Source organism: Prunus avium, chromosome 7, assembly GCF_965620075.1.
Source record: "Prunus avium chromosome 7, drPruAviu1.hap1.1, whole genome shotgun sequence".
Lineage (NCBI taxonomy): Eukaryota > Viridiplantae > Streptophyta > Magnoliopsida > Rosales > Rosaceae > Prunus > Prunus avium.
Window position 1 is genome coordinate 20247927 of NC_142290.1, and position 72089 is coordinate 20320015.

At 38.7% G+C, this 72089-nt stretch overlaps 4 protein-coding genes across 5 annotated transcripts; 2 read left to right on the top strand and 2 right to left on the bottom strand.

Moving 5' to 3' along the window:
- Positions 1-12368: 12368 nt before the first annotated feature.
- Positions 12369-19647, bottom strand: LOC110751707 (hydroxymethylglutaryl-CoA lyase, mitochondrial-like). 2 transcript variants are annotated; one of them, XM_021952212.2, is made up of 8 exons: positions 19494-19647; positions 19199-19394; positions 18930-19109; positions 17318-17398; positions 17064-17227; positions 16236-16372; positions 15596-15711; positions 12369-12941 (listed from the first exon to the last, which is right to left on the bottom strand). In XM_021952212.2, the coding sequence occupies exons 2-8, from the start codon at positions 19382-19384 to the stop codon at positions 12693-12695; spliced, it is 1113 nt and encodes a 370-aa protein (XP_021807904.2). In that variant the 5' UTR covers positions 19385-19394; positions 19494-19647; the 3' UTR covers positions 12369-12692. The 2 variants fall into 2 exon arrangements, with proteins under 2 accessions (XP_021807904.2, XP_088100517.1); XM_088244391.1 differs by having other exon boundaries at positions 19199-19402; positions 19494-19631.
- A 1474-nt stretch (positions 19648-21121) lies between these two features.
- Positions 21122-22180, top strand: LOC148293090 (uncharacterized). The gene has a single exon (XM_088244578.1). The coding sequence runs from the start codon at positions 21122-21124 to the stop codon at positions 22178-22180; it is 1059 nt and encodes a 352-aa protein (XP_088100704.1).
- Positions 22181-35860: 13680 nt separating this feature from the next.
- On the bottom strand, positions 35861-37271 carry LOC148293091 (uncharacterized). Its single transcript, XM_088244579.1, has 3 exons — positions 36704-37271; positions 36317-36417; positions 35861-36259 (listed from the first exon to the last, which is right to left on the bottom strand). The coding sequence occupies exons 1-3, from the start codon at positions 37269-37271 to the stop codon at positions 35861-35863; spliced, it is 1068 nt and encodes a 355-aa protein (XP_088100705.1).
- Positions 37272-48541: 11270 nt separating this feature from the next.
- Positions 48542-51124, top strand: LOC110751706 (uncharacterized). The gene is made up of 2 exons (XM_088244394.1): positions 48542-50526; positions 50645-51124. Exons 1-2 carry the CDS (start codon positions 48576-48578, stop codon positions 51079-51081), a joined length of 2388 nt encoding a protein of 795 aa, XP_088100520.1. The 5' UTR covers positions 48542-48575; the 3' UTR covers positions 51082-51124.
- The last annotated feature ends 20965 nt before the right edge of the window (positions 51125-72089 follow it).

The window sequence follows — 72089 nt, forward strand, 5'->3', positions numbered from 1 at the left end:
CATAAAATAAACTTTTCTTATAAAAATAGCTCCCAAAATCTTACAACTTTACAATTAATAAATAAAGCTATGTCACTCTCATCTAATTCAGTCTCAACTGGTTTAGTCCTTGTCTTGCCCACTAATTCATCTGAAAAATTAAACAGGGTGAGGGGTGAGCAACCACCGTTCAGTAGGGACATGAGAGCTTACCACAGTAGATTGACATAACCAAATTAAGTGACATACAATCACACAGCCAAATATCACATTATTAATAATAGTGAATGAATTCTCTTCATCTACTCTCGTTAATTCATATAACTGGACAAGAAGACCTGCACGTCCCATAGGCTTATACCACTTGGTCTCGAATGCCCATTTATATGAACTAACACCCATCTCAATCATCCCATAATTCCCCTTTTGTTAGTCATCTTGTTTAACTCCCTGTCGCCAGTTCCGAATCACCCAATAAAAACCATGTGCACTGTGAGATACCTGAGACCTGGTACCTGCCAAGAGTTAGACTCAACTACACAAAAGAATATTTTCATTACCCTCTTTTCCATCATTATTTTCTTCAACCAATATCTCCAACTAATTTCCGTGACATGATATAGTTCTTCTTTTCACATATCTCATAAAAATAATGTAATCATTTAAATATCACCAATGTACATATAATCCTGCCAATATTAATTAAATCATTAACAACACGTAAACACCCAATATCAAGAACATTATAATATCAAGAACATCCATCAAGTTATAATATCACACATAATATAGGGCTCACGAAATTTAATTAAATCAATCCCCATAAAGTCTCCCAAGAAACCCCAACCTTGATACCAAAGCTTTTGCTAGAAATGTAAGGTGTTTCCTAATTTTCCACCGCATTCACAAACTCAGTTTCTCACTCTTTTTCTTACTTCTCTCTACCACTATTTCTCTCTCTTTGTTTTTTATTCATTTGCTGTGCAACTCACGTCCTATATATATTTAGAAATAAGTCGGCAGTAAATCACCTCCTATTGGATGGTGTAATGGCGATTGATATACTTCCTATCCAAGTAATATATATAGTAGATATGGAAGAATATCTTTGTGACTCTTCCAACTCCTCCAATCCTATTCTTTTCTTTTTGGTGAGTTGGCTAACCTTGCTACTTAACATGGTTTTCACTTTGACACGTACAAGGACTATATAATAAGATATTTATCTTAATAGAATAATATATGTAATAAAATAAGATATAAATATTTATTAGTACACAAGACAATATATATATAAGTTATAAACTAAACATGTAACAAAATATTTAATTTCCTGAAATATAATATATATATATATATATATATTTATTTAAAAATACGGGATTTCACAAGCTTCTAGCGTCAGGTCATGGAGCTTCACTTCGACGACTGCAGCTTTGAGGCCTACGAGTTCAATGGCATGGCTAGTGCGACCAGGTGATGGGCAAAGGCCATTGTCCCAAGGATGGCAGTGGCTAGGCTGGTTTTGTGGCGCTCACCGGTCCTGGCACTAGCCGCGAATAGTAACTCTGAAATTTTTTTTTACAGAGAGAAAAAAAAATGGCCATGGTGGGTGCCTAGAGAAATTCTTGTCGACACGCGGTAGTTGTTTTTTGTTGTGTTCCTTGTGGTGGGGCCTCTCACCATGGTGATTTGAGAACTTTGGATCAATGTCGAAATCGATTGATGAGGGGGAAAAAGGATTTCCCTTGATTTGGATTTGAGAGCATCACATTGAGCATATCTCGAACCTCTCAATGAAAGCACCAAATATGTTTGAGCAAAATTCCGCACAGGGAATATTCGCGGGTTGATTCCTCGCTCTTCGATCTTCCTTCTCTCTCCTCTTCCTCGATCCTTGTGAAAAAGACTAGAGTAAATATACCACACCCGAGGGATTGTTGGCCAAAGACCCTCTGATGCCTAAGTTAGTTAAATGTTCTTGAAAAAGGTACTAAGATAACTTAAAGGATGGAGGTCTTCTCCCACAAGGAGAGTCGAGTGGCCGGAGCCGTGTGTGATGGTGGCCGAAGTCGTGAAGAAGAAAGTGGTGTGAGAGAGAGGGCGTTTTAAGGGTAGAAATCTGATTACCTCATATGTGTGATGTAGCCATGTATTTATAGTGCTCTAGCCTTCTAGGGTTTTTCAAAGAATAATTCCTATAAGGAGGGGAATTATTGTTTCCCTTAAATTGAGAGATTGAGTCAATTAGTGATTTTAATAAGAATCAAACCTAATTGATGATGATATCTTTATTTTTGGTCTAAATAATTGGCCAATTAAATAGAGCACAATTATTGACCTAAGAGATATTCTTCTTATCCACGTGGCGCCTTGTGATTGGACACCGAAATATTTCTTCCCACACCGATCACTAGGTGACACGTCAATAGAAGAAAATTCCTTAGGTCGAATAATTGTGTTAATTAAATTAATTAACCAATTATCCTTGATTTAAGATTGCAATATCTTCCTAAATCAAGGATTTGATTCCTAGCAAATCTCCTTGATATTATCATGTCATCTCATTTAAGAAAAAGATAATTCCCTTCCATATGGGAATTATCTCTACAAACCCTAGCCAAGGATGATTCTCTATATAAAGATTGCATCACACCGCATATTGGGTACTTCGAAAAACCCTAGAGAAAACTCTCTCTATCTCACGCCACTCTCTCTCTCTCCCTTCATCCTTTCAGTTAAAGTTGTATCTTCTTAAGACCATTTAACTGACTTATGCATCGGAGAGCCTTTGGCCAACACCATTCAGGTGTGCTCCATTGACCGAATCTATTTTGCAGGGATCGAAAAAAAAAAAGAGGATTAAGTGTAAAGAGGATCATCGGCAAATATTCTCCCCAAGATGAAATTTGCATAAACAGCCTTGATGCCAACAAAACTTGGATGATCTTCAGCTCTATGTCCTTATAAATTGTGGTGGGAGGGAGTGATATGGGTGGATCATATCAGAATTCAGAAAGTGTGTAGCTTTTCTTCCATGGAATGCCATATTAATTAGAGATTTGATTTTCGGTGTGATTTGAGTGTTTTGTCATAGTGATGCAAGCACATTAACAATGGAAACATGGTAAAAAACTTTTTCATTTGATATGATTAGTAAATTTAGTGTCCCACACAGGCAGAAAACCAGAATTTGTTTATCTAGAAGACTAGAAAGAAGATGACCAAAAAGAAAGTGGAATAATGATCAGACAGCTTGCCCAATTATGGCTAATTTGACCACCTTAAACCTAACTAGACTAGTTAATCCTACAATATTAACATTACGACCCTTAAGTCTCATGATATTATCCATGAACCCACTCTTGGTTTTGTACGCACTAAAAATTTACCCTTATTTTCGTCTGAAATATTTCAAGTTTCAAATGTGACACAGATGCATATATCGATTTTGCAGACACTTATTTCCCTTATAGCAAGAGGCCCTCTCGAATATTTAGTCATCAGCACATTGTGGCTTTTGTTATTATTGACACTGATAGTGTGTATGTCAGAAATTCACCTCCTCATGTAGTTTAGCTATTGCTTGTACTCAAAATTAAACTCCATAACGTATTCCAATTAAGAATGAATCACGTAAAAACCTTGTCTTGTCATATGTGTGTGTAAACACGAATATCTTGCGACAAATGAGACAAGAACACATGTACAAAATAATATTTGTATTGATTTATCAAGTGTATAGGTTACAATTTTTGTGGATATTCTTTTACAAAAACAAAAGTAGTGTCATGTGGTGGATAGTCTTCGGCTTTGACGGTGAAGGAATCGGCACGTGTTTGTTATGCTTGGTGATTCTCCACAAGCTTGATGAAGAACTTGAGAGTTTAGGTGTTGTTTTGGGCAGAAAGCATTCTGGTTTTCCAAAGTGCGTGTGTGCCTCTTTTTCTGAAGATCCTTTCTCTTGGATGAGAGCCTAGTACTTATGGGCCAAACATTAAATTTTGGTTTGGAATCCTCAATATGAATCCCTTGATTTGTGGGATTGATTTTTGATTTGATTTAATTTCAGCTAATTGATTTAATTCAACTCTTAGTTAAGTCAAAATCCTTGATTTGAAGAAATTAACTTATGATTTAGGAAAAATTGCCCATTAAGGATAATTTATTCCTTTTTTGCATATGATTTAATTTAATTAATAGAGCTCTTAGATGCTAACATGTGTCATCTTTGACGTCTATTTTTGTCTTGACATGTCACATGCGACGTATATTTGTGTGGGACCCACGACTTTTCCAATCCACTTGGATTAGTCAAACTCCTAATTTTGACCAATGAAATTTTCATGTCTACAGTGTGATCTTGATCGTATATTAATTTATTCATCCCTAAATTGAACATATTTTGGGCATCAACACACTTTGCTCTCCTCAAACATAAAGATGAATGTACGTGTCAGCTGAGCTGCTGCGTAAAGCAGACTGATATGTGCATGCTTGTAGAACCAGTTGTGAATTAACTTTTGACATCATAACATTATAGACAACATTCAGGTTCACACCAAATCTTGGTCCTCTCACGAGCCAAGTTTTTAAGACTGTAACTTCTCAACGCCATTATGACACACATATGTACGATAAATCCTGCAAACTTAGAGAAGAAAAAAATTATGAGAATTATGCCAGCACTTTAATTTTTTTTTAATCTTTTATCTTTTGGAAAGGAAGTCAGATGGGCTCTATAAACATGATTAGTCATTAACAAGGATGGGCATGATTAGAAAAATTTCATGTAGCAGTTATGTCCCAATGATGATACGACCGAGCCCTTTGACTGTAAAAAGCAAAGGGAGAAAAAGGCAAAATGATAAAAGTAGAACCCTAATTGCTTGCAGAGCAAAGAATTCTTTGTCTTAATCATGTCACTTGCCTCCTGTGATATAGCTCATACCAACATTGCCCATCAAAGGATTTGATCCTCCATTGCTTTAAACAATCCAAACCTGAAACCACCATGATATAATTATACTGTCCCAATAAGAATTATTTTTGATATAATGAAAATGTAAATGAAGAAAAGAAAACCACACTATATATATAATTAGACATAACAATGCAATAATGAAAAGCAGTTCAATCGTCAATCGGGTCTAGGTCTAGCCTAGTGAAAAAAGAACTTGACTTGTAAATCCGTAGTTTCATATTCGAATTCCCATGACACCTTGTCAGTGTGTGAAAAAACTCCCCCTCTTTCTTCCTAACTTTGGCAAAAAAAAAATGCAGTTGAATCTGAATTAATGTTATGCTCTATTTTGCTTACATGCAAGTTGGTGCGCTGTTTGATTCGGGTAAGACTTTAAATTGTTTTCCATGTTAACTGTCTTTTAGGTCGTCTAGTAACTTCACACAATGTTTCTGCATACCTCTCTCTCTTTCTCCCTCCTGTTTTACTCATCCCATTCCAACTTCCCAGCCAAAGTCAGTTCAGCCATGGCATGTGCTACAATGAAAGTCTTTTAATTAAAAATTTAAATCAGGGAGAGTAAAATAATAAAGGCAAATGGATGCCTTCTCCCTTCAACCTACAAATTAGTTCCTTTCTTTTTCTTTTGGTCAGTAATTCCTTTCAATTTTCGTAGGATATTTTATTTGCATGCCGTGAATAATAGTAATCATTATGTTTGAACAAATATATGTGAATAATATGAGGCCTTTTGTGGGCTTTTTGCCATTATGCGGGCTCTTTGCCTTTATATATGTTTTATGTATTTTGTTAATTTTATTTGTAGTCGGTTCTATGTCTGTTTGTATTGCATTTTGTGTGAACTCAATTATTTGAGTTCATTTTGATGTAATTTGGCCTTGACCTTCTATTTAATGAAACTCGATTCCGACCCAAAAATAAATGAGGTAATAATCAAATTATATATCTAAAATATTATTTTAGACAATGCCTTTTTTCTTTTTCTTTTTTTGTTAATAAACTTGCGACTTCCTTCAGAAGGAGTCTGACTTTCTTTCAGGCCTCCAATTTGTCTCACTTTATAAATAGTAAACGTGATACAAAAAGATCTACCTTTCTCTCTCCCACCTTGTAATATTTTCGGTGGTGAAACAGAAAAAAGTATTTGGTGAGCGTTATTGTTTTTGGGGATTAAAAAAAAAGGTGAACATTGTTCTTTTGAAAAGCAGAAAGTTATATATACCTCAGGGTATGGTATGAAAGTTCTGGGCCACCTTTCTGTGGGTGGTAAAATAATCAAGTATCCATGACTTTCATACTTTTTATCTTTTTCTTCTAAAAATATAAAGTGTCCAAAAACATCATCATTTCCTCTAAGAAAGTGACAACTATAAACATTAAATCTCATACTCGGGTCTGCCCTAGTTATGTCCCACTCCAGCTCCAGTGACCCAAACTTTCAAGAAATTCTCGTAAATTGTTTTAGTAACTAACAAATCGGTTTTCACGCCGATTATTGATAATTTAGTAAACAATTTAATAAGAATAAACTTCGTCTTCATTCGAATTCTAGAGTACAGTTGGCAAACACTTGAATGTGTATGCCTTGAAATGATTCATGCTCACTTCGATTCAAGTTCCTTTCGATTCATTATCATTCATATTCCAAATTATACACATAAAATTTAAATTATTTCAAGAAGCAATACAAACATTATGTTTTAATACAATGGATCCAAAAACGGATTTAAAAGAAAAGATGAGTGTCACCTTCTCGCCATTATTAGATTGCAACAATAAGAATACATAATTATGAACACTGTTCTTCATCATCATCCTTCATCAACAACTTATTGATGAGCTAATAATAATCAATTTCTACAAGTGCATTTTTGACCCAACTTCCTCAAATTTTACTGCTACAAGCCCATATAGGGTTTGTATGTATCTCTACATGGTATGATTTCATTTTGTAGAATTCAAGACCACAAGTGTTTTGGTCCAAATCGTCAAGGAACCAAATTAAAATGAATCGTTGTGAAAAAATTTGAGATACATTTCAAGTATAAATATTATTCTAATATGTTCAAGCGCTAACTAGTTAGTAAGTTAATACACACCATGAGCCACTTGTTTGGTTCTACTTCATAATATAATTATATAATCCAAATCATTTAATTTTAGGTCCTTATTCGAAGCTCATCCATGCAAAATTTCACTGAAATGAAAAATCACTTAGCAATTAAATTCTTATCAAATAAACAGATGAACAAAATTTGATAAATAATGAACATTCACCATTATAATCAAAATCACTACACAACTTCAAATTTTGGAGAATTTTGTGGGAACAATCCTTGAATGAGGACTTAAAAATCAACAATTCAGATCATGGGATTACATTAAGTGATTAAGGATGTATTAACTTAGTACTGATAAGGGTTGTATCTCCACCAATGTCAATGTCACATAATAGTTTTGTTTTCCTTTCCAAATAGGAGATGTCTTAAGAGGTTGTTGATGAGTACGTAGCCAGTGGGGTGACATTGCCGAAGTTGGCCATTCAGATGAGTTCATTGTCTGGTATCTCGCCAGAAGATGGCGATTGAGTTGGTTTGGAGGAGGACGTTGCTGACATAAGAAATGTTACCTAAATAGCGTTTCACAAAAAGGCCCATTCTAACATGAAATTTTATAAATAAATAAATAAAACCCTTCAAGTCCAATACTTTAGAAAAACTCGATGTTGAATTTTCAATTGAAAAAATTATAACACACTAAGAACCAATTAGAAAGTGACAAGTGACTAATTGAGGATTTTCTTTTTCTCCAAATAAGCTCTCTAAGGGCTTTTGTATAAAATATTATGTTAGAACAAGTCTATTTATGAAAAGCCCTTATGTAAATTGTAATGTTAAATTTTCAGGTAGTACCTAAACTAAAATGATATAGATACAGATGCGAGTTAGATCAGTTGGCCAAAGCCGACTCTCTTCTATTGAAGTTGGAAATGAGATAGTTGGTTAGCATTTAGATAAAGCAAATGACACATTTTTAATCTCAACTATACGAATTATTACCCTTTATTACAAATTTGTCTCATTGCTCGTAGGGAACCCCCCCAAAATAGTATTTTATTTCTAGTTGGGTACAAGTTAAAATTTCATATTGCAAAACCTTTATTTATCCAAAGAAAGGAAAACCCAAGAAAATGATTAACCTCACATTATCCAAGATCAATAAAAAGCTTGAGCAGGACCCCTTTGCAGCTTTCAGTTTAGGAAATTGATATTTGAAGCCTCTCTCTCTCTCTCTCTCTCTCTCTCTCTCAGAGGTGTTGAGCGTTCCCCAGTACAAATTGGGCTCTAAAAATCAGTGGCGAAGAAGTTTCCAATGAGAGCCTCTTGCACCATAATATTTATAGAAGCCAGGCAGCAAATCCTATGCATTTTTCTTTTTATTTTGGGTTCTAAATCCTATGCATTTTGACTCTCAGCCCCCCACATTGACTTTTTCCAATATTTCTTCAAATCCCAACACCTCCAAGCAAAAACAAAACCAAATAGTTCCCAAACAAATCCTCAGTCATCTCAATCCATACATCTCTGCCTCAGAAACCATCAACCTTCAACTGTCTAAGACAGACAAAGAGAGCCATCAAGTATTTCCATGCCCTTGCCATGAAATATTTGGTTAAGAGAAGAAAGCAGATGAGCCTGAAAACAGAGCTGGCCTGCTTGTCTTTGCTTGTTCTGATTCTACTTCAGCTGGAGACTCCAAGCTTAGCAGCTGGAAATGAAAAGTCAAACAGAGTCAAAGCTGCTCCAACAACAACTTCTGAAATCAACCCAGCTAAGCCTCAAGTTGGTGGGTTTAAAAGAAGTGCAGAAAAGGATGGAAATGATGAAATTTTTGGTGCTGATAAGAGGACCATCTACACTGGCCCAAATCCTCTGCACAATAGATAAGTTCATTTGTAGCTTACAGAGAAACCCAGCTTTCTCTCTCTCCATCCTTCAATCCTTGAAATTTTTCTTTCTATATCTCTCTCTCTCTCTACTTCTTATATTTTCCTTCATCTTGGATATTTTTTTTTGTGGCATTTTTTTTTATGCATGAGCTAGAATGTGCTAAAACTGTCCAAAGCAAATGTTCTTCAAGTGATCTTACAGATGTATATGAAGGTTTACCTTTGAGATTTTTTGTGAGGAATTATACTTAACTATTTGTTTAAAATTATATAGGAATAATTTTTTTTTTTTTTTAGGTAAAATTATGTATGAACATTAATGCCATTAATGGGGTTGTTGGTGTTATGAATATTTGGTCTGCTGACTCTGCTTTACCTCTTGGTTGGTAGTGTTATTCTATGTAGTTGTTGTTCTTGTTGTTAAAGATAGGATCTTTTTTTTTCCAATGGACTTTTGCATATAATCCTTTGAAATCATTTGGTTATCCAAGTCTACTTGTGGATTAGGAACATATCAATTTTGATCTTAAAAACATTTAATTTACCAATAATTTATGGACTTTTTTTTTAAAAAAAATTTCTTTTAATATCAATATAAGTGCATGGTACATAAGGTAGGAGTGTCATGAACTAGCTAGACGGTCATTTCCATGCTTTTATCGAGTTTGTTTTTCTTGGTTTTTTTTTTTCATAACTTTTTATTATCAAAATTGCCACATGAATTAGGGGTGGGTATTCAAACCGGCAAACCGGAAATCCGAATAGAACCTCACCGGAAAAAACTGAGAAAAACCCCGATCAATTGAAGGGTTTTCTTTTTTGGGTAAAAATTGAAGAGCACTCTTTTTAAAAATAAAAATAAAAAGGAATTGTACAAATCTGTAAAGTCCCATGAAAGAGGGTTGCGATTTTTCAATTTGTTTTTTTCTTTATTTATTGTGCTGACAAATATTGGTGTGATGAGATTATTTTCAGCCATAGATTTAGAGTGATTTGACAATTAATTCTTATCAGAAATTTTAATGATAACGGAGGTAGACTCGGGTCGAGTTTGTCCAAGACCATCCGTCATATTAATTTCTTTGTCTATAATGATTATAGGGCAGGCCCCATGTAGGTTTGATTTTATTCTCCCTTGCCAACCATGTGCCGACTTATGAAAATACTTAAAATTTTAGTCGTATTTTGCTTTTCAAAATTTAATGAAATTCAAAGTTTATATTTTCTCATAGACACGAGTTAGGCCAATTAGTCAAATCAGTGAACCCGTCCTCTTTCGTAAAGTTCGAATTCCCTTCTTGAATGATAAAAGAATTAATTTCATACTCATAGACAAAAAGAAAAAAAAATTATGTAAGATGTAATGTGATAGAGTAATCCTAATCCCATTTGCCATTAATTTGGAATTAAGGTTTAAAATTCATATTTCTTTTTAAAACGAAGTGGTTTTGTTGGATTTTTGTAGGATAAGCAGTTCAAGAATTACTGGTTAAAACTTTTTAAAGTTAATTTTAATTTAACTAAGTGTTCATGCTTTGGCTCAATTTCATTTTTTATCCATACAGTTAAAACATGGGGAGTTGAGTTTCACATATAAGCCTATAAATGGGGCTCAAATTATATAAATTTTAAAAAATATACAATCTGGAAACTCTATAATAAAAAAATAAAAAAAATAATTAAAGCACGATTTTAGAATAAGAAATCAAAGTTGAAATATTGAAAACCACAGATTAGAGATGAAGAATAGAGTCGGACCCCATGAAGCACAAACTAAGCTTTGCTCCTCTCACTCCAACACCGAAAAAGCAGAAAAAATTAGGCTAATCAATTTGGAAATTTCGTAATCCAATATTAAACTTTACGAGCAATTTGGTTGGAGACGTGGTTGCTAGGCCTTGAGTGGAACATCCTTTCCACCACATATTAAACTTAAAAAGAGGGAAAAAAATTTATGTAAGATGTAATGTGATAGAGTAATCCTAATCCCATTTGCAATTAGTTTGGAATTAAGGTTTAAAATTCATATTTCTTTTTAAAATGAAGTGGTTTTGTTGGATTTTCGTAGGATAAGCAGTTCAAGAATTACTGGTTAAAACTTTTTAAAATTAATTTAAATTTAACTAAGTGTTTACACTTTGGCTCAATTTCATTTTTTATCCATACGGTTAAAATATGGGGAGTTTCACATATAAGCCTATAAATGGGGCTCAAATTATATAAATTTTTAAAAATCTACAATTTGGAAACTCTATAATAATAATAAAAAAATATATAAAAAAATTAACCAATTGAAACACGATTTTAGAATAAGAAATCGAAGCTGAAATATTGAAAACCACAAATTAGACATGAAGAATAGAGTCGGACCTCATGAAGCACAAACTAAGCTTTGCTCCTCTCACTCCAACACCGAAAAAGCAGAAAAAATGAGGCTAATTAATTTGGAAATTTCGTAATCCAATATTAAAATTTACGAGCAATTTGGTTGGAGAAGCCGTTGCTAGGCCTTGAGTGGAACATCTTTTCCACCACATATTAAACTTGAAAAAGGGAAAAAAAAATTGAAAGCAAACTTTTTTTATTTTATAAAAAATGTGCTAACAACAATAACTTGTAAGTTGTGCTTGAACTTTTCACATAGACACGTAGAATGTAAATTGTCCTTAATTGTTACAAAATAGTGTTGGCCGTTAAAAAAAAATGGAATGTAAGTTTATGTGTCATCGAAAAGTATTGAATCTCAAAGCTACTTTTCTTTAATTATATATATATAATTGGCTCTAGTGGACGAAAATATCCCTATACGTTAAGGGTGGCCCGGTCTATTTAAATTCGTACCACTATGTTATTTGGGTTGGATTGAACTGGCTGGTTTAATTAATCGAGTCATGCCGTACTAGCCAAATCCACATTAATCCGAGTTGCGCTTGTGCCGTGCTTGGGTCGAGCCTTTGCTTGGCCCATTTAACTTGAATTTCTTTTATTAAAAAAAGAAACTCATGTTGGCATATTAAAAAAAGAAACTCATGTTAGAAAAAAAAAATATAATATGTTCATACTTTTTTTATATGTAATATGAAACTAAAAATTGAGAATTTATTTATTGAGGATTTAATATGGGACTAAAAATTGAGAATTTATTGTAGTATTTATTTAATATGAAAATATATGATTTGTTGGAAAAAGAAGCCACCAAATCAAAGTCCATATATGTCGATCTAAGGGTAGGAGGCTACGAGATTGTAGTGTTCTAATATTTTTGTTAAGCATGGGGATTTTCAAGGTTTTTGAATGTTTCACTGTTTGAGGGTTCTGCCCTTCTATATGTACATCAGAGCTAACACTACAAACTAAAGCTACTAGCCCACCCCTGACCGATCAAAATTGACCATTAAGATGAACAAAAAGGAGTGGAGTTAGAACAAGATGAATCTCGAATGGAATGACTAGGACTTTCTTGTCAATCCTTTTCAAAATATTATATTCCATAAATCACCAGCATACAACATCCTTCTCAATCACTTTTACCCATGTCAGTCTTTGGTCTTCATCTAGTCCTCTTCGATTTTCCAAATTTATTCACTTTATTATTTCGCCAGCGTACTTTGATTTTTACATTTCACATCACGAAAATGTCTCAAAGTAACTGCCCCTCTTGGCTCTTGATTTCAGATATGCACTTCATTGCCCCCCAACACTTATGCTCAATCAGCTTGTTATATCCTATGAATTGGAGCTCTGTCCTACATAATGTTACAGAATGGAGAGGTAAGTACCTCATAGCTTAGAAGCATGAGCTGTAACTTTACTCATGGCAACTGCTGTCTTCGAACCAGATGAGCGCCCCAAGTGCTTGCAGATAAAGTCCCCAGCCAACATGAGCCTTTTAAGATCTACGTTCGTCTTCACTCCAAGTCCATTTAGCATGTACACGACATCCTCCGTGGCAACATTTCCAGAAGCCCCTTTGGCATATGGACAACCCCCAAGACCTGAGACTGATGAATCCACTGTGCTGATCCCCATCTGCAAAGATGAAAAATTGTCATTGCAATTCTATTGCCTTAAAATATTATGAGATAGTTGGAAATCTGAAATTATGGTCGTTAGAATCACACATTAACACAAAAGGGAATCAGTTTGGGATTTTTCATTGCTCAAACTCAAACTCTAAACAATTGAAGCTTCAGCTATAGCTTATTTACAATGTAAGATGTTCAGTTTGCAAATGAAGGTTCTTCCCCTCGTATAGCAGAACATCATATTTTTCTGGATGGTATTCAGAGTTCAGATCTTTTTAAATTTTGTCTTTTCTCCTTTTATATTCCATATAAGACAATTCTAACATATGTTCTTTCTTGAGAAGCCAACTACTTCATGCACACAATTTTAAATATCACTTAGTAGCTAACTCCCACCACAGTTCCACAATTAATGTCAGGAGAGTGTCACAAGTATAATCTAGCTCTACCAAATGCCAGAGAGACTCACAGCACTCACATATAAGGGTGATGAGTCAGGTTGGCTGGCGTATGGTGTTTGTCTGTTTCACAAGTATTCGACATTTCAACTAATTGGGCAACAAGAAGACAACACTAATTACTAATGTATTTAATTTTCGCTAACCTCAACACAACATGATTATTGAACAAACAACAAGGCACAACACATGTAGCATGCAGGTGAGTCAAGTCATAATGAGGTTAGATGATTAACTACCCAACTCAGCACTTTTATTCATTATAATTCACTTGACCAAATTAATGCAAACATCATTTTAGGTACCTGTTTAAACAATACCTATTAATTCAAAATTAGTTTGACATGGTACGCTGGGTCATTCGTCTCATAAAGTCATGTTGTATTTAGGGTCCAACAAAATGTTGTCTTCTAGGCTTTTACTTCAAAATCCTTTTGTCGTGGATGTGCACTGAGAAGGTCCACACATCTCCTATGTACTGATGATTTTACTCACTTGCGGTATCCTAAGATTAGAAAATCCAAGGCTCCTAAACATTTTAATACCTTTCTTGCATTCCCTAAAGGTTGCTTTGGTTGTTTTTTGAAATCTTTTTGAAGTAATTGGGATTAGAGTGACATTATTTTGCAATGTCATTGGGGTTCACTGCCATCACTCCTGTTGTCACACACTAGAATAAGAATGGTACTGCTGAACTAAAGCTTCGCCATATTACTCAGATAGCTTCTACATTTCTCAGTTAAGTTGTGCCTTCCTCAATCTTGGTTGAAGCAATTTCAATTGAAGTCCATCTTATGAATCTCCTCCCCAGTTTGTCTCCCCTTATTGATCTCCATCCCACACTCGTCTTCCCGTCTTAAAAAACATCCATAGTTCTCATCTTCACGAGGGGATAAAATGATTGTAGTTTCACACAACTGGCAAGGTATATCATCCCTTATCATGCCTTGGCTGCTTAAATTTCTATATCCTAAGCCAACCACAACCCATACTGTCATTAGTTTGGTAGTCAATTTGGGATGATCCTCCACTAGTTATATGAATTGCATAGCTTCATTAGACTATGTTCATGACTCAGCCTTTGCAGTTTGTAGATTCCTAGACTCTCCCAACCATGTTTTCCAACTTCACAAGGCTATTTATGGGCCAAAACTGGCTCCTTGTGCCTGGTTTCCATGGTTTAGCTCCTTGATCATCTACTGTGTTTTCAGAGTCAAGCAGATAACTCCATGTTTGTGTTTTGACATCCATAATAAATGGTCCTCTTCTTGTTTGTTGATGACATTAGGATCACTATGTACGTGGAGACACCCTGTTTACTCTCCTCATTTACCTCCAGTTTTTGATAAAATGATCTTGGCCCTCTTCATTATCTTCTGGGACGAGAGGTGCATTGCCTGAGTTCTGTCCTTTACATCTCCAATCTAAGTATACTGTTGACTTCTTGTGTTGCAATTCTATGATTGAGTGAAAAGAAACATCCAGAATACCTTTGAGTGATAACAGCTTTCCTCACTAGAGCGTGATCCACTTTTAGATGCTATTGAGTACTGTCACCTAGTTGACTCATTGCCTTTACTATTTAAGATGTTGCTCAACTTATGGGCACCTCGAACTCCACATCTTGGCCCTATTAAGCGCATTCTGCAGTATTGCAAAGGAACTACTGATTGACTTTCAATCCTATATACATGCTTGCACTAACTTCATTGAGCATGATTATCACTTTATTAATGTGAGCATGTACTCTATGTCAGTCAATCTGTCCAGCGTGTATATCAGACTATCAATTTCTTGACTAAAGGGCTTCACAAGCACTACTATGTGCTTTTGCACTCCAAACTCGTCCTCTCTTGACTACCGAGTTGGGAGGGGAGTACTAGCGTATTAGGTAGCCTCCTTATTTGTCTCTTGATTAGTGCACTTCATTATAATAATTGCCTTCACAACTTTTCTTATAGTTATTCCTGTAACTAGTATATAATCTCATTTCAGATGAACACAACCACTCATAAATTCCCAAAACCTTACAAACACAAACTGTTTATTGATAGTTTTAATTTGGTCAAATTTCAGCACGAACACAATTGCAGAACACTAACCCTTTAGTTTTGTCTATTTGAGTCGTATCAATAATTGCCACACCTGCCTACATATGGTTTAATTTTCATGCTAAATTCAAGATGCAAAGTGTAATTACCTGGAGTGATGCAAGTATGTTTGAAAGAGCTTGCCCATAAGTGTCATGATAATGGACAGCAAGCTTGTCAGTGGGGACCACATCAGTAACAGCTTCAAGCATTGGAATGACAGTACCTGGAGGAAAAAAAATTAACAAGCAAATACATAGAAACCCATGACAAAGTTTACAGTAGCTCTGACAGTTGGCCAGAAAACCCACATAGCATGAAAGCTTATACAGTTTAATTTACTTATTTGTTATATCCATTTTGTTAATGCACTTAGAGAGTAGTTAGGAGGTCATAAAGAGATGCTAAAGGTACATAGGGCTGGAATAGACGTTAAATTCAAGGCACAATCAATTGCCAGGCTGTGCCTATTCTAAGCTATTTTATAAGTGCATCAGATGCTTTTGTTTGCTTTTCTAGTTGGGAGAGTTAGTCCTAGAGTTCGATAGATGCAACATCTTGCATGTTTAAATCCAACCAATTGATTGTAAGGTACAGTATAGAAAGGACCAAGTGCACTCTATAACTGTCTAATAATCAGTTTAGCAAGGTACATGGGAACTACAAGTTTTGGAAGATAAATTCAAGATGCAAAACAATTATATCAACAACCAACTAAATGAACAAGATCAAAGGCTTCACTAGAATTACCTGGAGTACCAACACCAATCGTATCACCGAGAGAAATGTCAGAGCAACCCATATCATAAAGTTTTTTGGCCACATATGCTACTTGTGATGGGAGTACTGTTCCTTCCACTGGACACCCCACAACACATGATATGTACCTAACAAGATTACAGAGTATTACATTGTCGTACTGCTTCTAAACTATATAACGTTACTCCTGCATGATTTAAAAGCAGTGACCATAAATAATTATAAATGTAAGCATTTGAAACTCAAAAGTTTTGTCCCCAGAAATATTCATAATATTCACCAATAATATATTATAGACAATACAGACAAAAGAAAGGAGGTTAGTAAGTGTAGAATATCATGAAAATTTGCATTTTAATATTTGTGGGTCAGGCTGGAATTGAAAATTAACATAATTTTTTTGTACTCAGTCTAAAATCATTGTCATAATTCCAGAAACAAAATTGAGTGCTGTAATTTAAAAGGTAGCAATGACTGAAGGGGATAGAATTAAAAATCATCCTTGATGACCTTCTACCACTTTACAGAATCATAAGTAATAAGGCCAATAAGTGGTCCCAGGGGGGCAAAAAAAAAAAACAAAGAGCCCAGTCCTTAATACTACAAATCTCTTCTTCAAATAGTCTGTTAAAAAGAAACTTCTATGCTTATTTCAATCTGTTTATATTAACAGGATTCAAGGAATATACTATTCTGAAAGAAAGTAATTAGTTTTAGTCGGAGTACACAACACCCCTCCCCCCTATGCACACACACACAAAAGAAAAGGGAAGTTAAAAAGATATACCCACAAAAGAAAAGGGAAGTTAGAAGATATACCCACGAACAGGAATTGAAAGCTTTGTAGCAGCAGTAGCAACATCATGGTAACGAATGAGACTATCTTCAATACTGCAATTTATATTTGATTTTGAAAAAGACTCAGAAGCTGAGGCAAAGATGGCAACTTCCTTTGCACCAGCAGCAACAGCCGCCTCAAATCCCTATAAGAAAGCTCTACACAATATGAATAAGTCTCACATCTTCTTATTATCAGTTTATAATGTTTTGTTTCGCACCAACAAAGTGCTTACTTTAAGATTAGGAGTTAAGACTGGAAATCTAACACCTTCAACATTCCGAATCGCCTTCATTACATCTTTTGCATCTGCCAGCTGCAATTGATGTAAAAAAAATACAGGCATGAGAAAACATATCCAATAAGAATCTGATTTTAAAGATGCTCTAAACTTTTTTTATACAGATGAAAATTTGATTAGGTTTCACAAAGGCACAACAGAAGTATACAAACAGTGTAAAAAAGAAAGGAAAATAAAAGAAAGAAAAGCTAAAATATAGAGGGAGCTAGAAATCAAAGAATTAATTACTGAGAAGTGGCAGACATGAAAAAGCCACAAAAACAAAGTATCTGAAAATTGTCTTACACTAAAAAATTGGAAGCTAAAATCCATAAATGTTCCAGCTCCTTTCCAAACACATGCACCAGATCAAACATAAAGGTATTGTTGTTGCTAACAAACTTTTCTTGACACTAAGGTGATGGATCACACATAGACGGCACCATAACCAATGCATCATATACAATCAAAATGATAGAATGATATAGCGAAGGAACCAACAAGATGATTTAAGCCAAATGAAAAGAAAATTGATTATATTTGAAACTTCTTCTTTTCAAGAATGAAGGTGCAATAGCATCTTTGTCAATTCTAGTTTTGAAAATTATTTGACCTGTGAATATTAGGCGCATGAACAAAGATTGTAAACAACTACCAGATGTTTTGTAAGATAAGAAATTTGTTCTAATAAAAACTACATTTTGTAAAAGAGAAAAAGATCAAATTGAGATCATGTTTAATAACCAGTTCACAACCATTGAAGATCTAGTTACAAGGAGAAACTTTATCACAATCAGCATTTTTCTTTAAAAGAAACCACAATTTTACATATAGAAAAACAGAAAGTACATCGGTGAACAGCCTTATCTGTGATAAGAAACCATAATTTTATATCACAATCAGCATTGAACAGCCTTATCTGTGTAATTGTTATTTCAATAAACACAAGAAGGATTGAAGACTAATAATTTTATATTTACATGTACTGTCAACCTTCTATAACCCTTCTCCTTTATTATGGCTTAGGACATAGTTGATATTAAATGTGTGTGAGAGGGGAGGGGAGGGGAGGGGAGGGGAGCTGTGGTGAGTGTGAGGGTGTTGGTTAGGTAGGAGAGAGAGATTGGCATCTTTATATTATATTACTCCTTTTACTTAACCTAACAACTCCAAAGCACATTCTTTAATAGTCCATGATCCATATACGCCCTGCATATTTCAAGTCTGTCCTTAGTCCTTAAGTCTCTTGACGTTTTTATAGTGTGACCATCTTCAATTATCCAGGATATAATTTTTGCCACACAATTCTAAATGCATTCTAGCTCTTTCGACAACACAAATTCAACCAAAATGACTAGTGAGGCCTTTTTCCTAACTGGTCAAAATGCAATCCTCAGTAAAATTTTAGTTCGCTCAATGAATGTCTCACCATTATCCTTGGGTTCCTTAACTGCTTGGTAATATTTTCTCCAACATATACCCTCAGAGGCATGCAACAAGAACATTAGTAACTGAATAGCGACCCAATGCCATTTTATAAACAAAATAGACACAAAAAAACGAGTACCTGCGGAACCCATTTGGGTGAGACAAAACTTGTAGCCTCAACAACATCCAATCCTGAAGCAACCAGCATTTCAATCAATTTAACCTTCACAGCAGTAGGAACAATGTGCTTCTCATTCTGAAGTCCATCCCTTGGACCAACTTCCACTATCTTCACAAATTCTGGAATGTTTTTCAACAGCTGATGGATCATACAAATTAACAGATTATCAGAAAGAATTTAATCAAAAACCCAATTTAATCAAATGGGTACAACCATAAGACACGAACATTACTGATTGGCTCCTTTGTGGAACTTTGATTCCAATTGGAGCTTAAACGACGAATTGACGAATATGAAGCCTCAAGGCCCTCAACATCATTACCAGCTGCCCTAAAAAACCCACCAAATCCTGACACTGCTCCGTTCTTACACACAATCCTCATTTGTCTTGACATCTCATGCAAAGCAAACATTGCATTGAATCTACAACGCTAAACGAAACATGTTAAAAGCTCTAAAACTTTCAAAACACAAACATGAAAAGGAAAGAAATGATTTTCGAATTGAATTAAAGCCGCTAACCTCAATTAGACGAGATTCTAGTAGTTTGCTGGGTGTGGCACGGTCGCAGGTAGGCAATTGGGGACGAAAGAGCTCTTGTGTGCAGGGAGACGATGTGGATGACGAGGGTAATTTGGTAAAACAATAAGGGGTGTATTCAATTGGGATTTTAAAAGACTATTTAGGGATAAAAAAGTGTATTTAAGCAAAATGTAATGACTTATAAGATTTTGTTATAAATAGTGGAAGTGGAGCCCACAATCAATTATGAAGTTTGAAAATGAGGCAAAAATTTCACTGTACACTCACGGATGAAAGTGATGGTTTGAAATTGAGGCAGAAACTTTGCACTGTACACTCACGAGAAAACTTCAGAAGCGCCTATAAATAAGCCGGTTCGTTCATTTGTAATGTACACCATCAGAAGAGAAGAAAGAAAAGGAGAGTGAGATTTGAATACTATTGAGTGAGTTTCTATTTGAGAGGAAATTCAATCTGTGCAAACGCCACAAGAAAATATATAATTCCACTATCATTTTTCAGTGGTAATTCCATACTCTAATTATTTTATTTTATAACACGTTATCAGCACGATAGTCTCTCCACTGTTAAATTTTCTCAGCTCAACACTATGTGGTTATTCCTCTTTCTCCTCTCCGTCATATGTCTCCTCTCACTCTACTACTACGATGACATGCAAACTTTCTTTTTTGTGTTCTCACAATTTTTGTGTTGTTTCATCCATGTTTGCTTAATTTATTTCTTTGTAATATAATTTGGAATGGCACGGTTTTATACCTCATTCTGTTGTTTTATGGTGGTGTAATTTTCATTACCCATCGCATTGTAACACAAATCATCATATAATATTATAGTATGATTTTTTTTTTTAATGCATACATATTATTTCATATAAGGCCCACGTAAACTTTACTGGACTATGATAATATACTATTATATTATATCATTTGATTGTGGTCTTAATAAGAACCCACCAATAACATTATGAACGGTTTCACCTCATATATTTTTAAGTGGTGGTTTTATTCCCACACTTATTTTATTTACTGTATGGTGTAGGTTTATTACCCATATGGCAGTATTTATTTAAAGTGTGGAGCGGGTTTATCGTCCACACAACTGCCTTTTATTTCTTTTATTAAAAGTATGGAGCAGGATTAGTGCCCATACCAGCACGTTTACTTTATAGCACATTTACTTTTATTTAAAGTATGGTGCGGGATTAACGTCCATACAGCAAGCAATTTACTTTATGCATTTACTTTATCGCACGTTTACTTTACCGCACATTTACTTTTATTTAAAGTATGGTGCGGGATTAACGTCCATACAGCAAGCAATTTACTTTATGAATTTACTTTACTGCACATTTACTTTCATTCAAAGTATGGTGCGGGTTTATCGTCCATACCAGCAAATTTATAGCACTTTATTTTTATAACCAACTAAAATAAGGGCCTGGAGTTCCTCAAACAATTATAGGGCCTGAAGTTCCTATTAATAAATGGCTTAATGTCCCAGATCCCGAATCTGAAATTTTGAGTAAAATAATTTTGGCATGAAGTTCAAAAATATATTAAGCCTGAAGATTATTGCGAATTCTAATGCATCTCATTCTTCTTTTGAAGATGGCAAATCTGGCTAAATTGGAATTCGCTGCCCTAGAGCTTTCTGGGGACAATTACCTATCATGGGTCCTGGATGCCAAGATCCATCTGCGTGCTAATGGCCTTGGCAAAGCCATTGAAGATGGAAGTGATGCATCACCTGAGGAAAATGCGAAGGCCATGATTTTCCTTCGCCGCCACATTCATGAAGCGCTGAAGAGCGAATATGTGGTGATTGATGAACCATTAGTCCTGTGGAAAGCCTTGTGTGAGAGATACAATCATCAGAAGACGGTGACTCTCCCAAAAGCTAGATATGAATGGACACACTTGAGATTTCAAGACTTCAAGACAATGTCCGAATACAACTCAGCTATGCACAGGATCACCTCCCTTATGAAATTATGTGGTGAAAATATATCTGAGGAAGATATGCTCGAAAAAACTCTGAGTACATTTCATGCCTCAAATGCGCTTCTGCAACAGCAATATAGGCATAGTAGTTTCATAAAGTACTCAGAACTTGTATCTTGCCTCTTGCTAGCAGAGCAGAACAACGAGCTTTGGTTGAAAAATCACCAATCTCGCCCAACAGGCTCAGCACCACTTCTTGAAATAAATGTTGCATCTCGGGAAGTGAATGCCACCTCATCTCGTGGCAGTATCCACAAACGTTGGCGAGGAGGCAAACGTGGCCGATGGCAAGGGAGTAGAAAAGATCGTGGTGCTCACTCATACAGCTTGGGGCCAAGAAACAATCCACCCATGAATGGCAAAAATGCACCCAGAAATAAGGGAAAAACACAAACAAGCTATGTGCCTAGAAATGATGAAAGAGCTTGTTACAGATGTGGTGCAAAGGGACATTGGATGCGTACATGTCGTACGCCGAGGCACTTGGCGGATCTTTATCAAACTTCACTTAGAAACAGAAAAGTGGAGACAAATTATGTTGCACTAGATCCGCCAGCCATAGACGGCTCATTGGAAATATCGCGTCGTTTAGACAAGACGCATCTAGATGTTTCCGATTTTGTTACTGAAAGGGGGAATGAAATTTATGGGTCCGAACTGGATTAAATTCCTTCATGTACCATTTGTATTATCTGAAGCACTGTTTATTTTCCTTTCTGCCTTCAATAAAAATGGCAATGTTTTGAATGATTGTTGATTCAACTTATTTTATTTGAAGGCATGGATGTAAATTATGGATGCCCCCAAAACAAGAGCTCTAGCAAAGATATTTGTCTTGCAGACAGTGCAACTACTCATACAATCCTTCGAGATCGAAAGTATTTCTCAAAATTGATGCTTACAAAAGCAAAGGTAACAACCATATCAGGACCTACAGATCTGATTGAAGGCTCAGGCATAGCCCAAGTTATGTTACCAAATGGGACAATACTGTCCATTCAAGATGCCTTGTATTCATCTAACTCCAGAAGAAATCTGTTGAGTTTCAAAGATATTCGTTTGAATGGTTACCATGTTGAAACAAAGAATGAGAAAAACATGGAATATCTTTGTATTACTTCCAATGATACCCAGAAGCGTATATTGGAAAAGCTTTGTGCGCTCCCATCAGGGTTGTACTATACAACCATATGGACAATTGAGGCACATAGTGTCATGGATCAAAAGTCCATTGACTCAAATACTTTCAAGCTTTGGCATGACCGGTTGGGTCATCCTGGACCCACCATGATACGTAGGATCATTACCAACTCTGAAGGACATCCCTTATTGACAAAACATATTATGGTATCAAATGACAGCTTTTGTCAAGCTTGTTCACAAGGGAAGTTGGTAATCAGACCATCACAACCAAAGGTTGATATTGAATCCCCATCATGTTTACAGAGAATTCAAGGGGACATTTGTGGGCCTATTCATCCTCCATGTGGACCATTTCGGTACTTTATGGTTTTGGTGGATGCATCTACCCGATGGTCACATGTTTGCCTTTTGTCCACTCGGAATATGGCATTTGCTAGGCTCTTGGCTCAGATAATTAAATTACGAGCCCAATTCCCAGATTATCCCATCAAGTCAATTAGACTCGATAATGCTGGTGAATTTACATCTCAGACTTTTGATGATTACTGCATGTCGTTAGGCATTGACATTGAACATCCTGTTCCCCATGTTCATACTCAAAATGGCTTGGCAGAAGCTTTGATTAAGCGTCTTCAATTGATAGCACGCACATTGCTAATGAGAACAAAGTTGCCAGTTTCTGCTTGGGGATATGCCATTTTACATGCAGCATCTCTGGTGCGGTTGAGGCCCGTCGCCAACAATCAATATTCTCTAATACAGCTTGTGTTGGGTAATCAACCAAATGTTTCACATTTAAGAGTCTTTGGTTGTGCGGTTTATGTGCCTATTGCACCACCGCAACGTACTAAGATGGGCCCTCAACGCAGATTGGGAATTTATGTTGGCTTTGATTCACCATCTATCATCAGATATCTGGAGCCCTTGACTGGTGATATCTTTAGGGCACGATTCGTGGATTGTCATTTTGATGAGACAATTTTTCCATTATTAGGGGGAGAAAAATCTGTTCTTAAAGAACAAGGCAAACTCGTTCATGAAGAACGACGTGAATTATCATGGGATGTACCCACTTTGCTTCATCTCGATCCTCGTACCGCTCAATGCGAAAACGAAGTGAGAAGGATCGTTCACCTCCAAAGCATTGCGAATCAGATGCCAGATGCATTTAATGATGCAACGAAAGTGATGAAATCACATATCCCAGCTGCAAATGCACCTGCAAGGATTGATGTTCATAATAAAGAAGGCAATGCGCCAGCAACCGGCTCATCTGTTGCACGCTTGAAGCGTGGTAGACCACTAGGCTCAAAGGACTCAGTTCCTCGAAAGAGGAAGTTGATGGCCAAAATGAATGCAAATGAAATAAATGGAGAGCCCATAATTCATGTTTCAAATTCCCCCCATGAGGGACGGGTACTTCCTGAGAAGGAAAATGTCCTTGATGAGACACGTGCTCCTGAAGTGGTAGCTGTACCTGAAAGCCAAGAAATCTCCATAAATTATGCATCCACTAATGAATTGTGGAACAGAAATGAGATAATCATCGATAATATATTTGCATTCTTAGTGGCTACTGAGATCATAAAAGTTGATGATGTTGAGCCTTGCTCCATTGATGAATGCACACAGAGACAGGATTGGCCTAAATGGAAAGATGCAATCCAGGCAGAATTAGACTCTTTGGAAAAAAGGAGTGTTTTTGGACCTATTGTTCCAACCCCACTTAATGTGAACCCTGTAGGTTACAAGTGGGTATTTACAAGAAAGCGCAATGAGAACAATGAGATTGCAAGGTATAAAGCACGACTTGTTGCGCAAGGTTTTTCACAAAGGCCTGGAATTGATTATGTGGAAACATACTCCCCAGTAATGGACGCAATTACGTTCCGTTACTTGATAAGCTTAGCGGTTTCAGAAAAACTTGAAATGAGACTTATGGATGTCATTACCGCATATCTGTATGGAGAGTTGGATACAGACATATACATGAAAGTCCCAGAAGGACTTAAGCTGCCCGATGCAGCCAGTAATAAACCACGGGCCATGTTCTCAATCAAATTGAGAAGATCATTATATGGGTTAAAACAATCTGGGCGAATGTGGTATAATCGTCTCAGCAAGTATTTACTGAAGGAAGGATACACAAATGATCCTGTCTGCCCATGTGTGTTTATTAAGAAATCAGAGTCTGGATTTGCAATAGTGGCAGTCTATGTTGATGATATGAATCTAATTGGAACTCCTAAAGAGCTCCAAAAGACTGCTGATTATCTCAAACGCGAATTTGAGATGAAAGATCTTGGAAAGACAAAATATTGTCTTAGCCTACAGATTGAGCACAGTGCTGATGGAATTTTGGTGCATCAATCAAATTATACTGAAAAATTATTAAAGAGGTTTGGCATGGATAAAGCCCATCCACTTAGCACTCCGATGATCGTTCGGTCGCTCGACACTAAGAAAGATCCATATCGTCCAAAAGGGGATGATGAAATGGTCCTTGGTTCAGAAGTACCATATCTTAGTGCAATAGGTGCTTTAATGTATTTAGCACAATGTACTAGACCTGACATAGCATTTTCAGTAAATTTGTTAGCAAGATACAGCTCTGCTCCAACAAGTCGACATTGGACCGGTGTTAAACATATTCTACGATATCTTCGTGGAACGACCGACATGGGCTTATTCTATTCCAGTGAATTGACCAATGCCCCGAGTATTGTTGGGTATGCTGATGCAGGATATCTCTCTGATCCACATCAAGGACGCTCACAAACTGGGTATGTATTTACATGTGGAGGAACTGCAATCTCATGGCGCTCAACAAAGCAAACGTTGGTAGCCACATCTTCCAATCACTCAGAAATACTTGCCCTCCATGAAGCCAGTCGTGAATGCGTTTGGTTAAGATCAATGATTCATTACATTCGAAGCACCTGTGCTTTGCCCTCAGCAACGGACACTCCAACCATTCTAAATGAAGACAATGCAGCTTGTATTGCTCAAATCACAGGAGGGTACATCAAGGGTGACCGGACCAAGCACATATCACCAAAGTTTTTCTACACGCATGAGCTTCAGAAGAATCAAGAAATCAAAGTCAGACAAATCCGTTCAAGCGATAACTTGGCAGATCTCTTCACCAAGTCTTTACCCAAGTGCACATTCCAGAAGCTAGTACATGGCATCGGATTACGACAACTCTGCAAGCAATCAAGTTGGAGCATGCAAAATCAGGGGGAGCATTCAAGAGTCCTCTAACACAGGACATAAGCGCGTTGTACTCTTTTTCCTTCGACTAGGGTTTTTCCCACTGGGTTTTTCCTAGCAAGGTTTTAACGAGGCAACATGTGTGCACTTCACATTACTCTAATGTCCCAAGTAAGGTTGTACTCTTTTTCCTTCGCTTCGGTTTTTTCCACTGGGTTTTTCCAGGCAAGGTTTTAATGAGGCAACTAATCTAGGGATATGTGGTCTCCAAGGGGGAGTGTTATAAATAGTGGAAGTGGAGCCCACAATCAATTATGAAGTTTGAAAATGAGGCAAAAATTTCACTGTACACTCACGGATGAAAGTGATGGTTTGAAATTGAGGCAGAAACTTTGCACTGTACACTCACGAGAAAACTTCAGAAGCGCCTATAAATAGGCCTGTTCGTTCATTTGTAATGTACACCATCAGAAGAGAAGAAAGAAAAGGAGAGTGAGATTTGAATACTATTGAGTGAGTTTCTATTTGAGAGGAAATTCAATCTGTGCAAACGCCACAAGAAAAGATATAATTCCACTATCATTTTTCAGTGGTAATTCCATACTCTAATTATTTTATTTTATAACAGATTTTATTTTTAGATTTTTATAATTCAAAATTTTTTACTTATGGATTTTAAAATATTCAAATCTTATGATTCATAAGATTTGTAAAGACCAAATGGCTCAGAATAGATTAACCCTTTTGGAATTTAAAAAGACACAGCCGTGTTCTCTCTAACCCTAGCAGAGAAACAAAACCTCCAACCTCTTCAGCGCCGCATCTTGGGGGGGAGGTGGTCTACCCCTCCTCCCCTCCCCTCCCCTCTTCCTCTTCCTCTTCCTCCCTGAAACAAACTTCTCTCCTTCTCCCCCTTTTTCCAATCTGGTGGGATGAAGACCATGGGTATGATTTTTCCTATCACTACCATCTTTACACTGCAGATCCTGCTCCATATCGACCCAAAATCCATGGCTCATCTGGATTCCTTCACATCCCCTTCGATCTGGCCTCATCCTTGGTTAGTAGCTGCAAATTGTGAACGCACTTTGGCGCGTATTTATTGGAAGGTGTGTAGAGCTCTAGCTCGGGTGCTTGCGCCACCTCCTTCCAGGTTCTTGGTTCTTTCCCTCTTTGATGTGGAATGGGTTTTCTCATTCTCTATTTGTTGGCTGCTGTCTTTTGGATGTATTGGTTGGGTTAACTCTGGATCTGTTAGTGAATCTCGGGGGGGCTATGTTTTGAGGGATGTTTGGCTTGGTTTGCTGACCTATGGGTGTTCGGTTCTTCATGGTGGTGATTGGTGGTTTGTCCATCTACAGTCGTGGAGTCTCTCTTTGCTGGTGGTGGCGGCTTGGAGGTTCTCTTTGGTTGTGGCGGCTAGGTTTACTGTGGTTTATTTTATGTATGTTATGTTTAATGTGGGCTTAATGCTGATAGTGGGCGTAATGCCTCTTTGTGGGCTATATGCCTTTATGTGGGCTACATGCCTTTTTGTTTGCCTTGGACGTTTTAGTTTTTGGCTCGGGAACATGATTTTCATGCTATACTGTACTGGTTTTAGCTAGATTTGTTCCTGCTTGTTCTGTTAGTTTCCTGGCTGATGCTTTTACTCGGCTTTGTTTGTACTGTTCTCTACCCTTTTAGGGGTTTGCAATGAATTGCAATTTCGACCAAAAAAGAAAGAAAGAACTGGCTCAAAATAAACAACGGATGTAATAACACATTCAGTCAAATTGACCACAAAAGGGGTTAAATGTAACAATAAAACATAATGAATACCCAGCAAGAACACCAAATCATCATGAATTGAAAATAGATAGTTTTTTTTAGTGCTGCTAAACAAACCCTAAAATGAACTGAGTACATAATATGATCTAAGTACCATAATATTTAAATCAAAATGTAAAATTAACTGAGTATATAATATGATCTAAGTACACCTTATTTAACTACCAAAAATACCCCTGGTACACCCCCAATACACTCTATCACACAATACCAAACCCATTTGAGAATTGGTTTTATAACAAGTTTGATAGATAAGGAGTCTGCAAGGTGTAGTATTTCAAGTACATGAGCATGCATGCAACAGAAGAGAAATTTAGATGTGTAATTCCTGGTAATGGGCATGATGTGATGTGCTAGATATCATATATAGATAAAGTTGTGCTACGGTGCACCTGGTGCATCCATGCGCCAATAGATATTGACCGTTAGATTTAGGCAAAACAATAAGGACAGATCTACACCATTAAATGATATAACTTGAAAACCTTCTCAGCAGGTTGAAGGAAAATCCCCAACTCGTAAAAACCGAGCCCCCTCTTTCACTTCTTTCATCTTCTTCTAGCATCCAGCAAGCAACCACCGACGACGACGATGATGGCGAGCTTCACCTGCTCTTTACCCCATCTCTCGTTCTCCTTTGCTGGCTAGCGCTTTGAAAATTTCCCTCTGTTGCCTCTTCTTCTTGGCTAGCCCTCTCAAAACCTCTCTCTCTCTCTCTCTCTCTCTCTCTCTCTCTCTCTCTCTCTCTTGTGAAGCGCTACCTCTCTGGGTTCATTCTGCTTCTCTCATACCAAAACCCCCAAATCCCCAACATAAAACCCTAACCCTAGACACCTAAATCCCTTTTCAAAATTGAAATTCATTAGAAAAGGTAAGATTAATTTTATCAATTTCATCAATATTTCTATCATACATGGCTGCAATTTATGGGTCATTGAAAGTTTTAATGTTAGATCTAGTGCCTATTTGTGTTAGAACTGAGTTTTTTTTGGGTGGGTGATAGAGATTGAAACTAATTTTTATTCGATGTTTTCCAGACCTATAATGGCAAGGTCATGGCGCATGCTCTACTGTATCTCGTTCTTGGTGTGTATTCTTTACATGGTTTTATTTGTTAAAAATTATAGTAAAAATTGTGTGTATTCTTTACATAGTATTCTTTACATTTTCCCTTTGTATAAAGTAATTAGTGTTTTTAACAGGAGAAGCTACGTAATTGTTGAAGCTGCCATTATGGTTTTTGTTGTAAAAATTTCAAGGTTAAGGCAATTCAATTTTAGTTATGCCTTTATGACTTTTATTGTACATTAAATTTCATAGTTGGTCATTTCATATTAATATTCTTTCAATAGTAAATAGCCACATTTGTATGAAAACTTGATCATATTTGCACTTTAGTCTCTTAGGAAAACATAAAGAGAAAAAAAAAAAGTAAGTCTTAAAGGAGAAAAAATGATCAAAAGAGATTCAAATTTTCTGTTGTAAGTCCAGTTTAATGGCTGTGTTGAAATTATATAAAGACAATATCTAGTTTGAGGTTTCTTGTTTATGGATGTGGGTGTCTGAATCTAACAAAGTTGTGATTCCTTTCATTGTGAAATAGGGAAGTTAGTATGGATTTTCCTCAAAATCTGGCCACTTCCTGATCGAATTGGACTTTGAGCCAAGGTATAAACTTGCTCCCCTTGTTGTGCTTGATGTGTTGATACATATGGATTCTGTGATTAAGTTTTTTTTTTTACAGATGGTTGAGACTTTATTTTATTCATCTTCTTAGACCACTTTGGACTTTAATATTCTTTTTCATGGTCACACCGGAGCACTAATTTTTGAGACTTAAAGTCACTGTAAAAAAACATGGCCAACCTTTGACGAACTTAATTGAATTGTGCGACATGATGAGAATTGAATTATATTATCGAAAAAGAAAAATCCTTGTTATTGGATGAGAATTTTGTAGGATTTACTTCATATATGCCCAAAGAAATTATGAGAAGTTGAGAACTTTTGTACTCAGCACATACATATGTTGATGAGGAGATACACTATTGTTTAAAATGATGTTATGTTTGAATTTTTTGGCTGTATTTCGAATTTCGAATTTGGTTTATAATTTCATGAATAAGCAGCCAAACTTTGTCTTTTGGGTTTGAACTGTGATAATTGGGTTTTAATTATCTTCTTTGGGTTGAATATCTGAGTGGTTTTGGATTGTGTTTTTGGAACCAACTCTTCTATCAGTTTATCGTTGTCAGTATTTGTCAATTAACTAGAAATGAGTTTTATTTTCAAAATTTATATCTTTAAATGGGTTGGAGGGCCTTTTCTGATGCCCTTGTTTCTCTTTGAGTAGGTGCAACATATAGTGGCCATAACACACAATGAAGACATAGCGACAACTTCGCAGTCCTTGTTCGACGTGAAGGGATGCATACCCATGCAGATCACTAATTGTTTGACATGAGCGCATACTGACCCAAAAAATGCAACCCATCAAATTTCGCGATACACATTGTTGTCATACCTATCCCGAAAGGTACAATAGCTATATTAGATGGTGACATGGTGATTATTATCAGCTCATTTGATTGATTATTGGCGTTATTTTTTTTTTGTGCGTGGAAGCATGTTTTGGTGCAGTCCGCTAATGCAATTAGATTTTAGTGATGCAATTACAAAATCCTGTTTAGCAATTGTCTTTGATAAAATTACATGTGTTTGTTATTTTGTTCCACATGCAGTGCATTCCATTGATGTAATTAGATGTCACATATTCAATTACCTGTTTCATGTCTACTAATTGGATATTTGTAAATCCAACTGCGTTTCAAGTTTGCATAATATGCATCATTTTGTTTATATATTCCATTAATCCAGCTGTGTGCTAAGTAAATTCTTGTCCATTTGACTGATTGTTGAGAGTATGTTTAGTTTTCTCAACTTGGTTTTGTGAATTCCACTGATACAATTGGATTTCACATATTCAATTACCTGCTTCCTATCTGTCAATTTGATTTTTATAAATCCAATTGCTTTTCAATTACCTTGTGTCCAACAATGTTTGTTATTTACTTGTCACTAAGTTATTAACACTTGCAATGAAATTAAAAGTTAATTGATATGCTAAATTCTATTGTTTTTACTTTTAGGTACTTAAATCATGGAAGAGAAGAAAAATTAAATGACAGTGGTCGTTTGGCAATTACCATTTAGACAATCGACTTCCGCAAATTAGAATGGCACTTACATATTCATTTCTTTTTATTTTTTTAAAGGGAAAGAACAGAATGGCAATTACATAGTGCATGTTTGTCAATTGCCAACATGACGCGGCTGTGCTGTAGCAAAATAAAGGAATTTTGTATGAGCTTGGTGAAGTAAGGCACGGGCTAAATTGAAGATGAGAGTGATGTGGGAAAGTCCCAATCCTTTTTTATGTAGTGGAATGTAGTTCAATTTTTTTTTTCTTTCTATTTCTATTGTTATTTAGGTTTCGGTCTATAGACTAAATAATTGATATATGCTACCAAAGTCCTTCCCTTCGTTGGCACTAGAAACAAGCTTTTGGTTTTGTTACTTTGATCTTGATTTTCTTTCCTTGATACGCACTTAGATTTTAGTTTGAAGTTTTCATGGTCCAGAGGACTTACATTTTGGCTGTTCAGTTGTTTCTTTTTCCTCGAATCATTAACTTTCATGTAGTGGCGATGTTTTGGGGGCTTGAGTTGTTTCTGTTATTCTTTGCAAGCTTGTGACAACTTCTACTTGGATCCTATTTTAATTTCACTTGCTGGCAAAGATAACAGTTATTGGGCTAGTAACATAATGCTTATCAGAAACCCATCTCAAATATCCTTGAGCAAATGGTACACCATCCTTCCCATTACCTAACTCTGATTTCACTTTTAAATACAATCTAAGGGAAAAGACAAAAAGAACTAGCAAGAACAAACAAAGCACAGACAGTAAAACATTGAAAAAGCCCAAGTCTTTATGTTATTGGCAGCTTTTTCAATTTTGAGATGGGAAATACATTATGTGATTTGTCAATGCAACTGACAAATAGGTAGTGTCATTTGCATTCGTGTCTTGCAATTGACAAACAAAGCAGTCTCATTTACATTCCAATTGCGCAATTACAAGCTATAATGGATAGACATAAATAAAGTTATAAAGTATTATATTTATCACATGTTAAGCGCTTTTTCCTCCTTTCCTTTTTTAATAAGGACTTGCTGTCCAAGTCCAAATAGAAAATATTAGTTTAATCATTTACGAACTTTTATAACATTTGAATTGTACCATACATTTGGACAAGTCTATTTCCCCTAAAAAACATTTGAAATTAATTAAGGGTAAAATAAATACAAGTTATAACAAATAGAAAGTATTAGGTCATACCGATAGACATAAATAAGTAACAAATAGAAAATATTAGTTTAATCATTTACGAACTTTTATTTTAAGTAACTACTTCTAGTTAGTATTACCAATATTCATGGCGATTTGAGTAATTTACAAACAGGGACTGTGTAATTGACAACCAGCACTACTACAAAAAAGGCAAAAGACGACGGGAATTCACCGTCGTGTATCGGGTTTTCAAACCGTTGTGAAATCGACCGATATCTTTTCCAAAATAAAACCATGATGGTAAATCACCGTCGTTGTTATAACAAACAATGTCATTAACAAATAACAACCAACGTCTGTATACTAAAAAATGAGCCAAAAAATTGTCAAGGATAAGAATAGACGACCTATTTTAAACAAAAAACGTCGTTTAAATAAATAAAAGACGACGTTATTAAAACATACTACGTCACATATATTTATATCACCGTCGTGAAATAAATTTTCCACTTCGTTTTTTCCATTAATATTGACGTGGAAATAGCGGTTAGGGTAATTACTTACGACACATGTATTTCTATAAATGACGTTATATTGAGAGTGAGAGAGAGAGAGAGAGAGAGAGAGAGAGAGAGAGAGAGAGAGAGAGAGAGAGAGAGAGAGAGAGAGAGAGAGAGATACAGAGAGTGGGATTGTGTAAGTGAAGATAGCTTGTAAAACAAGTAAACTAAATACTACAATAACTCAATCCTTTCCACCGTCGTGGTATGAAACACAAACGACGGTTTAGTAAAAAATGTGTCGTGGTATAACTTTTAAAACGGCTGTGATTCACAATAACGACGTCTAATGGCTTTTTGAAAAACAGAGAATTCAAAGTTCAGAGACGTTACCATTTCTTCTTGCTTTTCCCCATTCTTGGCAGTATCCTCCTCAAACTGTAGGGCTCTAACATCAAGTGCCCGAGAGCAGCTTGCTTTGTCCGACATTGGATTTTTGGGACTTTGCCCTTGGATTTGACCGGGGTTAGTATTCAATTTCAGCATGCTTGGATCAAAATTGGGGATGAGTTTGGAAAGCTGACTCAGCAAATTTTCCCGCTCAGCTTCTACCAATTGCTTGGTTCTAGCCTCCATCTTTAAAGTCTCTTATCTTGATCTAGCCTCCATTTTCAAAGTCTCTTCCTGAAGGACAAGTCTTACACTTTCCTTCAATTGATCAGCAAACCTTACCTTCTGTTGTCTAGGTAAATGGAAGTATTGCTTAGGGGAAATCCCAGCCCCTACCCCTCTAACTCTTCCTGGATGCTCGAGACCCAAAGCCAATGTCAACACATCATTACTTCCTGACACAGTAAGAGTGCCTTCAGAGACTTGTTTTTGCAAATCATCCTAACACAAAGACATAATAAAAAGTCAGCATAAGAAAACACATGACGGTTATTTATAAAAAATCGACGTAATATAATATTTCACACGACTTAATAATATAACAATCGAGGTAATATAATATTTCAGATGACGGTACTTAACTACCGACGTGGTTAGTTTATTAACATGATGTCAATAATAAGCTACTGACGTCTTATGATATAATCACAAAAACAGAGTAGTGATTCCAGATTCAGACCTTTAACGACGTGTTTTAAAAAATTTGGACATAGTAATAATTATCACACGACGCAAAAATGTAACAGAAGACGTAATAAGACTTATCACGGCAATACAATTTAATAAAAATTTAAAACAGAGTGAGTAGGCTTACAATTAATTTTGCTTTCTCTGCAGCCTTTGGATCCGGGATGTTACCATGTTTGTCTTCTCTAGCTTTCTTCCATAAGGTAGATCGATCAATATCTACCACGGGCATGATTTCCTCCAAGTGATCCTCCAAACCAGCATATCCTTTTCGAGACAATCGATGATTGTACTCAAGTTTCTCCCTCCTCTGTGATTGTTCAGAATGCACAACCACAAATTTTTTAGATAACCTTGAAGCTACAAAGGCATCCCAGTCAACTTTCTCTATGAATTTGTATATTTCAGGGGGTTGCCTTAATTTCTCCTTCTCCTTGATGAATGGAAGGATATAATGCCTCGTTAGTGTAGACTTGAAATCCTTCCATTTCTTGGCAGCAGAAGATAACACCATTTTCTTGCCCCCTTGACCAACCACAAAAGCCATGTCACCGGCTTCCCAAATCTGATCTTTTATATCCTTGGATATTTGAACCCATTTCTTGTCCACAAGTGGGGCTCTGGAGCGTGCCAACACACCAATGTAGGACTGCATCTCAACAACAGGCTTGATTTTCTGAAATTTTCTCTTCACAACACGGGGCATTGTGCTTATACCCCGACCTGACTTTGGCTCCTCAGAAAATGTTGTTGTGCTGCCTGCTGGTTCTGTCTTAGCAGATGAAACAAACTTCATCTTCTTCGAGGACTTGGCTTGAGGATTTACAACTCTAAGCTCCTTACATTCATTTTTTTTCAAGCCAGAGTCCTTACTTTGGGATTGAGAAACCATGGTTACAGACAAATCAAACCTGCAAGTGAAAATATTTCCGTGAAATTAAGAAAAAACACGACGGTTATTTATAAAATCCGACGTTTTAAAATATTTCAAACGACGTAAGACAAAACAATCGACGTAATAATAAATTTTAACGATGGTAATTAACCACCGACGTGATTATATATTACAACAATGTTAATAATAAACAACCGACGTCTTATGATATAATTACAAAAAATAGAGGATTAAATATTACAACGACGTTAATAATCAACATTCGATGTGGTATTGAAATTAAAACGATGTAAATAATAATATACCGTCGTCTATACCACAGAAAAACAAATTAGGAAAAACGTAAAATATTTTCAACAAAAAAATAATTAAAAAGATTTTCAAAACAAAAACCATTGTTCAGAGAAATCAAACCTGCGATGAATATATCCTAAAAAATCAAATACAAAAAAAGAAGATCATTTTAAAAAACAACGAACAACACTTTCACATGACGCTAGGATGACTGACGAACCATCGTGGTCTATAAATCTAACCACGTAAATAACAAGCCACCGTCGTCTTATTTAGTTGAAGTAAAAGAAACAGAGTAGTGTTCAAACTTGGAAACTTTCCGTCTTTGTCTGCAAATTTTATCAAACTTGGAAAGAAAAAATGTAAAAAGATTTAAAAAAACGAAAATGATATGCGCATGCAAAACAGCCTGTGCGTCATCATCAGTTATTAAGTGACGGATCAGCCCCAGGTCCCATTTATTAGTTTGGGGGTTAATGATATGTTGTACCCGCTGACTATCATCCACCAGAGTATTAGTTCTTGGAGTGAGACGCATGTTGGGAGTAGAAGGAATCCATCTATCTTCCCAGATCTTAATAGAACTGCCATTCGAAACCTGCCAGAGAGCCTCATTCTTGATCAATTCTCTCCCTTGCAATAAGCTTGCCCAAGCCCAAGAGGCACGTCCCCCCCTTTGTAGCTTCAAGAAAAAGTAGTATTAGAAAAATATCTAGCTTTAAGAGTTTGAGCCCACAAAGAATCAGGATCATGCACTACTCTCCAACATTGTTTTGCTATAAGGGCAAGGTTGAATTCATGAATATTTTTGAATCCCAAGTCACCATCCCTTCTCGAATTACCAAGAGATTCCCAACTCATCCAGTGAACTCGTCGTCTGTCACCAATTTGACCCCACCAAAATTTTGCTAGAATTGAATCAATCTCCTTGCAAAAAGTGAGAGGGAACAAGAAAATATTCATCGGGTATGCAGGGACTGCCTATGCCACAGCTTTTATTAAGACTTCTCGACCTGCTTGTGAAAGAAGTTGTTGCTTCCGCCCATCAACTTTGGCAAGAATCCGATCTTTTATGTAAGATAATGCATTTCTCTTGGCTCTCCCCCAAACAGTTGGCAAGCCAAGATAATTTCCAGGATCCTCAACCTCGGGCATACCAAAGATATTACATAAGCTCTCACACAATTGCATAGGAGTATGGGGACTAAAAAAGAGGGTGGATTTGGAGAAATTCACTTGCTGACCGGATGCATAACAATAGGCGTTGAAGAGCATAACCAAATTTCTGCAATTCTGAGTGGAGGCCTTTAGGAATATCAATGTATCATCTGCAAACATAAGGTGGGATAGAGTGGGGGCCCTATTGCTCATTTTAATACCCTGCAAGAGCTCATTTGAAAAAGCACTTTCTATAAATAAGGAAAGAACATCACTTACAATCAAAAAGAGATAAGGCGAGATTGGATCTCCCTGCCTCAGACCCCTGGATGGTTTGAATTTGCAGCCTGGCTGCCCATCAATGAGCACAGAGAGCTGAACTGATCTCACACAATTCATGATAAGATTAACCCAAGATTCCGCAGAGCCCATTTTTAGCATCACTCCTTCGAGGAAATCCCATTCCACCCTGTCATATGCTTTATTCATGTCTAATTTCACCCCCAAGTCAAAATTCTTCTTTAACTTCTTAAGTTTCAGATAATGGAAAATCTCATGGGCAATAATGAGGTTGTCCTGAATTTGTCTCCCTAGTATGAGTGCGTTTTGGCTAGAAGAAATAAAGTTAGACATGTGGGTTGGACAAGATTTTATAAGAGAAATTACATAAGCCAATAGGCCTGAAATGAGAAACGGACTCAGGGTTGGGAATCTTAGGGATCAAGGCAATGTGGGTGAGGTTTAAAGGTATAAGGGAGGTATTTCCCCTCAAGAAATCAGCAGCAATCCCCTTAACATCATTACAGATCGTTTGCCAGTAAGAATGGTAGAAAATACCAGGAAAACCATCAAGCCCAGGCGCCTTTGTTCCTCCCATTTGAAACACAGCATCTCTTACTTCTTGATCAGTAATTTGTGAAGACAAGTGCACATTTGCCTCATTGCTTACCACTGGAAGAACACAGTTGAGAATATTGCCCCAATCACGAGTGCCTCCCGAAGTGAAGAGTTCTGTGAAATACTTTTCCACCACCTGTCTAATCAAGATTGAGACTCCACCCAAAGGCCATCGCTGTTTTTTATCCGATGTATGCGATTCATGCGCCTTCTTTGGATAGTTGCTTGGCAACAGCACATGAATGTTCTTCCCAACAAGTGGGTGTTTAAGATTAAAAGGCACTATGATGGATCTATTGAGCGTTATATAGTGCGGTTGGTAGCCAATGGTTTCCATTAACATGAAGGGCTTGATTATTTAGAGACGTTCAGTCCTGTGGTTAAACACACCACAATTCATATGGTTCTTGGGCTTGTTGTGTCTAATCAATGGCTTGTTCGTCAATTAGATGTTCAGAACGCATTTCTTCATGGTTTTTTAACTGGAGATGTATACATGAAGCAACCTGTTGGTTTTGTTGATTTGAAGTATCCCAATCACGTTTGCAAGCTGCCGAGGTCACTTTATGGTTTAAAACTGGCACCTCGAGCCTGGTTTAAACAGTTCAATGATTTTCTACTGCATCTCAGGTTTCAAGAATCCAAGTGTGACTACAGCTTATTTGTGTATAAACACAATGGTGTCTTTCTGATTTTACTTATTTATGTAGATGATATTTTGGTGACTGGAAATAATTCTTCTCAGGTTATGGTGCTTATTCAGAGATTGGGAAAATTATTTTCTATGAAGGATTTGGGTCGTCTAAATTATTTCCTGGGTATTGAGGCTACTTATGTAGGTTCCACGCAAAAGAAATATGCCTATGATCTTCTTACTCGCACTGGTTTTGCAAATTCCAAGCCTATATCTACACCATGTATTTCTAGTCAGAAACTGAGTCTTCACTGTGGTGAGCCTCTTGGGGATCCTTCTGAATATCGCCAGGTTGTAGGTGCCTTACAATACCTCACTATTACTCGGCCGGACTTATTTTATGCTGTGAACCAAGTGTGCCAGTTTTTGCACTCACCAACAACAGTGCACTGGCAGGCAGTGAAACGCATTCTGAGGTATTTGAAGGCCACATATGATCATGGGCTTCGGTATCAACCTAGCAAACTTGAATTGAATGCTTATTCTGATGCTGATTATGTAGGGGATCCTAATGTAAGACATTCTACTGGTGGTTTTTGTGTCTATTTTGGTTTTAACTTAATTTCCTGGAGCTCAAAGAAGCGTAAGACCGTTTCACGTTCTAGTACAGAGGTCGAGTACAAACAATTAGCTTATACCGCTGCTGGTTACGCTCCTTATTCCGAGATCTGTGTATTTTCTTACCTACGCCTACCCTATGGTGTGATAATGTTTCTTCTATTGCACTTACTTCCAATTCGGTTTTTCATTCTCGAACTAAGCATTTAGAAGTTGACTACCACTATGTTCGGGAGAAAGTGGTTCATGGTGAGTTACATGTTAATTATATTTGCTCCAAAGATCAGATCAGGCACTTGTTTTCAAGCTTCCTGTTCTCCAAGGACCACTCAGCTTTAGGGGGGGCTGTTAGACCAAGGTCTGACATGGATAAGTCTACTGAGTTTTTGAATTTGAATGATAGTTCTTTATCCTTTGGTTCTTTTGAATGAGGAGCTTTGTGTTGTATATAACTCTATCACTTAACAGGTGATATCCTGATTTGAAGGAACAGCTTTTTGTTTTTCAAACTTGTACTTATCAATACAATCATTATAAATACATAGCTGCAGCCATATTGGCAAGGCAAGCTTTTCACGCTATTTCAAAGTCTTTCAGGGGGGGGGGGGGGGGGGGCAGGAAGGGGGGGTGTATGTGGTCAATGGGGTGGAGAGAGCATGGAGAGAGAGAGAGAGAGAGTTAGGAGGGGGGGGTGGTTGGTGATAGGTTTGGTTCAGTGGGTCGGATGATTTTTTTTCCTCTTTTTCTCTTTTTGTTGTTGTCAATTTTCCTCTTTTTTTTCAAATTTTTTTACAATTTATTTTTAATAATTTAACATAAAATTGGATGAAATATTGAAGATTTAAACGGCATGGGAGGAATTAAGGAATTAAAGGAAAAAAGATGTTCCCGTCCTTCAATTTCTTAAAAAAAGTATAAGAAGTAAAATGAAAATTAAGTACAAATTCAGGAGTAAATCAACAATTAAGCCGTTTACTATTGATATATGATGGCAGTTGTGTTGACGAGCCCACTACTTTCGTCAAGAATTCCACATTTAGAGGGTTTGGGATGGATGAAATAGTTTGAACAAAATATATAATAAGATATTTCTATAATAAAAAATCAAGAAAAAAAAAATTTCAAAAGTGAAGGACTCTGATTATGCGAAGGACACTGGATTGACCATGTTATCTGATTGATGGAATATATAGAGACATATACGCATAGCCAGCTGGTGTACATTTGTGGACAATTGATTAACCATATGTGAGGTCTTGCGCATATGTCAAATAGATGCCCAATTCTCCATTCTTCCTTATTACAAGTCATTGCATTGATTCCCCCATGGTGCAATCATGTGCCCCACTCTTTCGCAACTTGTTCTGCCTTCATATATTGACACTGCAACAAATTATTCAATCATTTCAAGTTTTCAATTGGAAAGGGAAAAAACAGATTAAAAACACTTTCAAGTTCAGACTTCTTTGTTTTCGGTGCTCATGGAGAGAAGTCGTTTCCTCTTGTCAATCACGTTGTTGCTGCTGCACTACAATTCTATAGGTACAGGTGCAGCAAAAACCAACATCACAACCGACCACTCTGCTCTTCTTGCTATGAGATCCCATATCACTAGTGACCCTCACAACATCTTGGTCAACTGGTCAACCTCCACCTCCGCTTGCAACTGGGTTGGTGTTACTTGTGGTGCTCGTCACCTCAGAGTAGTATCGTTGAATTTCTCCTACATGGCTTTCACTGGCACCATTCCACCACACTTAGGCAATCTCTCCTTCCTTGTTGCACTAAGCTTCAACAATAATAGCTTTTACGGTACTTTGCCCCATGAATTGTCCTATTTGCATCGCCTGAAGTTTATTAGCTTCGGATACAACAATTTTATGGGATCCATTCCATCGTGGTTTGGGTCCTTCCCCAAACTTCAAGGCTTCTATTTGTATGGTAATCAGTTTTCAGGTTCCATACCTGCGACTATCTTCAACTTGTCTGCATTGCAAGACATAGATCTAAGCAATAACAAACTATCAGGTACGTATGTGTCAACAAGGTATCTAGACTCTATTGTTGATCTATCATTATGTTTCAACATCTTGTTATTAATCTATAAGACTAATATGTTTTTTTTCTTTAGAAAATTATGCTAATTTTTTCTTATTACTTGCAGGTCATCCAATACTCAAAAACTCCCACTTGAATAGATTATGTATTTGGTTTTTAATTTTAAGAACGGTTGAGTCTATAATGTTTGTTTTTTATATATTTATTTATATACTTAGAAAGTTTTTACAAAACTTACATTTATGAAACTAGTGAGTACATGTTGTAGCCTACAAATGATAAAAGTGGATGGGTGTCGGGGAATAAAGACATAGATGATAGATTGTAAATAATAGGGAATATTTATGACCTTTTTCACATGGAGGCCCTGTTGGGAAAATGGCTCACCTAAGGATACAAGGTTGGTTTTGGCGCTGAAAGGAAGATTTTGAATCTGCCTAAAAGCGACCGGTCGCTAGGCATTTGCGACCGGTCGTTTTGAAGCAGATTCGAAGTCTGGAGCAACATCAACGAGCGACCGGTCGCCAGTTCTTTGCGACCGGTCGCAGGAATAGCGACCGGTCGCTTAGCATTTGCGACCGGTCGTTTAGAAGCAGATTCAAGGTCTGGAGGAAAAACCAAAAGCGACCGGTCGCCAGTTCCTGGCGACCGGTCGTCCCAGTCGTGCTGTGACGATTTCTTACGCGTTTTCAACAGTGTTTTCAATGGCTATCGCTTTCCACAAGATTTCAGAGGCTTAGTGGGTCACTTCTGAGTTAAATGAACGTTGACTACCTGCTGGATAGTTGGGAGAGCACTCATGGCTAATTGGTTATCTTATTTCAAAGATATCACTCTCCATTTTCTGGTGTAAGTGGGAGGTGGCTGAGTTGGATTCTATTTACCTACTTGATCTGACATTTAGTCTAAGTGGTGACTAAAGGGAAGAACGTGGAGGACAAGCTGATATCTTATCTCTTGTCTATTGGCTTGTGTAGGAAATGGGGTGAAGTAAGATAACACAAGAGGAGAAAACAAGTTGAATAATTGTAAGTGGAAGAAGCTGGTATTCCAAGTTGAGTTAGAGCTGAAGTTTTAGTTGTGTGTTCAGAAAAAAACCAAGGTGAGAGCAAGAGAGTTCTCTAAGTGTATCAAGGTGTTGAGCAAGGGTGTGAGAGAAACAGATTGTGAGGGTAGTGTTCTAAGGGGGTTTCCTTTGTAAACCAAAGTTGTAACCTATCTTCATTAGTGAAATTTCTCAAGGTGATCACCAAAGAGGATGTAGGCAATTTGCTGAACCTCTATAAACACTTGTGTCATTTGTGCTTGGTTAATTTCTGTGTGTGTGTGTAAGACTCATCCATCATTGAGTTCTTTGTCCAAAGTCCATCAACAACAAGATCTTAAAAGGGCAGTGAGTTAGTCATTAATTCTCAACAAGTGGTATCAGAGCTGTGTTTGGCAGCTGGAGCTAGTTCTTCTCTTGGAGTGCTAGTGTGTTGAAGATGGCAAGTGACATGGAAGCTGAGAGTGGTAGCAGTTCACAGCATATGAAGCCACCACAGGCAGCAAGTATGAAGGTGGAGTTAAAGCCTTTCACAGGGAAGGAGAACTTCACTCTTTGGCAACGAAGGATGAAGTCAGCTCTTACACAACAACAGCTCCATGTAGTGTTGGTTGGCAAGGAGAAGAAGCCAGCAAGCATGACGGATGATGAGTGGGGAGTTCTTGACGAGTTAGCCAGAGGAGCTATCGAAAACTATCTCTCCGATGAGGTGCTCATCAACGTGATAAAGGATACAGCGAAGCAAACATGGGAGAAGCTCGAAGAGATGTTTGCAGGGAAATCGTTGTCCAACAAACTCTTCCTCAAGGAAGAACTCCTGAATCTTAAGATGGAGGAGGGAGGAAATCTAATGGAACATCTAAGTAGTTTCAATAGATGTGTTGCTGACTTGCAGAGAATGGATGTGAATTATAGTCCGGAGGATAAGGCTCTCATGTTGTTGACATCCTTACCTTCGTCCTATAAACACTTCCGAACCACTCTTATGTTCGGAAAGGTTACTCTTGATTTTGAGCCTGTGGTGCAAGACATCATGACACACCATAGGATGACTCAACGTTCGGGAGAAAACTCTCAAGGTGAAGGTCTAGTTGCAAAGACCGGAGAGAGAGGTCGTTCAAAGAGGCGTGAAGGCAAGAAAGGCAATAGAGGAAGGTCCAAATCCAAGGCGAAAGATGGTTGTTTCGAGTGTGGGTCAAAGGAGCATTGGAAAAAGAATTGCCCCATATGGAAGGAGAAGAAGAACAAAGGGAAGAATGCAGCAAACACAGCGGAGGATGTCACGGAAAGTGATGGTGAGCTTTTGTGTGTTAATAGCAATGTTAAAACAAATGCATTGGCTAATTCTTCAAGGTGTTCCTCTTCCGATTGGATTTTGGATTCCGGATGCTCATATCATATGTGCTCAAACAAGGAGTGGTTTGACACGTATGAGAAAGAAGATAGCAGTGAAGTGATGATGGGGGATGGCTCAATGTGTAGAGTCAAAGGAACCGGTACAATCAAGGTAAAGATGCATGATGGGGCTGTTAGGACGCTTGGAATGGTAAGGCACATTCCAAAGTTGCGTAAGAATCTCATTTCCCTTGGAACTCTTGATAAGAATGGTTATTCATTCAAAGCAAATGGAGGGAAACTCATAGTCTCAAAAGGTTCACTTGTGATTATGAAGGGTGAGATTCAACCTAATTGTCTATATAGGTTGTGTGGTACAACAATCATAGGTGGAGCAGCTGTATCTACAAGCAAGGACTCGGAAGATGAAACTCAGCTTTGGCATTTGAGGCTAGGGCACATGAGTGAGAGGGGCATGCAGGAACTACACAACAGAAAATTGTTGAAAGGTGTTCAAAGTTGCAAGCTTGAGTTCTGCAGATTTTGTACCATGGGAAAGCAATCAAAAATAGCTTTCAAGCAGCGAAACAAAGAGGAAGAAAGCACGGGTGTGCTAGATTATATTCACACGGATGTATGGGGGCCATCACCGGTTAAATCGAAGGGTGGAGCTCGCTATTTTGTGACTTTCTTGGATGATTTTTCCAGGAAGGTTTGGGTCTACTTCATGAAGGAGAAATCTGAGGTCTTCACCAAATTCAAAGAGTGGAAGGCGGAAGTAGAGAACCTAACCGGAAGAAAGATCAAGATCCTAAAGAGTGACAATGGTGGTGAATATAAGGACAGCAAGTTCCTTGAGTTTTGCAAAAGTGAAGGCATTAAAAGGCACTTTACCGTGAAGAAGACACCCCAACAAAATGGAGCTGCGGAGAGGATGAACCGAACTCTCATGGAGCGTGAGAGATGTATGAGAATTCATGCAGGGTTGCCCGAATCTTTTTGGGCAGAAACGGTTAACCACGCTGCCTATTTGGTTAACCGATCGCCTTCAAGAAATCTTGAGTTCAAGTGTGCAGAGGAGGTATGGTCTAAAAGGTCAATCGATTATTCGAATCTTAAGGTGTTTGGGTGCAGTGCATATGCACTTATTCCTAGTGATGAAAGATCCAAGTTGAAGCCAAAGTCTCTTGAATGTATTTTCATTGGATTTGAGAGTGGTGTGAAGGGCTACAAGCTGTGGGATCCAGTGAACCACAAGAAGATACTCAGCAGAAATGTTGTGTTTGATGAGAAGACCATACCTATGAACAAAGTCAAGAATTCAGAGGCAAAGGAGGATGTTGTTGAGAAAGAAACAACCTTTGAAGTTCCACTCAAGAAGGTGTCAAGAAAGACTACTCAGAAACAGCCAACTGAAGACGTTCAGGAGGAGGTGGAGTCCGACATTGAAGAGGAAGAAGCTGGGCAGCATCAACAACACACTCAAGAAGAAGAAGAGGCTCAAGAACAGGTGGAGCCATCATCTATAGCTCGGTCCAGGCCCAAGAGAACCATCAAACCACCTCAAAGGTTTGGATGGGAGATGGATGCAGTTCACTATGCCCTAAATGCTAGTGAAGAAGAACCAACCACGTTCCAAGAAGCTGTTGAGAACAAGGAACGGGAAAGTTGGATGGAAGCTATGATGCAAGAGATGGAATCTCTACACCAAAACTCAGTTTGGGAGTTAGTTCCTAAACCCAAAGGTCGCAAGGTTATTGGCTGCAAATGGGTGTTTAGGAAGAAAGAAGAAATGCATGAGAAGGGTGCCACCTTATTCAAAGCTCGGTTGGTGGCAAAAGGATTCTTGCAAAAGGAGGGAGTTGATTATGATGAAATCTTCTCTCCGGTGGTGAAACATACTTCTATACGACTACTACTCTCCATAGTAGCACAAGAGGACATGGAGGTGGAGCAAATGGATGTGAAGACTGCTTTCCTTCATGGTGAATTGGAGGAAGACATCTACATGAGCCAACCTCAAGGGTTCATTGAAGCAGGGAAGGAAAATCTGGTTTGCAGGTTGAAGAAGTCTTTGTATGGACTGAAGCAATCTCCAAGGCAGTGGAACAAGTGCTTCGATTCTTACATGATGAAGATTGGGTATAGAAGATGTGAATCTGATTGTTGTGTGTACTCTCATGCATTCAAGGATGGTAACTTCATCCTTTTGCTTCTTTATGTTGATGACATGCTAATTGCATGTAAGGACATGTCAAAAATCCAGAATTTGAAGACATTACTTGGAAGGGAGTTTGACATGAAGGATCTTGGTGCTGCACAAAAGATCCTAGGAATGGAGATAAGGAGAGACAGAAAGGAAGGCAAGTTGTGGCTGTCACAAAGCAAGTATATTTCCAAGGTACTTGAAAGGTTTAATATGATGGATTGCAAACCGGTGTCTACTCCTTTGGCGGAGCATTTTAAGTTAAGTGCAAAAGAATGTCCTTCTACGAATGTGGAGAAGGAGGAAATGAGTAAAGTTCCATATGCAAGCTTGGTAGGGTGTCTCATGTATGCAATGGTGTGCACACGCCCCGACTTAGCCCAAGCCGTTAGTGTGGTGTCAAGGTATATGGCGAATCCTGGAAGGCAACATTGGACAGCAGCAAAATGGATTCTCAGGTACTTGAAGGGCACCAAAAGGCTTGGGATATTGTTTGAAAGACAACAAGGAAAGGCATGTGTGTCGGGGTATGTAGATTCTGATTATGCAGGAGATCTAGACAAGAGGAGATCCACCACAGGATATGTCTTCACTTGTGGTGGAGGACCGATTAGTTGGAGAGCAGTGTTACAATCGGTTAGTGCCTTGTCTACTACGGAAGCGGAGTATATGGCTTTAACGGAAGCTTCAAAAGAAGCGGTATGGCTGAAGAGATTGGCAAAGGAATTCGGGATAGCTCAAGACTTGGTGGTGATTCTAAGTGACAGTCAAAGTGCTATTTGCTTAGTGAAGAATCAAGTGTTCCATGGGAGGTCCAAACACATTGATGTGAGATACCACCGGATAAGGGATTGGGTGAATGATGGAGACATCACAATAATGAAGGTTCATACAAATGAGAACGCTTCAGATTGCCTAACAAAGCCAGTCACAACAGCTAAGTTCAAGCATTGTTTGAGCTTGCTCAATCTTGTTACATGCTAAAGATTGAGGTGGAGTTCTTGAGAGTTATTAGGACGATTCTCAAGACATTACAGATGTCCTAGAAGGCAATGATGTCCACAAGGAGTATTAGGCTCGCCATGGTGGAGATTGTTGGGAAAATGGCTCACCTAAGGATACAAGGTTGGTTTTGGCGCTGAAAGGAAGATTTTGAATCTGCCTAAAAGCGACCGGTCGCTAGGCATTTGCGACCGGTCGTTTTGAAGCAGATTCGAAGTCTGGAGCAACATCAACGAGCGACCGGTCGCCAGTTCTTTGCGACCGGTCGCAGGAATAGCGACCGGTCGCTTAGCATTTGCGACCGGTCGTTTAGAAGCAGATTCAAGGTCTGGAGGAAAAACCAAAAGCGACCGGTCGCCAGTTCCTGGCGACCGGTCGTCCCAGTCGTGCTGTGACGATTTCTTACGCGTTTTCAACAGTGTTTTCAATGGCTATCGCTTTCCACAAGATTTCAGAGGCTTAGTGGGTCACTTCTGAGTTAAATGAACGTTGACTACCTGCTGGATAGTTGGGAGAGCACTCATGGCTAATTGGTTATCTTATTTCAAAGATATCACTCTCCATTTTCTGGTGTAAGTGGGAGGTGGCTGAGTTGGATTCTATTTACCTACTTGATCTGACATTTAGTCTAAGTGGTGACTAAAGGGAAGAACGTGGAGGACAAGCTGATATCTTATCTCTTGTCTATTGGCTTGTGTAGGAAATGGGGTGAAGTAAGATAACACAAGAGGAGAAAACAAGTTGAATAATTGTAAGTGGAAGAAGCTGGTATTCCAAGTTGAGTTAGAGCTGAAGTTTTAGTTGTGTGTTCAGAAAAAAACCAAGGTGAGAGCAAGAGAGTTCTCTAAGTGTATCAAGGTGTTGAGCAAGGGTGTGAGAGAAACAGATTGTGAGGGTAGTGTTCTAAGGGGGTTTCCTTTGTAAACCAAAGTTGTAACCTATCTTCATTAGTGAAATTTCTCAAGGTGATCACCAAAGAGGATGTAGGCAATTTGCTGAACCTCTATAAACACTTGTGTCATTTGTGCTTGGTTAATTTCTGTGTGTGTGTGTAAGACTCATCCATCATTGAGTTCTTTGTCCAAAGTCCATCAACAACAAGATCTTAAAAGGGCAGTGAGTTAGTCATTAATTCTCAACAGGCCCATCATAACATGATATTTTATAAATATAAAAAACACCCTTCAAATCTAATACTTTAGAAAAATTTCATATTGTACCTTCAAGAGAAAAAATTGTAACATGCTAATAAACCAATTAGAAAGTGACCAAGTGACTAGTTGAGAGTTTTTTTTCCCTCCAAAATAGCCACTATGATAGCTTTTCTATAAATTATGTAGTGTGGCGTTTTTTCTAATTTCATTTATTTACATGTATTCTGAGTCTTTGTTTGGCATACTTAACAGGTGCGATACCCAGAGAAATAGGGAACTTAACAATTTTGAAGAAGATATACCTTGACTCCAACAATTTCAATGGTATATGTATTTGTTGCATTGCCTTGATGTGATACAGTTATATATGACTCGGCTTTTGTTGCAATGCATTATATGTACATAAAACATGAGTTTAACATATAAATGTGCATATATCTTAATGATTTTTCAGAAATTCCAAAAGAGATCGGCTTTTTACATCAGCTGGAGAAATTGTATGTGCAGCTTAATGCCCTAAAAGGCCCTGTTCCTGTGGTTGTTTTCAACATGTCTTCTTTGACTGTGTTGACTCTATATGACAACAGCTTGAGTGGTGGTCTTCCAGACAATATATGCCAACATCTTCCTAGTCTTCAAATCTTGAGTTTGGCTCTCAACCATTTTGATGGTCCACTTCCATCCAAATTATGGCAATGCAAGGAGCTTCTTGAACTTAATTTGGAGGAAAACAATTTCAGTGGAAGCATACCAAAAAATATTGGGAACTTAACAATGATGAAGATGATATTCCTTGATATCAACAATTTGACAGGTAATTGATATTTCATTATGTTGATCCAATTATGATTTATCTTTTTTATTTTGGTTGCATAATTTATCGTTATTTAATTATTTCATATTTTAGTAAATGAGGGAGATAGTTAATCATGACTATAACCATTTTTTTTGTCAAAATCGCTGGAAAATTCATTAGAATCGAATAGCAAGGTTTACAATCATGAATATAACATATTGACTTGCCTAATAAACGTTCTATCTAAGTCAATATGTTAAAATCTAAGGTTAACCAAAGTAAGAAGAAAAAGAAGAAGAAGAGGTATAAAGACATGCAAACAAAAACGTGTTTTGCTCAAGGGAATATGACATTTTGTAAACCATATATTTTCATCCACAAATTATGGCCCGATTTCTTAATTTGTTTCAAACACAAAACTTTTTAGAGATTTCCGTGTAAATATTGTTGTATTAATTAATATTATGAGTGTGACATTTTATACTAAAGGTCATGAACGGTTGTGACATTTTAGATAGCGTTATATTAGATTACATAAATTCATACAAAGTTAAACATGCAACGGTTGTGACATTGTGGCAGGAACTATAACAAATGAGATGGGTGATCTTTAAAATTTAGAGTCTTTTGCAGTTGGTGGTAATAATCTGAATGGCCACGATAGAATAAAATAGATTGAATTGCCATTTTTATCCAAGTCAATATTCTTTTCAACTAATGCTAATGCTATAACGTTTGTGAAATTGTGGCAGGCACTATACCAGACGAGATCGGTGATCTTCCAAATTTAGAGATGTTGTCATTGCAAGGTAACAATCTCAATGGCCTCATCCCATCCTCAATCTTCAATATCTCCACGATAAGCGAAATATCGCTTTCTTTTAATCAGCTATCGGGTAGCCTCTCAGCAAACATGGGCCTTGGGCTTCAAAACCTACAATACCTTTATATAGGAGCAAATGACCTCAGCGGAGTAATCCCCAACCTCTCCAATGCTTCTACGCTCATCACGATAGATATGAACGAAAACTCATTCACAGGGTTTCTTCCAAGCACGCTATGTGCCTTAACAAACCTTCAGTCGCTTAGGTTAAAGAATAATAATTTGACGATTGATACTTCGACTCCAGAAGCAAACACTCTCTCTTGTTTGGCTAATCTTAGAAGTTTGACAAGATTATCCTTGCCAGAAAATCCATTAAATGCCAGACTTGATGATTCCTTTCGGAATTGCTCTACATCGTCGCTTCAATATATTTATTTATACAATTGCAACATGAGGGGTAACATTCCCATTGGTATTGGAAACTTGAGCAGCTTGATAGTCTTAACTCTGAGAAACAATCAATTGAGTGGATCAATTCCAACTTCATTGAGAAGACTAGGGAATCTCCAAGGTTTGTTCTTGAATGATAACAAGTTGCGAGGGTACATCCCATATCAACTTTGTCAATTAGATAACCTAGCTTACTTAATTTTGAGTAGTAATCAGCTCTCGGGTTCTATACCTTCTTGCTTGGGAAATCTAACCGCATTTCTAAGATATCTATCATTGGGGTCCAATTCGTTGAGTTCCACAATACCATCTACTTTTTGGAGACTTGCCTATATCTTGTATGTAGACTTGTCATCCAATTATCTAATTGGACATCTCTCACAAGATATTGGAAACTTGAAAGTTGTAACACAGATAGATTTATCAAATAACAATTTATCTGGTATCCTACCAAGCACTATTGGGGGTCTTCAGGATTTGGTTAATCTATCCCTAGCAAATAATAATTTGGAAGGCCCTATTCCAAGTTCATTTGACAGGTTGCTAAGCCTGCAACTCTTGGATTTGTCCAGAAACAATCTGTCTGGAGTGATTCCCAAGTCTTTAGAGGCTCTGTCATTTCTCAAGTATATGGATGTGTCTTTCAACAGGCTCCAAGGAGAAATTCCAACGGGTGGACCGTTCCAAAACTTCTCCGCTCAATCATTTGTCACAAACAAAGCACTCTGTGGTGCAGCCCGACTTCAGGTTCCACCATGCAAAAATGGTACAATTGAACCAAATTGGAGGAAAGCTAAATATATCATCCCAGGGATCATATCAGTAATTCTCTTTGTGGCCTCTGTATCTATCTTTGTACTATGTAGGAAAAGGAATGTGGATGTTGTAGGAGAGGCTACCTCATTGCCTCAACTTCTTTGGAGAAGAGTTTCACATCTAGAACTTCTAAGGAGCACAAATGGATTTAATGAAAACAACCTACTTGGAAGTGGGGGTTTTGCTTCAGTATATAAAGGGACACTTTCAGATGGAATAGATGTTGCAGTAAAGGTTTTCAATTTACAGCTAGAAGGGGCTTTCAAGAGTTTTGATAGGGAATGTGAAATGCTAAGCAATATTCGTCATAGAAACCTTATCAAAATCGTCAGCTGTTGCAGTGAACTTGATTTCAAAGCCTTGGTACTCGAATACATGCCTAATGGGAGCCTCGAGAAGTGGTTGTACTCTCAAAATTCATTGAATATCTTACAGAGGTTGAACATAATGATAGATGCTGCATCTGCACTGGAATACCTACACCATGGTTATTCAATACCTATTGTGCACTGTGATATGAAGCCAAGCAATATACTACTGGATGATGATATGGTTGCACATGTTGCTGATTTTGGAATTGCAAAACTCTCGGGTGGAGGAGATTCTATTACCCAAACTATGACTCTAGCCACAGTTGGGTATATGGCTCCAGGTGATGTACTTGCTAATTTAATATCTTTCAATTCTATACGTGCTGTACTTAATTATGCATAATTTTCATTTAATATATATTCATACACATGAGTATATAAGTATAATTCATAATGCAGAGTATGGATTGGAAGGAATGGTTTCAACAACAGGGGATGTGTACAGTTTTGGAATTGTAGTGATGGAAACATTCACAAGAAGGAAGCCAATAGATGAGATGTTTGATGGGGAAATGAATATAAAGCAATGGATTGCAAACTCACTAGTATTACCAGAAGCAAAGATAGATGAAGTTGTGGATGCCAATTTGCTTGGGATTGGGACAGAGCAGGAAGATGATGATCATGTGAGGAAAAGGGATTGCATTTCAGCCATTATGAGATTAGCTCTTACTTGCTGTGCAGAATCACTAGAAGATAGGATAAATATGAAAGAAGCTGTAGCCACACTCAACAAAATCAAGACAAAGTTTTTGAAGGACGCTGCTGCAGGAAGAGGTGTTGTTAAACCGTCCTCTTGTTCAGCAACGCTTCAATTAATGGGTCCTGTCCTATGACATGTATTTCATGCACTTTGATTTGATTTAATTTCAATCTTTAATTTAGGCAATTTAAAGGAAGGCATGCTGTTTTATTTCAGACTGATTTTATGTTGGAGTGTGTAGACTTATTATATAATATACTAGTCCTGGTTGTTGTTATGGTATCAGTATGATAGGAGGGTTTGTTCTATTGTGCTGTGGCTGCAACCATGATCTCTTGGGAGCTCCACCGCTGTTTTCGCCATGCCAAAAGGCAAACAACGGCTGATTACGGCAGCCAGGCCTCCCACCCTATATGTAACAACCCAGACCTTAATTAATATTTAATTAATAATTTAATAGGGGAGAAGACAATTATACCCTTAGAATATTTTATTATGTTTTAAGTTGATTTTTTTGACCGGGGAAGAATTTGGGAATTCCGCTTGTACCGTTGCGTAGAGCGCGACGCAACGAGTCCGTTGACACGTAGTGGGCTTGAATCGGAGGTTTAACGAAGGAATTACGAGCAAATTAAGTTGAGGGGCAGTTTGGTAAGTTTGCAAGATAAGATTTTTAAAATATGATTCTTCTCCTCCTGTTGTTCTCCACACGACAGCCCCTCCCCTCCATTATTTTCAACCACCTTCTCACCTCCATAACCACCCAGCCACGCACCACCTCTGGCCAACCTGACCTGCCAAGCCTTCGCCGCCACCCCAGCGACCCAACCCGACGCCGCAAGAAGTGCCGGATTCCACCGGAACCAGCCGCAGAAAACCGCGTCAGTTTTGACAGATTTTCAAACCTCTCGTTCTCTCTCCTTCGGCCACCAAATCGGACAAATTAGGTATGTTTTTTCAACTGATTTTCATGTTCTAGCTGATGGTTGGGTAGGTTTTGAGAGATTTTGAGGTTTGAAGCGTTGATTTACGAGTTGAGTTTCTGCCGAGTTTAGGATGCCAATATCAGCCACTTCCGGCCACTTGTTGACCATAGTCCAAGAACAAAAATGGTTCCAAATAGGGTGTATTACCTAGGATAGGAGTTTGGGCCGATGATTTGGAGAAAATCCGGCCATCAGAAATTGTTAGTCACACCCACGCGTGGGCGGCGCGTGGGTCAGGTAACAGGGGCTACTCTTAGTCCCAGAACGATCCTCGTGTCCTCAAGAGTGCGTAGGAGTTTACGGATCTCAATTCGGATAACGTTTGAACCCCGAACGGATCTCACATAGTGTGCGATTTTCGAGTTCAATACGTTTGGACCGTTGGATCGTAGTCAAACTAGAGTATGTTGATCTAGGTAATTTCAGGATCTTGTAGGATTCCTCTCATTGGGCATGATTTAATAGTAACTCGGGACTTAAAAGCGATAAAGTCCCAATAAGTCAACTTGGGACCCCGTGGGGTCCACAACCTCAGAATTCTGATCCGATCGTCCCTAGAGGTTCCACTATGCCTAGGACACATGTCCCAAGAGTTTGGTCTCAATCGGACGGTCGGATTGCTCACGATCGCACGGGTTAGTATTACGGGAAATCGTTCACCCGTGCGATCGTGAGCAATCCGACCATCCGATCGAGACCAAACTCTTGGGACATGTGTCCTAGGCATAGTGGAACCTCTAGGAACGATCGGATCAAAATTCTGAGGTTGTGGACCCCACGGGGTCCTAAGTTGACTTATTGGGACTTTATCGCTTTTGAGTCCCGAGTTACTATTAAATCATGCCCAATGAGAGGAAAGTTAATGTGGGCATAGGAATGACCTTTAAAAGGGATGCACGCACTTTTAGAAGCCGGGGGTCAGGGTTTTTATTTTAATATTATATTATTGAGCAGAGTTATTAATAAGGATTATGATGGTTATTCAGGCACCCGGGCACCAGTTGACCCACAGGAGGGACCTTCAAAGGGTCCAGTTAGCTCAGATCACCTGTGAGTGGACTGTTTGTTTTACAAATGATTTTATACAATTTAATTTCATTATTTGATCTTGAATAAGTTTTACTGAATACGGCTTTACTAGCATGACTTGATAGATTTAAATATTTCTGTTTATTTATGTGCTGCCTAGTGGAACATTTAAAAAGGGATTTGGAAAGTCAGAACTGAGGTATTATTGGATTTAATGGTAGTAGGATTTAAGGAATGGTTTTATAAACTTTAATCTTTTTCAAAAATAATATATATGTATATATATATTTATTCTAAACCACCATAGGTACCCAAGGTTGCCTTCAGTATAATAAATGTTGCCTTCGGTTATAACGATGTCTACGGACATCCAGTTGCCTTCGGTTATAATGATGTCTACGGACATCCAGTTGCCTTCAGATATGTTAGCATGCTTGACTTATGCTCTGCGAGTCCTAAGAGGTACCAGGGACCGTGGGAGCGAGGTATGCAGATCAGGCCGACCAAGTGTCCCTTGAATTCTGCTAGGGTTGCGGCTCGGGTTGACTTTGTGTTTCCCGAGGTCTGCTACGACGTGTCACTCCGGTGGCACGAGAATGGAATTGACGGATTATAAAGGAATTGACGGAAATTAATGGAATTGACGGATTATAAGGAATTGACGAATTGCAAAATGGGTACACCTAGGTGGTAGATTTAAAGTGATTTCAATGCTTTCAAAGACTTAATGTTTAATCATGTGTATGATTGATTCTATAGATATAAATATGAATGCATTGATTTCAGTAAGATTATATATAAGGAAATGATTTAAATATTTTATTCACACAAAGAAGAAAACACCTAGCTGAACTTAGCCAAAGATCACGTGGCGAGGCCAAGTAAATTTGACCACGTGGACTCAAGTCATGCATGTATGTAGCCTGTAGGTGGTGGTGATCAGTGGATCAAGTTTGCTTGCCCTCCTTCCAAATCCATTGGAATGTATTTGATGCACAATTGTAGACTGCAGAGCAATAAATAAAAGTTTGATTAATTTATGTATTTATTTTCCATCTAAGCTATTTAAATGAATTTAAAATGAACAGGTATTATTATACCAGATGGTTTGGACTAAAGAGTTGAGTGGAAACCTTTCGTATTAGCCGCAGGTTCGTACTTTCCATTACTCCTAGAGAGGAGAGAAACCTCTTTGACTGAGGTCAGAGGTGGATATGACTATAATGTTGTAAAGAATAAACATGTGGAGTCCACTTACTGTTGGTTTGAAGACTTTAGTGCATAATGCTTTCCTGCACACTCTCGGGAATGGCTAGACATTTGCCTATAAAAGGCTTCCCTCTTTTGCAAGTGCTGGACACACCAACCATCAGAGAAGGAAGAGAGAGCCCAGGCAGAGAGAAGAAGAAAGAAGAGAAGGAAAGAAAGGGAGAGTGAGAGAAGAGGAAAATGAGAGCAGAGAGAAAAATCAATGAGCCACATATATTGTAAACACTAAAGTTGTAGTTCTATTATTTTACATAGTGGAAAAGTTACTGCTGCTGCTCTCCGAGGACGTAGGCAAGGCCGAACCTCGTTAAATGTTGTGTCTCATTTACTTTACGTGCGGCTCAGTATTCTAACGTATCCCGTTTATTTCACAACACATTATCAGCAGGAAAAGCTCTCTACGTGGGATATGTGTTGATGAGCACCCAAGAGATAAGCATTATGTTTTCTTTATCTTGTTTATTTATTATTATTACTATTCATCATGCTAACCCATAACCATTAATGTAGGAGTTGTTGGCGTCCGCCAATCTCGCGGCCTGGTGCTATGGGTCGAGGGGATCTGCGTCAACACGGGTCGTTCTTCTTTGGTGCGGTGCGTTTGTATGCGGGCATGCCAGCACGGTCTACCGTGCATTCGAGGATGATGCGAATGAATGGATGGATGAGTTGCGCGCCTGTTTGAATTTGACTCTCAATCAAAGCGATTGTGACCGAGAGAGGAACTGATCTCGGTCGTCAAGTTCACGGCCTGAACTACAAGGCCGTTAGTGGTGGATTTTTGGGTGGTGCTCCGGCGCGTCGCTGGGTTGCAACAGTCGTATGATATATGGGATGAATGGAAAAATAACCAGGATGGTGCTCCGGCGCCTTGAAAACCAAGGGTCGTATGATATATTGATGAACGGATTTTCCTACAAGTTGTCATTACTCCTAAGAAAGCAAATAAAGGTATTGAAAGTGCATTACAAGAAGATAAATGACAAAAGGTAAATGACAGGAAAATATTGTTGGGCTCGCAAATCTCACGGCCTGGTGTTCCGGGCCGAGGGGATATGCGTTGACACGTGACGTCCTTCTTTTGGATGCGGTGCGGCTGTGCGCGGGCGTGCCAGCACGGTCTACCGTGCGTTTGAGAGTGATGTGTTTGGGTAAATGGTTAAGTGGTGCGCCAATTTGAGTTTGACTTCTAATCAAATGATTGTGGCCGAGAAAGGAACTGATCTTGGCCGTTAGGTTCATGGCCTGAGCTACAAGGCCGTTTTAGTGGTAGTGTTTCTGATGGATTTTAGGTGGTGCTCCGACGCGTCGCTGGATGGCGACGGTCGTATGATATATGGGGTGGATGAGGGAGTAACAAAGATGGTGCTCCGGCGCCTTGAAAACAAAGGGTCGTATGATATATTGATGAATAGATTTTCCTTACAAACTATCACTACTCTTAGGAAAGCAAGTAAAGGTATTGAAAGTGCATTAAAGAAGGTAAATGACAGGAAGATAAATGATAGGAAAATATAATTTGCTCAGTGGGAGGCTTTTGGTTTGGTGTCTGAACCTTTTGAATGTAGTTTGAGCTTGGTATTTATAGGAGGAGCTCTGGAGGGATAATCGAGCCTGAACATCTGCATGATGGGCCTGATCAGAGCAAGTGGGTAGTCAAATTGGCATTTGGGATCGTGAAGCATGGTGGTGTGACCCCATAAATCCCGGCCGCCGCCCTGATTGTAGGTTCTGCGCCTTTGGCCGTGGGGACGCATTTAATGCTCTGGTCTGATGGTTGGTGGGTTTAACCTTACGAAATCGTGGAATTTTCACACCTAATCCCTGATTTTACTCACCACATCTGACTTCAATCACGTCCCCACTTTCTTGGCTCATTAATGCTCTTACGTGGATCATGGGTTTTCTGCTGTGATCAGAAGCACTACTTCATTAAATGGAGCGTGGGGCCATGATGCCACCTGGCGATGCTACTTGGCCCTTTACCTCGGCCGTCAGTTTGAGGAATAATTGCTTTATTCGGCCTCGGCCTGAAATGCCGAGGCTGTGGGGGTTTCGCCTTCACACCTCATTTTGGTTGCTGTTGCGTCGATTCAGCTGCACCAAAATGGTTTCAACTGCATCCTCAACTTGTGATACTCGCAAGTGCACGAGCCGTTTGGTAGTATAGCATATGTAAGTGCGAGATCGATCCCACGAGGATTGGTGATTGAATAATCCAATTCAGTTTTCCTACACAAAACAGAAGAACAAGAAAGAAAATAAATAAAACAAGAAAGAAAGAAAAGAAAATAACTCAAGTAGATTAGTTCCCAAGTTCAATTAGATTAACGGATTGATTCTAGCTAAAGTATGATTAAGCCATGGTGTTTGGTCATAACCTTGTGTTCCTAATTCCCTAATTTGATCATTTGTTGTCTAACCTAAAACTAAGCATTAGGAACCCATTAAGCATAGAAGAACAATTTAAACAACCAAGCATGTATCTAATCCCTGTTGTCGAATGTCCATACATACTCTTCTTATTCATAGTTCAATTTGAATTAAAGCATGGTGTCTACTCTTAATTCAAACCAAGATAGCTAACATGCAAGCCTAAATGGTGATCAATCATTCAAACTAGCCTATTAACTTATAAGCATAATGAATAAGAACAAAAACCATAATTGAAACTTGGAAACTAATTAAACTTGAATACTTAAGAAAGAATGTACATTACAAATAAAAGTAAAGTGAAACTAAGAAAAACTTGAAGGAAAATTAAGTAAACTCATTTTACTACAACAATTGACAACTTGAAAGGAAACTAAGAGAATTTGAGGGAGAGAAGGGAAGGGAGCTCTAGAGAAGTGTTTGAGAGCTCCCCCCCTTGGGGTGTGTTTTGAAGCTTGAAGGCTTCTCTATTTATAGGGCTAAGAGGGAGGAACAACATGATGAAATCCAACACCACCATTCCTCTTTTAATACAACCCATAACTCACACTTCATCTTGTCTATGTTAATGTGGTTGGAATCAATCTCATCCCATACTTCTTTTGCTGCACCTCAAGCATCCTCACATGGGTTCAAAGGTGATCAGTTGTGGCTGCCTTTGCTGCCAACCCATGTGGCTGCCTTTTGGTTGCCAACCCATGTGGTTGCCTTTTGGTTGCTGAAAAACGAGTTTTCTGAACCAGTCTTGGTGTAGGAAGGCCAGAGGTTTCAAAACGTATCCAATGGTGCTCAAATTTGGATATGTTATACTAGACACCCATTGGAACAACTTCTATGAAGAAAGTATTCCCATCGGAGCAGTAGAAGTGTGCGTTTTGGGCCTTGCAAGTTGGCAACCGAACAGAGACTGGAATTGACTTCATTTTATTTCTTTGCTTTACATGCATGCACATGCTTTCTCTATAATAACTCCAGCATGTACCAACTTGCTCCTTTAGAATTTCATAGCTAGAATGCTTCCCCACTTCACTCATTATGTTGGATCCAAAGTCAGTTGCAGCATGGGTGAGGCACATGGCTTAAAGGAGGAGATAAGGCTCAAAGCTGGCAGCTGCAAATCCTGCTGAGCAAGGTTGGGTGTTGGACGGGCTGAGCACTCCACAAATGTCGAATTGGGCTGAAATTTGGATATGTTGTAGTAGACACCCATTGGAACAAGTTTCATGAAGATCTTCACCTCATTCGAGCCCCATAGAATGCTGATCCAAGGCCAAGAAGTTGACCTACGAAATTGGGCTGGAAAGGGGTTGTAGCCAAAATGTGTTTGTCTTTAAGCTCATATTCCTCATATGCCAATCAGCCCTTAACATGCATGGATTGCATCAAATGTTATCTCTTGCTATCTTAACCTACAAAACACACAAACATAGGTAAGTGACTCAAAATAAAGAGAAACTAAGCAAAATCACTAAATAAAGAAGGCATGCAAGTGTATGAAATTATGGACTTATCAAAATAGAAAATGAATTAAAAGCACAAGTTTAACTCAATAACATAACCAAATCATAAGCTAGAAGGGTACAAAATGATATACAATTATGAACCGATCAAATACCCCCAAACCTAGATTTTGCTAGTCCTCGAGCAAAACAAAAGGAAAACAAAGATAAAAACAAAACAAGAAGTTAAGTAAACCACTTCCGCAGGTAACTCGATTGCATTGAGCATATGCAACAAGCCTTTAAACCTCTAGGCATCCCTAGTAGGAGGAGTTGTGTCTCCTGAGGGTTTAACAGAAACGATACCCACAAACGTTTTACTAACTCTACAAAACAAGGTGGTTAGAAAACTTATTAGATTTGTTAGTCCTTAAGCAAAATAAAATAAACACAAAAACCAAAATAAAAATAATAACAAAACCAAAATAAATAAATAAATAAATTAAAAAAAAAGTAAAAAGTAAACTCAAAACAATCTTTCCGAACATTTTCTGAAGAGAGATGACTCATGCACATAACTCAAAAGTTTTAACAATAAAAGCTCAATTTTAGATATTATTTACAAGGTGGCAAAGTTCAAAACACAACATGCTCAAAGTGTAGTAGTGTGATAGCCAAATGCAACAAATTCCCCAATCTTAGTTTTTACACAATTTCAAAAATCATACCAAACACAAATGCAACTTCAAATCTCACCAAAGTTGTCTTCTCACAAATGAATCACTCAGAAGAGGGCTACAATGCAACACTCAGTTATAAACATGAGATTAGAGTTAAATCATAAGGGACTTAACTCAAAAATAGGAAGATGAAGAACTTGCATTAATATGATCTCAAGAAGGATGCCAAACACTTTAAAGTAAGAAAATGCATGCAATTCAACCATATGACATTTAAGATCAATTTAGGTCTTTATTATAGGTTGTAATGGGGCCAAGGGTGTAAGGTGAGTAAGAAATGAAAGGTATGGATAATACAAAGTCCAAGGAACTCAAAATGTAAGAGCATAAAATAATAGTTTACAAGACATCGAATCATCACGATTAGATTTTTTCTTTTACATGATCAAAACTCCTTATACCTTCATTTACATTGATTCACACTCCTTTCCAAACACCAATTTATTTTGAAGGCCCAAAAATGAATTTTCAATCAACCACCACTTAATCACAACTTTTTTTTTTTTTTTTTTCTTTTCTTTCACCAATTGTGTGAATTTCTCTTCTTTTTTTTTTTCTTTTTTTTTTCTTTATGTAATATCCCTTCCCAAACTTAGCATGAAAAACACATCCGAATTAGAGCTCATGAGTTCCTCAGAAAGGTAAATATTTGTTTTTCAGGCTAAGGTGAGGAAATATAATTGGTAAAATGAAAGAAAAGGTTTACATGTAGGCTCAAAATGGTTAACAATGGAAAATCATGCTTAAGCATGCATAAGGTTAGCTTGAAAGGCACAAACGATCCAAAGAGGGCCTTAATATCATTTCTTAAATGTCATGAAATCAAATTGCAAAAGAATGAATGACTTTTAAGTGTTCAACCAAATCAATGAATAATGAGATCAAACAACAACTTTGATGACAAGAAAATAAGAGTATGTGTATAACACTCATGAAATGAAGAACAAGGCTCAAAAGCTCACATTATATGGTTATATAAGTCTAATTTATGCTTGATACAATTTTTTAGGTCATGCAAATCCTTTAATTGGAAAATTATGAAACAAATGGCAAGTGTAAAGAAGGTTTCAATCATATCATGCTAGAACGATGCCAAATTTATTTAAAAATTTTAAGTTTTTTTTTTTTTTTTTTTTTCACAATAAAAAATTTACAATAAATAAATAAATAAATAAAATTCAATTTTCATTTAAGTCATGCAAACATTTATCACAATCTCATCATAAGTGTTCGGGAAGTGACTCAAAACAAAACAAGACTCAAAAAAAAAAAAAAAAACAAAAACAAGCAAGAAATTAATTTAAATTTGTTTTTTGTTTTTTAAAAGAAAACTCAAATTTACTTGCTAAACTCCAATACCCCCAAACCTAGAAATGAACATTGTCCTCAATGTTTAAAAATTAGCCACAAGCAATGTCAAAAATAACAAATGAAGGTATTAAAGCAATAAAAAATCACAAAACACATAAGAGTTAAAATACAAAAACAGAATAATTACAAAATAAAAATTACAAAACAAACAAACAAAAGAAACGAAACAGTAAAACACTCGAAACAGAAAGCCTTAAACAAACAGTCTTACGCAAACCAAAACCCAAACGATTGAAAGCCCAACCCAAAAGAAAATTAACTCACTTTGAAACCTAAACAACGGTGAAAACTCGACCCATAATGAAATCCGAAGCCCACATGTTTTTTTATTATTATTTTTTTTAATTTTTAATTTTTAAGATGACACGTGAATTGGGAGTGCAAAACGGGATTTTTGAAAAGAGAGAATGTGGTCCCTGATGTCTCGGCTCCTGTGAGGTCACGGGCAAAAGAGGTGAGGGACGTGTCGGCGCGCAGAGGCCGCTTTCACATCCCCCAAGCCAGAATTATTGGCCTCTTGGGTGAAGCGGGACGACTTTTTCACTTTGAAGGTTGTGAAAGGTGAAAATGCAATTAAGGGGAGGTTGGGAAATGGGTGCGGCGATATATAGAGATAAGCCGTAAGGGCCGCACATAACCCAGAACCGCAGCGGCTAGGGTTTAGCAGACTAAGTCTATAAAAAGGTAAAAAAGAACGGGTGAAAAACACAAACTCAGAAATACACAAAACAGAAAAGAAAGAAGAACAAAGAGTGAGAAATCAAATGGCCTCTTCCTACCCTTTTTCGTTGGATCTCAACCTAGCTCCACCGACTCAGACACGAGGCCAAGTAGCGGCACCAGTATGGATGCCCTACTTTGCTTCCGCACGGGGGCCTGTGACAGTAACTGACTCAATACTCCTGGACAACGATGTTGCCATTGGAGTGGCTAGAAATTTAGTGACTCCTAAAGATATACGTGTCCTGGGGACAAGGGATGACAACCGGGTCGTGAGCGATGCCCTGGCACTGAGCGTGCAGAGTACAGCAACAGTCGCAAGTTTGGGTCATCGCCTACTTGCGAAGTCCCATGAGGTAGAGGTGCTAAAGGGTCAGTTGGCGGCGGAGCGAAGTATGGTTGAAGAGTGTTAGAGTGCTATAAAAAGCTTGAAAAGGGAGAGGGCAAGGATAGTGGAGGTGAATCGACACCAGCTAGAAGTATTGCGGGACGAGAATAAAAACCTATCAAAAATGGTAGAGTTGTACTCTCGCGACATGTGAAAACAACTAGAGGACCTAGACCGACCGGGTAAACGCAAACAAGCAGATCGCGAGAGTAGTTACGCTCAAGCTAAGATTGCGATCTTTGGGAGCTCAAGTGATGAGCCCCAAGAAGCTGTGCGTGAAGCCCCGGAAGAGGACAGCCAGAGGGCCAAACTCAAAGCTCCAATGGTCGAGACACCGAGCACTGTGAAGAAATGACTTCTACTGCATTATTGTTGTTTTTATTTTATTTTGTTGTTTTTGTATTTTCCTTATTTTATTTCGGAAATAAAGTAAAGTTGCAGAAGGAAAAAGAAAACGGAAAAGAAAGCACAGTTCCCTAACTAAAATAAAATAAAGATGATAGCCGAAAGGGAAAAGCAAAAACACAAAGCTCTAGAAAATGAAAGTAACGGGCAAAAACACAAAACACCAGAAAACACGAAAAAAAGAAAAGTAAAGTGAAAGTTAATGTGCTCCCCCTTGAAGCGATTAGGTCGAGCATGCCCGGGAAATCCGAAATGGTGTTGGCTCTCTCTCATCAGCATATGTCTATTTAAACCACACCTCTGCAAGCGGATGATACCCATCATTTCTTCCTGCAAACTCAAGGAAAAACATCAAAAAATTAAGAAGCAAAACAAATGGCATCCTCATGCACTCACCTTGATGATCTCAACCTTGAGCTCTCACTTGCACCACCGAATGCCCAGACAAGGGCTTCTCCAACTCCTGTCTTCCCAAACTCCACATATCATCACGGCACGGCCTCAAACTTTGCTGAGGCAATACCGAACTTTGCTGAGGCAATGCCGAACAGAGCAGTGATACTGGGTGGCATGATTGGTAGTATACTCACACCGGCAGATCATCTGCATGTGGCACAGCGGTCGGACAAGGTGGGAGTGGAGGAGTCCCACACTTTATCTGTGCTCCATGCGGTCTCGGCTACCAATTTGGGCATGCGATTACTGGCGAGGACACGTGAGTGTGCCGCGCTGAGCGAGGAAGTGGCTTCCTTGAAGGTTATGGTGGCGGACTTGCAGAAGCGGCTTTACTGTGCCAACCAGCATGTAGAAATGCTGCAAAAGAGAAATGAAGACCATGTAGAGCTGCTGCAGATTCTACAAGTAAGAGAAAATAGAGGCATGCCATGATGATGAGGATGAAGATGAAGAAAAAGAAGATGAAGAAAAAGAAAAAGTGGTGTTTTTTTTTAATTTTACTTGAATGTGTTTTGTTTTGTTTTTTTTTTTTTTTTTTTTTTGTGATGTAGAGTTTGGAGTGAAAATAAAAATGTGTTTTAACACTCAGAAATAAACTAACTAACCATACCACGTAAATAAAATACATAAACTAACTTAACAAAACAAAAACAAAAATAAAGACTCAACAGAAAAGATAACAAAGAAAATATAAAAAAAAAAAAACTTAATTTAAAAACACACAAATATACAAGCAACTCACGGATGACCAGTTAAGGGCCTCAGAAAACACAGCCAGGGGATCCGGGAAGGTTGGAGGGGTCACAATGGTCCCGCTTAAAACCCAAACTTCTTAGACACCGAAGGTGTCGCCTATAGAACTCCTAGACACTGTATTGACGGAAGTGCTCACTGGGGTTACCAAAAGTTAGCTTATATGAAAAATCTTTTCTTTTTTAAATTTTTAAGATAAAAAACAAAAACAAATTAAGATAAAATGAAACAACAAACCATAAATGAAAATGAACTAAGTACTCTAAACAAACTCAAACAAACGAAATAAATTGTTGTACTAAAAGAAACAAACCAAAAAACCAAAGAAAAACACAAACAGCACTTTCTATCACCTATTTATCACCATTACGGAAATAAACAGAAATCAAAGAAGAGAAAGGATTGAAATGCTTCCCCTTGAAGCGATTAGGTCGAGCATGGATGCACTTGGAGGGCGCGACTTCTCCCATTGCTCCACACTTCCCATTTTTATGATTGAAGTTGCCATCTCTCTCCATTTTTATTAAGCTATCATAAATTGCTAAAACAAACACACAAACTTGAAATGGAATTAAAAGGATTAGGAATGAACAATAGAGAACTAAGTAGACTTTAAACATTATAAATAAAAAGTAGGAAAACCAAATAGAATCAAGCAATGTTACCGATCCCCGGCAACGGCGCCAAAAACTTGTTGCGTCGATTCAGCTGCACCAAAATGGTTTCAACTGCATCCTCAACTTGTGATACTCGCAAGTGCACGAGCCGTTTGGTAGTATAGCATATGTAAGTGCGAGATCGATCCCACGAGGATTGGTGATTGAATAATCCAATTCAGTTTTCCTACACAAAACAGAAGAACAAGAAAGAAAATAAATAAAACAAGAAAGAAAGAAAAGAAAATAACTCAAGTAGATAAGTTCCCAAGTTCAATTAGATTAACGGATTGATTCTAGCTAAAGTATGATTAAGCCATGGTGTTTGGTCATAACCTTGTGTTCCTAATTCCCTAATTTGATCATTTGTTGTCTAACCTAAAACTAAGCATTAGGAACCCATTAAGCATAGAAGAACAATTTAAACAACCAAGCATGTATCTAATCCCTGTTGTCGAATGTCCATACATACTCTTCTTATTCATAGTTCAATTCGAATTAAAGCATGGTGTCTACTCTTAATTCAAACCAAGATAGCTAACATGCAAGCCTAAATGGTGATCAATCATTCAAACTAGCCTATTAACTTATAAGCATAATGAATAAGAACAAAAATCATAATTGAAACTTGGAAACTAATTAAACTTGAATACTTAAGAAAGAATGTACATTACAAATAAAAGTAAAGTGAAACTAAGAAAAACTTGAAGGAAAATTAAGTAAACTCATTTTACTACAACAATTGACAACTTGAAAGGAAACTAAGAGAATTTGAGGGAGAGAAGGGAAGGGAGCTCTAGAGAAGTGTTTGAGAGCTCCCCCCCTTGGGGTGTGTTTTGAAGCTTGAAGGCTTCTCTATTTATAGGGCTAAGAGGGAGGAACAACATGATGAAATCCAACACCACCATTCCTCTTTTAATACAACCCATAACTCACACTTCATCTTGTCTATGTTAATGTGGTTGGAATCAATCTCATCCCATACTTCTTTTGCTGCACCTCAAGCATCCTCACATGGGTTCAAAGGTGATCAGTTGTGGCTGCCTTTGCTGCCAACCCATGTGGCTGCCTTTTGGTTGCCAACCCATGTGGTTGCCTTTTGGTTGCTGAAAAACGAGTTTTCTGAACCAGTCTTGGTGTAGGAAGGCCAGAGGTTTCAAAACGTATCCAATGGTGCTCAAATTTGGATATGTTATACTAGACACCCATTGGAACAACTTCTATGAAGAAAGTATTCCCATCGGAGCAGTAGAAGTGTGCGTTTTGGGCCTTGCAAGTTGGCAACCGAACAGAGACTGGAATTGACTTCATTTTATTTCTTTGCTTTACATGCATGCACATGCTTTCTCTATAATAACTCCAGCATGTACCAACTTGCTCCTTTAGAATTTCATAGCTAGAATGCTTCCCCACTTCACTCATTATGTTGGATCCAAAGTCAGTTGCAGCATGGGTGAGGCACATGGCTTAAAGGAGGAGATAAGGCTCAAAGCTGGCAGCTGCAAATCCTGCTGAGCAAGGTTGGGTGTTGGACGGGCTGAGCACTCCACAAATGTCCAATTGGGCTGAAATTTGGATATGTTGTATTAGACACCCATTGGAACAAGTTTCATGAAGATCTTCACCTCATTCGAGCCCCATAGAATGCTGATCCAAGGCCAAGAAGTTGACCTACGAAATTGGGCTGGAAAGGGGTTGTAGCCAAAATGTGTTTGTCTTTAAGCTCATATTCCTCATATGCCAATCAGCCCTTAACATGCATGGATTGCATCAAATGTTATCTCTTGCTATCTTAACCTACAAAACACACAAACATAGGTAAGTGACTCAAAATAAAGAGAAACTAAGCAAAATCACTAAATAAAGAAGGCATGCAAGTGTATGAAATTATGGACTTATCAAAATAGAAAATGAATTAAAAGCACAAGTTTAACTCAATAACATAACCAAATCATAAGCTAGAAGGGTACAAAATGATATACAATTATGAACCGATCAGTTGCATGAAAGAAAATGAACAACACCCTGCCATGTTTGTCTCTCCTGGGCAGGTGCTAAGGCGGAGAGGAAGTTCCCTCGGTCGGCTTTTGCGGCCGAGATTTACTAGGCACAAACAAATATAATCTACTCCATTTGAGGCTTGTGTTTGGTTTTTGAACCCTTTAAATGTAGTTGGAGCCCAGTATTTATAGAAGAGATCCTGAGAAGACAAACAAGGCTAAAAATCCGATCCGCACGATGAGGCTGATCCGAGAGTGGGTAGTCGAGTCGACATTTGGGAACGTGGAGTATGGTGGTGTGACCCCCATAAATCCAGTCGCCGCCCTGATGGTGGGCTCTGCGTCTTGGGCTTTGGAGGAGCATTCAATGCTCTGGTCTGGTGGTTGGTGACTTAATCTTACAAGTCGTAAGATTTTCACACCTAATCACCCTGATTTTACTCGCCATATCCTGACTTCAATCACTTCCCTTCTTCTCTTGTGCATTAACTGCTCTCACGCGGATCGTGGGTCCTCTTCTGTAGTCAAGGGCGTTACTTCATTAAATGAAGTGTGGGGCCTCAATGCCATGTGGCGACACCACTTAATCTTTCTACATTGGCCGTGTATGTGAGAGTATCAATTTCTTCGTTTATGTCCACCGTGGTCGTGGCCGTGATGGGTTTCACCTCCACGGCTCATCCTGATCCTACGAGAACAACGAACCACAACTTTGACGCGGTCGACCCCTTTTTCTTTTCGGTGGGCGCCTTGGCCGAAAGGTCGCTCCTTCGGTCGGTCTCATCGGCCGAGATTTCTAGGCACAAACATTGCCCCCACATTCCCGGATTCTTCGGTTACGGTATGAGTACGGCCGAATGGATTCAAGGGAATGGACCTTTCGCACCCCTTCGACCTGACTCTTGATTGTTGGCGCCTTTAATACATGAGTCACTCGGCGCTTTTAATATGCAAGCACGTAGTTCGGGTCATCATTGCCTTGATTCGCACGAGCCGTTGTTTCGTCTCATCAATTGAAACGACAGACTCTAGGGTTTGGACAGATCATTGCGCGTATGATTATGTCGTTACGTTGTTCGAGAGAGCCACGCCCGTTCGTTTCGAATTCGAGCGCCAATATAAAAGCCCAGCCTTCTTCGTTCCTCCTTACGCTTTTGAAATCTTCAGACGCCCAAGCTCTGTCAAAACTCTTCCTCAAATTTCCAGAAATTCCTTGAACTCGAGTCTCAAAGCTCCTCTCTTTCTGCTCAGTGTTTCTTCGTATATAACAACGATTCTAGTTGTTTCTTCTACTTCCCCTAAAAAGTTACGAGCTCTTAGCCGATTTCTGGGTCTCTAGTTCCTCGGTGTTCTTCGTGTTCATCGTTTCTTCCCATCTTTCCTTTCAAACACCCAACTTCAATCGGCTTTGGCCAACAGTGGAAAGATCAAGGCATCTATCATTTAATAAAATTGTTTGATCGGCCACTCGTCATGGACTGGTCGCTTCTGGCCGCGGCTTTGAGTTTCTGGTCTTCAGCCACAAACACAATGAATCTTCGGTTTGGCATGATGACGCCGACCGTTCTCGATACGGCCGCCCTATTTGGTCTCTCTCCTCTTGGTGTGGAGGTGAACGCCGCATTGATTGCTCCTGAGGCCGAATGGAGTTTTAAGGCCGCTTGGCCTACGGTCGCAAAACTTGCCGGGGCTAAGGCAAAAAACATGCTCAATTACTCCAGCTTCTACAACCACTTCAGCGTAGAGGACAGCGCCGAGGATGACTCCATCGCCCCCCTCGGCGAAGTTGAGCACACCGCGTTCTTGCTATACTGGCTCTGCAAGTTCGTGTTTTGCACACAGGCGAACAAGGTGACTTCGGAGTTCGCCCACTTGCCTGATTACCTTGCGCAAGGCGGAAGACTGGCTCTTGGCCTGTTCTTCCTCGGCCATATCTACAGGACACACGGGATGAAGTCGAAGCACGGCGGTTCGCTCTGGGCCTTCCTGTTATGGCTTCAGGCTTACTTCCCAGAGTTGAGGGGGGTGGCTACAATCGCCGATATCGAGCCTCTGGCCAATGCATTCGCCCGGTCCCCCAGAAAGCATAACACAACGGCCTTCTACTTCAAATTTTTCTATGATTTGACCGAGAGGACCGGGTAGCAATTTCGCGTGTGCCTCACTCGGCCCTTTCCTCTGTTCTTGGCGCACGACCTTTCCATAGTTCCTGATGGTGAGATGGAGAACAACTTGAAGGAGATCTAGGGCTCTTTCTTGGTCGCGCGCGACCTTCACTGTGGTCTCTCCAAGGCCGGGGCTAAGGTTTATCCACCGAACTATGTGGCGAGGAAGTTCGGTCTGATCCAGACGATCCCATTTCCCCTGCTGTCAACCAACCGACTCTCGTCTTGGAGGGCCGACGTTGGTCAAAATCACGGCGTGGCTGGTATCACTTTTCAGCTCCAGAAGGGGATGACCTTTCTCACTTTGATCCCGTGGAGACATTTCAATGCAGCAGACGAGGACGAGAGGGCTTGGTATGAGGACTATATCTCAGCCAAGTTCGTTCGACCCGTTGAAGAGGCCGTGAGGGTGGCCATGAAGAATGCAGATTGGGACCCCCTCCCTCCTAAGACCAGCAGGGGAAAGAAGGCGCCCCCTGTGCCTTCTCAGCCAAGTGTCCAGGCCATAGCTACATCAAGAGCGCCGGCCGCGGCCTCAACCACGATCCCAACCTCAAGGGCAACGACTGTGGTGACAACGCTAAGGACCGTGCCATCTCTTCCGCCGGTTCGACCATGCCATCTCTTTTTCTTTTCTGATATTTCTGACCCCACGCCTGATTGCTTGTTTGTCTCATAGTCCAAGGCTGTAAAAAGAGTAGAGAGGTCACGGGCGCCGCGACTGCTCATGAAGCAGAGATGGCCGGAACCGTGGCCGAAGTGGGCGAAAGAGTGCAGATCGCAAGTGTCGCGGCCGAAGAGGAGGTTCAACAACCGTCAAGAAAAAGGCTCATCCTCATCCTCTCAGAAGGCGAGGATGAGGAGGAAGTCCCCCTGATGTGATTAATTGCAAGTGGACAATATCGCTCAAATTAATATAGTAGTAAGTAGAGTATCGTTCCAACAGGGATCAAGTAATCTATTAAATATTAGAGTGATTTATTTCTAATTATATTTGAACTAAACGAAAAGAGAATTAAGATGATTAAAATCTAATTAAGCAAGCAAAATAAATTGAGATTAAGGAAATAATGTAAAAGATGAAAACAAAGATGATAAAGCACTAGGGCACCGATTTCACCTAGCTAATCCCACCCAAATCCTTCTAGCTTGCAAATTCTAATTACCTAACATGTTGATAATCGTTTTCCCTTACCTCACTAATACTCTCTTCCGAGTTATATTAGTTGTATTCCTTACAGTCAACCCACTCTATTCCTAGTTATGGATTTAGATAGCTAAGAACCCATTAAGATTTGTGGAAAACAATGAAGATTACACAAACCATAACCTAATCTTCCGAGTCGGCTATGTAATTTATGGTACTTGTTACAAGAAGCTTTTTATTAGGAATCTCCTTCCGGTTTCAACCTAATTCTTCCAATCATGCAATTAGTGGCCAATTAATTGAAAGCATTAAGAACGGTAACAAACACTCAACATGTATAGATAAATAAAATTAACAATATCAAAGAATTTGAGTATTCATAGCTAGGCTACATCGTAGCCCTAGTAAAAGGAATTAGTTCATGAAGGACTTATTGAGAATCATGATGATTGATGAAGACATGGAAGGCACCGAATTCTCCAAGTAGAACGCCAAGGTTGCGCAAGCTTTCTTCGTATTCTCCTTTGGAGATTTCGACTATGAGTATGAATATGTAGGATGATTGATGATGGGTAATTGCCTCCTTGAACAATGACCTAAACTCCCTATTTATAATACTCCTACAAATCCTACCTATCTAAGGTATAATTACAATTGTTATAAAAGTAGGATTCCTTCTAAAATAGGGTCATCTTTATTTCTCCTTGTTTGATTTGATAAGACTTGAAACATCTTGAGTTAGGAAATTTGACAACATTCCTTGTGACAAAAGGAATGGCTTGGCTTCTTGACTTGATTAATCTCCAATCTTCATCTTCTTGCCCCTTTTTAGCACACTTTCTCATTTTTCACAATTCCTTCACAAATCTCACAAAACCAATTAAAACAACCAATTTAATCCAAGGAAATTAACAAATAGAAAAGTAAAGGAGGCATAAAATATATATAAAATATAGGCTTATCACCCCCCTATGATAGTAAGTGAATGCCCCTATTTCTTCTTATTTGCTTCAGGCTGCCTCTTTTTAACACTCTGATAATTGGTTACCTCGGCGGGGCTGCTGCCGGTCACGACGACCGTGCCTTCCTCGGTCGCTACAATCCCAACTGAGTTGACCCTGGTTCTCCTCTGTAGTCCCAGTGGTATCGTGATTCACTCGGTAAGTGTTTGTTCGTATCACAACAAGTTAGTTTCTTTTTAGATTTCGCTGCACGTTTTTAACGAACTTTGCCCTCAACCCCCCAGACCGTCTGTTCCCTTGTCCACGAACATCATTACACCGAGCCCGCCAGTCGCCTCGACCGTGGTGTCCATGCCACAAATTCCTCCATCCCAGGACTCGACGGTCGTCGCCGAGCTCGCGGTAGATGATGCTACGACAGTTAATCTACTGAGCCCACCACCGGTCGCTTTGGTGACTGGGCCGCAAATGCTTCTGACTCAACATTCAGTGGTCGTGACCGAGTTCGTGGTGGTTGAGGCCTCCATCGTGCCGCCGACTGCCGAAGTAAGCACCCCTTTGATTGCCCTCTCTCTTTACCTGATTGGTCGTCCTATACTTAACCATTTTACTTCCTCAGGAGCTCGCCTCTTTTGACGATCTTACTGAGCTGTATGCCAGTCTTCATGAGGAAGGAGGCAGCTCGGCCTCGGTCGCCCCCTTGGACGATGATTCTAGAGCTACCATTGAGCGGCTTCAGGATTTTCTGCATATGGGGGTCCATCACATGACCAACGCCGAAACTTTTATGGAGTTTAGGTCTTGTCTGGACACAGCCATGGTTCTTGGCCTGCTGGATTCGGCTCCATTGGACGAGCTACAAGTTCGCTTGGCCGAGGGTGAAGAAATGATCGGCCGGTATGCCGAAGCCGGATGAGGATGACCGAAGGGTGCTCACTAGAACAAGAACTGGCGGAGATAAAGCAACAGGCCCAACCTGCTATGGCTCAATTGAAGGAAAATGACCTTATTGTTCAAAGGGAGAATGAAGAGCTTGCGCAGGTTGAGGCCCAGATTGCTGAACTCATCCTCGGGCGGCGAGATCACGCGGTTGTGACCGGTGCCGAACTGAAGTCTTCGGCCAAGCAGCTCCTGAAGGCGGCGGCTAAGAAGAAGAAGGCGCTGCCCGAGAGAAAGCTGATCAGGGCGAGGTGGCTGGTGGACATGGATAGTGGGGACATTGCCTGGAGAAGGATCACCTGCCTGATCTGGGGAATGTTTAGTGAGGGGATCTAGGTGCCTGTACATAGACTTAGCATATATAACATTCTATATATATATATATATGTATATTTTTAATCAGCTGTAACTGGCTGTTCCTTGTAAACATGAATCCTCTTTAAGTTAAACGAAATACAAACTTCCCTTTTCGAATGATTGAATGTACGCTTTTCCTTTCAGTTTTATCAAATTGCCATCCAGTCCGTTCATTTACTGCAATCTTCATACCTCAATCTTGGCCGTCTCCCATAACGATGAGGTGTACTTCTTTAAGTATTGACTGTTAATTGGCAAGTTGTGATGCTCCTAGTCCCCATCCTTTAACTGAAACGCCCCCCGGCCAAGAATTCATTCAATGATAAACGGTTCTTCCCAATTCGGCGAAAACTTGCCGAACCGCGGATCCTTAGTTCCAATAGGAAGCAAGCACGCCACACGAGGTCACCTTCGGCAAGGGTTTTTGCTCGACTCTTTTGTTATAAGCCCTCGCTGCGATTTGCTTTTGAGCTTGCATCAGATTGTACGCATCAAGCCTTGCCTATTCCAAATCTTCCAACTCCTGGGCCATGGCTTGCACATAGTCCTTCTCATCTTGCTTAGGCCTCTTGGTAACACGAAGAGACTAAACCCTTATCTCTATTGGAACGATAGCATCATGGCCGTAGGTTAAGGCGTAGGGAGACGTGCCAGTTGCCAAGCGTTTTGAGGTTCGGTAAGCCCAAAGAGTTTCAGGAAGCAAGTCATGCCAAGCCCTAGGTTTTTCTTTAATCATTTTTTCAAGGATGCCCTTGATTACCTTATTGCTTGCCTTGGCCTGTCCGTTGGACTGGGGGTAATAAGGCGTTGAATGAACCAATTTGATCCCCACCCTCTCGGCGTACTCCTAGGTTTCTGCCGAAGTGAAGACCGGGCTGTTATCGGCCGTGATAGTTTCAGGTATACCGAATCTGTGGACAATGTGG

What these genes read in the sequence shown, in the direction of transcription:
- LOC110751707 (XM_021952212.2), bottom strand. Translation starts at nt 19,384, where the DNA reads ATGTTTGCTTTGCATGAGATGTCAAGACAAATGAGGATTGTGTGTAAG. An exon ending in CAAAGGAGCCAATCAGTAAT is followed by an intron (nt 19,110 to 19,198) that starts GTTCGTGTCTTA and finishes ATGATCCATCAG; the next exon opens with CTGTTGAAAAACATTCCAGA. An exon ending in TCTTAACTCCTAATCTTAAA is followed by an intron (nt 17,228 to 17,317) that starts GTAAGCACTTTG and finishes GCTTTCTTATAG; the next exon opens with GGATTTGAGGCGGCTGTTGC.
- LOC148293090 (XM_088244578.1), top strand. Translation starts at nt 21,122, where the DNA reads ATGGCAAATCTGGCTAAATTGGAATTCGCTGCCCTAGAGCTTTCTGGG.
- LOC148293091 (XM_088244579.1), bottom strand. Translation starts at nt 37,271, where the DNA reads ATGGAAACCATTGGCTACCAACCGCACTATATAACGCTCAATAGATCC. An exon ending in TTTCAGGCCTATTGGCTTAT is followed by an intron (nt 36,418 to 36,703) that starts GTAATTTCTCTT and finishes GTGTGAGATCAG; the next exon opens with TTCAGCTCTCTGTGCTCATT. An exon ending in CGCCTTATCTCTTTTTGATT is followed by an intron (nt 36,260 to 36,316) that starts GTAAGTGATGTT and finishes GAGCTCTTGCAG; the next exon opens with GGTATTAAAATGAGCAATAG.
- LOC110751706 (XM_088244394.1), top strand. Translation starts at nt 48,576, where the DNA reads ATGTTGTCATTGCAAGGTAACAATCTCAATGGCCTCATCCCATCCTCA. An exon ending in AGTTGGGTATATGGCTCCAG is followed by an intron (nt 50,527 to 50,644) that starts GTGATGTACTTG and finishes TTCATAATGCAG; the next exon opens with AGTATGGATTGGAAGGAATG.